Source organism: Engystomops pustulosus, chromosome 7, assembly GCF_040894005.1.
Source record: "Engystomops pustulosus chromosome 7, aEngPut4.maternal, whole genome shotgun sequence".
In the NCBI taxonomy this organism is placed as follows: domain Eukaryota; kingdom Metazoa; phylum Chordata; class Amphibia; order Anura; family Leptodactylidae; genus Engystomops; species Engystomops pustulosus.
Window position 1 is genome coordinate 38,172,033 of NC_092417.1, and position 72,089 is coordinate 38,244,121.

Below are 72,089 nucleotides of genomic sequence, written 5' to 3' on the forward strand. Positions count from 1 at the left end.
AGGATCCAGGCCGTGAGTTTTAGATGTTGTACGTCTTGATGATACAGTGGACCCTGTAGAAGAAGATCCTGACGATAAGGTAGATGAACAGGATTATCTATAGCTAGTTCCTGAATAACCGGGAACCAACTTCTTTTTGGCCAGTATGGAGCAATAAGAATCATTAATACCTGTTCTGTTCTCAATCTCTGTAAGATTTTGGGAATTAGGGGTATGGGAGGGAAGGCATAGACTAACCCCGACCCCCATGTATGACTGAAGGCATCTAACCCCGTAGGAGAGCCCCTAGGGTCTAAGGAGAAGTATTTAGGGGATTTATTATTTAGGTGGGTCGCGAAAAAAAGATCTAAGGTTGGAGTCCCCCAGATATAACAGATTTCCCTGAAGGTTTCCGGGTTTAGCGACCATTTATGTGGATCTAATGTAACCCGGCTTAAGAAGTCTGCTTCTATATTTTCTGTACCTTTGAGATGGATAGCTGAGAGGGATAGAAGATATGTTTCCGCCCACCAAAAAATCTGATGTGATAACCCTGACAAAGTTTTAGACTTTGTGCCCCCGTGTCTACGCAGATAAGCTACTGTAGTAGTGTTATCAGAAAGGATTCTTATATGTTGCTTTCTTATGTGTAAGTGGCTCTTTTTGAATGTTTCTAGGACTGCCTTTAATTACCGGAAGTTTGAGGACCTAGAACGAGTCTGGCTGTCCCACTGACCTTGAAAATAGTGGTCTGCCAACACAGCCCCCCAACCTGTCAGGCTTGCGTCTGTCCGTATTGTCAAGACTGGGTTTGGATTCCACCAAACTCCTTTCTTTAAGTTTATGGGATTCTTCCACCATGATAGAGAATGTTTGACTAAAAGGGGAATTTTTACCTTGTGGTCTAGATGTAGAGGGTTTTTGTCCCATACCCGGATTGTCCAAGCCTGCATAGTCCTTGTGTGGTTCTGAGCCCAAGTCACGCACTGGATACAGGACGTCAGGAGGCCCAGAAGACTCAGAGCTGCTCGAATGCTGCACGACTCCTTTCTCTGGAAGAAACTCACATTTTCCTTTATTTTTTGGATCTTTTCTATCGGTAGGAAAGAACTCTGTTTCACAGAATCCAGATTCACCCCTAGAAACTTTTTCACTTTCTCTGGTTTTAAATCTGACTTTTTCTTGTTTATGACCCAACCTAATTCCTGGAGGAGACCTATGACTATCTGAAGGTGGGTCTCTAGTTCTAATTTGGTTTTGGCCACTAGAAGTAAGTCGTCTAGGTAAGGTACTATAATTATGCCTTTCAACCTTAGGTGGGCCACTACTTCTACCATAATTTTTGTGAAAATACGGGGTGCTGAAGAGATCCCAAATGGTAAGGCCTTGAACTGATAATGAAGTATTTTTCCCCCCGGGGAACGAACTGTGAACCTGAGATATTTCTGGTGATCCTGACAAATAGGGACGTGATAGTACGCGTCTTTTAGATCTATTGTGCATAAAAGATAATTTTGACCTATTAGGGGGGTTGCCGACTTTATCGATTCCATTTTGAAGTGTTTGTATTTTATAAACCTGTTTAATTTTTTCAGGTTTATAATTAGACGAAAAGACCCATTGGGTTTTTTTACCAAAAATAGAGGGGAATAAAATCCTTCCCCTTTTTCTATCTCCCGGACTGGAACAATCACATCCATCTGAAGTAACTGTTGGATGTTGGTCCAGAGATGGAGAGTTTGTTTTTCTGGAAGATTTGGAGGGGTCTGAAAATGTTGTGGGGGAATATGGAGAAACTCTACCCTGTAACCTGACTGGATGGTCTGGAGTACCCAAGGGTTTGGGCAGATTTTTTCCCATTCGAGCCTGAAATGGGAAAGTCTCCCCCCCACCTGTAAGTCATTGTTTTCTCTGTTTGTGGTCGGGGTTAGAGAAAAACCCACGACCTGCCCCTCCCTTTGCGTAGCTCCATCTCCCTGTTTTTCCCTTGCCCCTAAAGGGAGTTTTCTCTTCCCTGGAAGTACAAAAGGGAAAGGGAAAGGAGGGTTTTTTAGGGGGAAGTCTATTTACTGGAAATCCCTTTTTTCTGTCTGCAGCTTTCTCTAGTATAGAGTCTAATTCACTGCCAAACAAAAATTCGCCCTGGAAAGGTATACCACAAAGCATAGACTTTGATTTTATATCACCACCCCACTGTTTTAACCAGAGAGATCTCCGGACAGAGTTGGTTAAGGCCGCCTCTTTGGCCGAAAACCTTAGAGCATCCGCTAGAAATGCTGTGGCAGATTTGAGGAGGGGTAAAGACTCTATAATAGATAGGTCTTATTTACAAGATGGGATTCTAATTCTGATAACCAGAAATATAAGGTCCTGGCGACAGAAGTGGAGGCAATATTGGTCTTAATATTAAGAGAAGACGTCTCCCAAGCCCTCTTTAGCAAAGCATCAGATTTACGATCAAGAGGGTCTTTTAATTGGGCACTATCTTCAAATGGAAGATCCGTTTTTTTAACTACCTTAGCGACCTGGATGTCGACCTTAGGTATTTCGTCCCATAATGCATTATCTTCAAATTGCAGTCTGTTTCGGAATTCTCTAGGAACAGAAATTCTTTTTTCTGGTTCCTTCCATTCTGTTAACACTAAATTTTTTAACGTGTCGACTACTGGAAAAAAACTTTTCTTTCTATATTTAAGTCCCCCAAAGAGGTCATTCTGCACTGAGGTAGGTTCTGACACATCTTCTATTTCTAATGTGTTTCTCAGGGCTTTTAAAAGGTTATCTAGATCTTCGGACGCGAATAAGTATTTCGTGTGCCCCTGCTCCTTAGAATGAACCTCCTCTAAATCTTCTTCCAGTCTTTCATACATAGAACCGGAAGGAATATCTGAATCCTGATCAGAAGAGGAAGACTGAACATATCTAGGTTTTTTCCTAGGTGGTTCGGGTAAGTGAGCAGCAATAGAGGAAGATACTTCCTCCTTTATTGCGGATCTAATTTCGTCCATTAACGACGATCTTTCCTCTTTTAGACTTTTTCTATAATCCTCGGGTAATTTAGAATTACATAAAAAACCCTCTAAAAGATGTGGCTTAAGGGGTTTATCTCTCTCTCTCTGTTCTTTCTCTTTAGGTTCTTTCTGCTCTTTCCCCTAAGAGAAGCATACATGATAACAGTCAATAGACAGGTATGAAATGTATGAGTGAGAGAGAGAAGCGGTCAGCCCAGGGCTTGTACTTACGGGTACCAGGACCTGGAACAGATTGGATGCGTCATCAGCCATGTTGCTGGAAGCACCAGAGCCACCCGAGATAGGTTTCCCCAGGGACGCTAATAAATGATCTGGCGTGCCTGGAGCGGCTCTTCTCTCCTCCCCCTTCCAGTTTAACCGGAAGTGATTATTTCCTGGACTGTAGGCGAGTCCCAGGAGTCGGACATTCGGGGCCGCCCCTAATGACGTGCCCGGCGGCCTGGTGACATGCCTACCGGAAGTCGCGTCACCTGATGACGCGACCTGACTTCCGGCACGCGGCTACTCCGGAAACGCGCGCCTGAGTCGCGCGTGCACGCCACCACAACCTGCCCGTCCGCCGGAACCCTCCATCAGCCGAGGACTGATGCCCGGCTCGAACGCCGGTCCCCAAGCATGAAGAAAGGCTCCCGCTCGCAGGTATTTGCAGTCTGCCTGCTTGCCCCCCCGTATCCGGCGCAGAATTAGTCTCCCGGGACCGCTGGATGGGCCGGAAGGTGCGGGGGGTGGGGAGGAGGTATTTCTTGTTCCCCTCCACTCGGTTGTGGAGGCGGAACTGTTGAAAAAATAAAAAGGAAAAAAGCAAAAAATTTCCTGTGTCTCCATAAGGAGACTCTCTTGCATCCTATATCCCGTAGGGACAGGAAGACACTGGTGTTGGGTGCTAGGGAGGAGCTTTTAATCTCTTGCACTTCCTGTCCCTACAGGATATAGAAGCATCCTCCAGGTGGGGGCCGTCATGGAACGTGGTGGAAACATGGATTACACATGTACCAACTTTGCAGTAATACAGCCAGGGCCGGTCTGGGGGCCTAGGGCACATCTACTGCTATATGGAAATATTACTTATATTTTATAAGACCGCATTTATAGAAAGTGTTTTTATTGCATTTTGAAAGGCCCAACAAATGCATTAGGTAAAATGCAACCCAAAACACATCAGTATTAACCCCTGACCGACTAGGCCCTTTTTCATTTTTCACTCCCCACCTACATGACTTTTATATTTTTCCATGAAAGTAGCTGTGTGACTTCATCGTCATGGTATTTAATATTCCATGCCGTGTACTGGGAAGTAGGAGAAAAATTCCAAATGCAGTGAAATTGGAGAAAAATGCATTTGTGCCTTTTTCTTATGGGCTTGAATATTACAGCTTTCACTGTGCACCCCAAATAACATGTCTAGCTTATATTTTGGGTTGGTGTCACAGGTGTTCCTGTGACCCTCATCTCAAGCGCAACTGTGTGCTCCCATGTAGGGGCACCACAGTGCGACAGCTACTCCCACCCCCTAGGGTGCCTGCACGCCGCCTGTGTGAAATTTAAAGGGCCAGCCTGTGGCTTATTGGCAGTGGCCTATTACTGCCATGATATATTCCCTGCCTCTTCCTGTGACCCCTCTTCCTTTGTACCTGGTTGCCTTTGAGAAAACTTGTTATTGTGACTCTTAAGATTACCTGTTGTGACTTCTGCTTCCTTTCCTGACCTTCTGCTACGTCCCCGACCTGGTCTTATCCCGCTGCAGCAAGTCCAATCCGCTTTGTGGCGGGCTCTGGTGAATACTTGGTGCCACTTTAGACTCCGCTCCCAGGTGTCAGCTTACTCCATCGCACACAGTGGTTCAATGGGTCCACTACCACCTGACAGGTGGTACAATCACAGGAATACTGGTTTTATAATGTTTTTATACATTTACAAAAAAAAAAAATTTTTCCATCTTCTGGCGCTAATAGCTTTTTTTTTTCATACTTAAGTATGTCTGTGGTGCCATTTTTTTGCAACTTTTGCTGATGTTTTCGATGCTACCATTATTACGACAGTACGGCCTTTTGATCACTAATTTTATTGAATTTATATTTTTCAAAATGGCAAAGCAGCATTTTCAACTTTGGGTACTTTTTTACGTTACAGGGTTAAACTACAGGAAGAACAGTTTTATTATATTTTGATAGATTGGACACAGTGATCCCTAACATGTTTACAATTTTTACTATTCATTTATATCACTTCTAGGGAAAGGGGAGATTTATTTTTTATTTTTTTTTAATTTACTTTTTTTTTACTATTTCCTAGGGTTGTCTGATAGATCCTACCATACTACAGTATGGCAGAATATGGGGATTTTACACTCTAAATTGAGTGACCTAAGGCGGTCATAGCAATAGATCGCCACTCCCCGACATCATGGGGAGCAACAATCTGAGCCAAGGTGGCGGCGCTCAAACGCTGGCAGCTCTACCATGTTAACCAGTAAGTGTAATATGCAGAAAACACTTCCCAGCTATGGAGAGGGTTTAGCCCCGTCTGACAGACTACTCAGATTGCTGAACGACAGCTATGGGAGCCTTAAGAAGGCTCTCAGCTCCCTCCGATGACCCAGCACCCATTGGGAGCAGTGTTAGGTGCGCCAGTAAAAGCCGACAGTGGCACCTAACAGGTTAACTGCCGCAATCAGTACAAGCACAGACAGCAGCAGTTACTGTGTAATACAGTTCAGCCCATGAGCCCACTATATACACACACACAGCGGTATGGAAGTAGTTAAAACACATCTGGAATCTGCTCATGGAATGTCTGCATTTAAACATCAGGAAGGAGATTCCCAGATACACCCAAAAAAAAAAAGGGAATTCAATGGCTGAGCCCTCTTCATACAGATTACTGCAATATGCAGCAACATCAAACAACCACAGTCAGCATTTAAAAGACAACAAGCGGCACCATCTTCGTTGAGATCACCGATCTCCTGAATGTCATCAGGGGGCGCGGATCGGTTGCCATGAAAGGTTTCTGAAGATTAGTTTCCAATGAGCCCCTTGCTCATTGTAAAGAATCCGATGTAAGAACGCCACATTCTGCAATACAGTAGGGTTGCAGTATATGGTAGCAATGATCAGACCATCTAGGGTTAAAGGACCCTAGAGGGTCTAAGGGTCAGTGGGTGGAGGGGGAAACAAAAAAAAAAAAAAACACACACCCTTTCCCTAAAACTCAAATAAGCCATCTTAGACATTTTTCTGATATGCAGATTAGCTTATTTGACTCATGTCTGGTGTGTGCGACTTCTCTCTCAGGCAGTGAATCACGCCCAATTATTGTGATTGAGAGTTCATTGTCTCTTCAAATCCCTGCCCTGCCTTCTTATAGTTAGAGGTTTATATGTCCATAGTTGAATATTAGCAGACTGTCCCTATGTACAGATGTGACATATTGTGTCAATATTTTTACATGGTGCCTTGTGTTACATTCATGACATGTGACATTGCTGTTCTTAGAAGGCTAAAAGACATGCAAACTGTACACCATTTATGTAATTACTGTATATACTCGAGTATAAGCCGACCCGAGTATAAGCCAAGACCCCAAATTTTACCACCAAAAACTGGGAAAAACCTATTGACTCGAGTATAAGCCGAGGGTGGGAAAAGCATTGATCAAAGAGTAGTATACAGTAGTGCCCAGCGCAAAAAAAAAGACACGCAATTTCTCTGAGTAGAAGGGTAGGAGCGCCCTACAGCTGCCACATTCGTCCTATACAACTTAGTGAATTTTAGTTTCCTCATTGGGGTACAAAATTTTATTTTCAGTTAGTGGGACCATGAGACTGCCTTTGGGGGGGGGTGGGATTTTTTCCCAGTGATACCATTTTTTTTGCTACAGAGATAAAAATTGGTCTAAGAATTTTTTTTACTTCATTAGTTCCACCATAAGCAAACAACATTTAACAGGTTAAACACCCGCAATCAGAGCTCACTTTAAATTGCAGGCGTTACAGCTGACACCCCATGTATACCGATGCCGGCCTAGCTCCGATCCACTGGAGCCGAGCCAGCATCCGTTAAGTGGTGGAACTATCTGCCAGAGTGCAAAGTGCTAAAGCTGAGTGGTAAGCCTATATGCTGAGCGGCAAAATGGTTAAAGCCTGGTCACGAAGGCGGTAATGGAATAGATCCACAAACAAAGACAGGGCAAACAGTAATATTAAACACTTTGCTTTTATAGTACATGGCTTTAAGAAAGTCATATTTCTCCAAAAAAATAAATAAAGTACAAGGGAGAATAAAACAAACAAATATAAATAAGGAAATGAACGCATATAAAACAGGGAATCCTGTTCATCGCTCAGCAGCATGGCACAGTTAGATTTCCTTTATGACACATGATCGCAATGCGACCTTAAAGAGAAACTAAACCACTGAAAATAAATAAGGCATCACAATTAAAAGCATGAGGTCTTCAGCCAAAACGTGAGAGGAGAGAGTGCCAGGGGTCAAAAAGTCATTACAATGACTGCAGCGGCCATGATACGAGCCAATGCATAAGGCGGCACAAAGTCAGAAAGGCTTCAGGAATAAAAACTAGCGCTGAACCAGCATCAGTACCTCCCAATGGGTCCCAAAGAGAAATGCCAGTGCTCGCAACAGTGCCAGCTTCCAACCACAAAACCAAAAAATATCGATACAACGTAAAAATACGTTGCTGAAGCGTTGGCCGATACATCACACCATTAATAGGAATAGTTCCCTTTAAATAAAGTTATAAGATCAGCTTAGCACACAACATGCCAGCTGGAGGCCACCAGGGCAGGTGGTAGTTGTCCTTTAAATTCACAGTATTATTTCATGCCTGGCTTGGAAGCCAAAACATTTTTTTTTAGTTTGTTTTAAAATACATTTTTACCCAGTAAATAGTGAATTACAGTCCCAGAATTAGAACAGTTACTTGAGGCATTGTAGAAGAAGTCATTGTAGCACAGGCTCATCTTCAGAGATGTCCATTGAACCCTGGATGGTTATGGCAAGTAGTTAGTGTCCATCAGAGGCCTAGAATATAAGCAGTCCACAGTGAGGGCTCCTTATCCCAGCTGAATAGGTAAATCTTCACCGTATTTCTTGATCAGTTTGCTATGATTGTGATCGACAGACCACTGCTGGGGAAGAAACTTGGGTGCCATCTTGTCCAGGAAGTGTTGACGCCAGCGTTTCTCCAATTCCATTAGGGATTTTAGGCCACCCCTTGCAAAACATTGCACAACTTTTAGTCCATGTGGGGTGTAGGTCTCATTGAAGATTCTGAAGACAATACAAAAGGCGATATAGATTAGGACAGAAATATTACGGGTTATGTATGCAAGTCGGATTGTCATAAGAACCAGGATTAACAAAGCTTGAAGGCAGACACCTTTGATAACTGTTAGACCTTTATTATAGCCCAGGGCTACAGTAAATTACCAACATCCAGAGGTAGTCCAAGTCGGGTGTTCTTAAGTAGGGAACAGCCTCTACTGTATCTAGTATGCTCTGAGGTCTATACATTATTGTACAAATGCAGCATTTGGTTACCGGGTGACATTTGTGATGTACTGTGGTTTATGGAGCATCTAGGTTTTGGTCACTAGTGTGGCCACTTAGAAGACCCGTCACCCAAAATTTCAGCACTAGTAAGCAGGTCCTAGTGCTTGAACAAACGCCGCAGGGTTCGAGTGATAAGAGTTACCAGAAACCTCCGGTAACGCCATCTAACACTGCGGCGGGGTACAATGTAATCGGACCGCTTGCAAAGCTGTCTGACATATTCATGAGGGGGCGGGGTTGGGGCGGCAATTGTCGCATGACGCGCAGCAATCACCTCCACCCTATGGCGGTCCAACAATTACATTGTACTCTGCCGCAGTGTTAGAGGAGGTAACGCTATCACTAACACTGCAGTGTTTGATCAAGCACTAGGAGTTGCATATATATTACACACTCAAATAAGTGTACAGTGCCTGACCATGATAATATAAGCCCTTTTCTATAGTTGACCTTTGTAAGTTTTCTTACCTGGTCTCCAGGTTTGCTGCTTCCTTTAGCATCTCCTCACTAATTTCTGCAGTTGAGTAAAACGCTCTGAGCTCAGACAGCAGTTCTTCTCTACGATTCTCTGGTAACTTGGATGCATTTAGAAGAGCTCTTGCTGCTGATCGCACCTGTCGCCTCACTGGATCCTCCAACATGCGGACCCCTTCCTCACAGCCGATGGGGGCAGAGAACTCGACTGCCAATTGCTGTTTGAAGCTGTTATCATAATAATTAGACACCGCGTGGCAAGACGTGCAGAGTAGCAGAACATCATGGGAATTATGGTCCTTCATCTGTATAGGAAAATGTCGTCTGTATTCATGAGGTACAATGTTCTTCCTGTGGAGGGAAAAGAGTAACATTTAAAATATATATACACAATTCATGAGTACACAGCACTTTAACCTCACACATCCAAATTTCTATTGAGATCTGGCTAGTACTTAAAGGGGTATTCCCACAATGACAAGTTTCTTATATGTACTCAGGATAACAAAAATACTAATTCACCGCTAAAATGCAGCATTTCACAGATAGAGGTCACTAAAGTAAACAAACAATTTCAGTTGCCCCTAGACACGACCCTGTAACCTCTTAGGGTTGGGCAGCCGAGTTTCTGTCTCTGTGGCGGTAGCAACGCCCCCTGTATGGAACTCACTGATCACTTCCTGGCAGCACATGGTGAGCAGAGAGAAGCTGCAAACTACAAGGAGATAGGTGATCCGGGGGAAGGGGAATGCAAGCACATGTCAATGAGATGTAGCAAAGTCCAGAGTGTAATGGTCTGTCAGCCTCTCCTATGTGTCAGTACAATGTCAATAGCCAGATGAAAGTGTATGTACACCTTGTAAACTGATAACCTACCACACTGTCAACCCAGACACCTAGATGGAAAATACAGTAATGTGTCTGCTTGGAGAGGCCCCGCCCACACCCTGGGATTTTACTCTGAACAGCCAGAAGAGTGATAAGAGCCAAAACCCCAATAAAACTGAGTAAAATTGAAAAGTTAAAATGATCTTTATTGTGTTATCACTAGGGGATAATGTGAGAATTTTCTTTCGTGTGAAAACCCCTTTAAAATATACATAAATGCTAGTGAAACTCTGCATCATGAGAAGTGTATCAGGCCAAAAATGGCCAATCATGGGTATTGTACTGGTTTTTTTTTTTTTTTTTTTTTTTTTAAAGAGAATTTGGTAAAATTATAACTTCAACTCATACTTGGGTGTTCTTCTTGAATCCCTTCAAGAAGAACCAATACAAATCACCCTTACCGTATATAGGACTCCCTTTTGCCACAAACCACACAGAGGTTCTCCTTCACAGTAAGGTAGTAGTCCACACTTGATTCAGGACGACCAGAAGGCTCAAAGCGTAGTCTCACTACAAATGGATCACTGCTGATCAAGTCTATGAAGATACAAGCAACAAAAATAAAGTTAGACAAAACCATGAGATCAGCAAGACTACTACCCCAAGCATACACACTTGCTTAGCTGTTCTCAGAAGTTGTAGGTCCACAAAAGACAAGATGGAACAAAAAAAAGGTAGTGACCCCTGACAAAAAGAAACACAATGAACCCCACTGACCTCCAATGCCCTTGTCCAGATACCACTGGGCTTTCTTCCTGTCACAAGTGCATAGAGGCTGACCATCAGGGGCATGTAGGAAGCAGTTATCATACAGGGGAGACTTTCTGCAAGGACAAAGCACACAATAAGTTATTAAAAGCATTATTCAACAAGTTTTATATAAAATCTGTAGTACTCATACACAGAATGAGGCAATTAAGTGACCAGTAACATTTTTTTAGCAGTTTCCTCTTATCTGAAATTGGCAGTCTGAGCTGATGCAACTAAGGACAGTTTCAGATTTGATCAGTCTATGAATCACAGACCATGCAGAGCCCTATTTCACAGAATGACCACAGTTCCAGGACTTAGAGCATCATAGGGATAGGATACAAGGAGTACAAGGAGTCCCATCTTCCTTAGTACTCCTTGCAACAAAACACTGCCCTGAATCCTTCCCTTGCAAGGCTAGGGACAAATCTTCACATCAGAAAGCTGGTTCTTTCGTAGACTCTTCAAATTGACATACCTCACAGAATATCCCACTCCCAGAGGTTTCTTCTTGTGTCTGCGAGGATCACCCTGAGAATTTGTGTTGGATTGTTCGACAGGTTCTTCTTTCTTTGGTTTTGGAACAAAATTAACATCTCCGTTTACAACACCTTTTCCTTTAAAAGGAATATCAATCAGTCCTTGGCATTTTCCTAGGAATAATTCCCATGGTTTGGGGAGATCAGAAGAGAAGAACCCAAGTAATTGTAGGAAAAGGGCAATGGAAACCTGGGCATCTCTGGCAGCGTAAAACACCTAAGAACAGAAAGTCAGTTTACATAAAGACTTAGACTGTCAATTGCTCACACATCCTTTGCCTTTACCCATATTTATTATAATATACAGACATAAGACCAAACATACCTGATCCTGTGTAAATTCTTCAGCGTCCCAGTTACTACATCGAAGCTGGAAAGATTTATCCAGGGGATAGCACAAAATAGTTTCAGATAGAGATTTAAGACTTAGGCTGTTCTGAAAAATGTCCCTCCTGAATAATGAAAAAGCATACATAAAAGACTGCATGAGCTTTCAGTTTTTAATCGATTGGTGATCAGGAGAAACAAAGTGTATAATGGACATCAGTATTTTTCTGACTATAAGGCGCACCATCAATAAATGCCTGCGCACCTGATTATAAGGGTGAATGACCAGCAGGTGGCAGACCTGTGCACAGTTCAAGGCAGCTGTTGTCTGTAAGTATGGTTCATATATAAGGCGCACTGGACTATAAGGCACACCTTTGATTTCTGAGATTTTTTGTGCACCTTATAGTCCGAAAAATACGGTACATGCCAAAAAACAGATGTGCACAAACTGATTACTGTAAACTGAATCAGCGAATGTATATAAATAGCATATGGATAGATTGATGCACTTTTTTTTTTTTTACAGAATACATACGGTTTGCACAAGTTTGTTCTAAGAAATGAAGTTATTATCTACCCACTGTTTTCAAGTAGTGGAGAGTCTTTGTAATTGGAGGTGGTCCAGGGCCCTCATGGATCAGTAATGGGCGATTTTAAAAATATGCAGTCATGGTGTTGCCTAGAGGACTACAATCATGGCTGCTTTCTTCCAAAATCAGTGCCCCATCTGACCATGGTTTGTTACAGCTCAGCTGTATAGAAATGAAGGTTGCAAACCATACAATACCCATGGACAGGAGGAGACCAGTCCCAAATAAAAGGGAAGAAAAAAAATTACTTATAAAAATGGAAAAGAATGAAACACCTACCTTTGTCTCATTGCCAGATAGCGAATGTCAACAATGCCCCTAACAGAAAGGCAATAATCATTCATCAGTTTAGAGGCATCATCCCAGCAACCCACACCGACTTTCAGGACACTGTTATTTGCCAACAGAGCTACTAAGGTCTTGGGAATGTTGCAGCCAGTGCTGACCAATCGCGGCAAGCGAACCAGGACACAAAGGCCACTGTGGGAGGCCATCTGTAGCAGGGAGATCGGGTTTGTTCTCCCATCTACAGACACCTGCAAAGAAGAAAAAAAAAATTAATAATGAAGCTAGGGTATGCTGTAAAATTTGTTCCCAGAGCAGGCAGACGAGAAAGATTGTGCGAAATATGCAAGGCCAGATTATTTACAGAAAACATAATCAAGCAGTTAACACCATTTCCAAAGGGTTGTGGAAGTGCAGCAATTTTGGATGCGTTTACACATTCAAGTTTTGAACCGCAGTCCAAAGGCTCCAGCCATAATTACATTATTTTGGGGCATAACCGCTGTACCTTTCTCTCCTTTGCTTATCATAGTATGTGTTTAATCCTATACTCTTGTAGGAGGACTGTCCTTCTGCCCTTTATTAAATATATCAAATGCCAAACAAAGTATTTTTATTTCATCATTCGTTGCAAAAATATTTTCATTAGAGGGTGTGATATAGGTTTTATGTTTGTTGTCAGATAAAGCATATTGCATAGAGCCCAATCGCCCTCAGACACCAGAACTGAAATTCAACTGTACCCTTAAAAAATTTTTTTAAGGGTACAGTTAAAAAGGTTTTTTAACTAGATTGAAAGTGAATAGTTTTCCTTTCAATAATAAAAGTGTGATTTGTTTGTGCACTCATTTCAGAAGTAGGACATCGAGAAGTTTTTTTTTGTAACAAATGCAAAACACATACCCACTCGCAGTCCATGCCAAGCACCGGGTACTCATCAAGATCGCGCTGTAATAAAGGCCACACCGTCTCCCATTCTTCAGCCCTAGTGACTATTTTAACTTCAGCCTGCAGGATTTTCTCCACTGAAAACACAGAACTTCTTTCTAAATGCGGCCGCACATTGTGCTCTGAGGATTGGTCCTCTGTGGTTAATGCAGTACACAAGTCTTTCTGGTCAACGCTCGTACAAAGCTGCCTCCGACGGTTAAAAAGCTTCCATAGAACAAGGCATCCTACTGTTGTACCCACCAAGGAGGCAACACCAAGGGTTAAACCTGCATGTCTGTGCATTCTGCTGAAATACCTGTCAAAACAGTAAAAAGACAAGGATAAAATTCTAGTGCAGTGATGGCTAACCTATGGCACTGGTGCCAGAGGTGGCACTCAGAGTCCTTTCTGTGGGCACTCAGGCCATCACCAGAGAGGACTCCAGGTATCTTCCTGCAGTCCCAGACAGCCCAGGACTTGTTGTGCACAAAGCTATTTTAAAGTGACAGTGCTACCTGGGACTATTTTCTGCTTTATTGGTGTCCCCAGGGTGCAGGTATCAATGAAAACTGTGACAGAGAAGGGAGTATAAATCACAAATGAAATTTCTGTGTTGGCACTCTGCGATAAATAAGCGGGTCTTTGTTGTAGTTTGGGCACTCGGCCTCTAAAAGGTTTGCCATCACTGTTCTAGTGCATTGGGGCCTTCCTTCACACTCCATTTCAGCAAAGTAACAAATTACCAAAATAAATTCTGCATCAAGTTTTTTTTTTTTTATGTACTCAAGGTTCTCTTTTGATACGCCTCTATTTTTTTTTAAACCCCATCTGTTTAACTAGTAGGAAAATACAGGCAAATACAGAAGGGGAACAGAACTTACCAAACACAGGGATGAACTCAACCGAGTATTTATAAATTTGTCAGGAAAGTAAATATTCTGTAATATGGGGCTGGCCAGGGTTACACAAGTACCCAATTGGCAAAGTCTTACCAATGGGACCTTAATAAATTGCACATTACCGAACTAATTACACTGACTCCTACATTATCTGATATTACAGAATCCCCATATTAGCCCAAAAATTGCACAGCGCCCCAAACCACTTTAAGGAAACCTACCATCAAAATCAAGCATGATAAACTAGGGACACTTAGTGATGAGCCCCCCACAGACCACAAGAATGAGGAGTCCCAGGTAACTGGACCCTGGATCACTCACAGCAGATGGCTGCCCATGGCCATTCATCTCCATGGAGTTGTGGGAGGTCGCATAGCACCGTCAGCTCTATAGAGATGAATTGAGCAGAACAGGCATGTGCAGCCGTCTGATCCACTCATCTCTGAGATTACTCCATTGTACCCCCTGTTCTTATGATCTGTAAGATGCTCACCACTGAAAACCCCCTGCCGATAAGTTAAGCCAGTACTTGTTTCCAGGGAAAACCTCTTAATGCATCACAGGTTTATCATGCTCAGTTCTAATGGTAGATTTAACAGGGGATGAAACCAGAAAGTATCATGGCCATGCTGGAGAACTCTTACTATTCACTTCTGTCCCCATTCAGCTTACAGAGTCAAGAGGCACCCTCCCTAATCACCTACCTTGCAGCTAGGTTATCAAAATAAACAGAACCACCCCTCAACTGTTGTGTTTAATATACTGGTACATTGTATTATATGTATGCTAATACATAGTATAACACTTAGCCACAGCTAGAAGTGAAGAGAAAACAAAAGCCAAAAGTCTAACAACTATTCAGCCCTGGTTTGAATGGCCCCATTTATAAAAAGCAGCTTCCAAAACCGAGCTAGCAGCTACTATGCCAGTCCTCATGTGCAGCTCCTAGTAGGGGGGCTGCTCACTATCTTATGTGAAGCCCCCACATAGAGGATTTACATTCATAGACATGAGGATTGGAGCAGCAGTGTGAACAGGAGCGATGGGTACAGTGGGGATTTGTAAAGACCAGGCAGAACAATTCCATAACCGCATGTCAGTAGTGTTAGTCGCGATAACCAAACACTGCACTAACAAATCACCAGAAAATAGGGGGAAAAAACCGCAAACAAGGCAAAAAGCAACCCCATGCACAAACACTACACACACCGGTACTTGCACGCCGCCTGCGTTCCACCGCTTCCTCCACACACTTCCGGGAATGACGTCGGCGTGTGCACGTACACGTCAGCCTCTTATACGTAAGGCGTGCTCCTGTGTAACCCTATACTGTCCAGCAGTTAGTGAAAGCTGGTGACAACTATCTGTCCATCTGTATTGTCACAGGGGTTTGTCAGGGGTTTTCTAAATTTAGCTAAACACCTGTCCAGGAATATGTGGTTGGATGGAAAAATGATACAACACAGTAAAAGACCTGTTATCATGGATGCCAACAGTGCTGTGATGTAGCAATGGCTCCACCAAAAAGTGGAGATTCAAGACTCATAGATCTGTGGTAATCTTGTTATCCATGGCCTCTAAAAATCAACTTGTAATATTATGCTAATGAGGCAGGAAGGCTCCTGGGGATGTTATCAGAGGCCCCCCATGCTGTAGCTTCACAGGCTGTTACATTGTGCAGGCGCATCCCCCTCACTCTATGGGTGATGTCACACATCACGTTTCTGGACCGTTTAAAAGCAGGTGTTTTCAGTCTTTTTAAAAAAAACGGATGTGTTTTTAGAACCCATGGTCTTTTAAAGGACTGAAAACACATGCTTTAAAATGGTCCAAAAACAAGACGTGTCGCAGCACCCCATGTGTGCCCAACTTTATTTGCTGCAGTGAGATTACATCCAGCAGTGAGAGCAAGAGGAGACAGAGTAACAGCCTGAGAAGACATAGCATGGAAGGGCTCTGGTAACACCACCCAGAGCCATTCAGGTTCATTAGCATTATTTTAAAAGTTGATTTTAGAAGGAAGTTGGCCATGGATAACAAATATAAGAAGATTACCACAGTCACAGTGCCTGGAACTATTAAGGGTTTTATCATATTTAATATTATATTTCCTCGTGATGCCGGGCACAGTTTAATATTTTGGGTAATATGGGGACATTGTAATAAATTACATAATGTGGTGGTAGAGTGTAGTATCTGAGATAACTGTGTGTGGGGGCACAGTATAATGTCACATGCAGTGGGGGGAACTATATCACATTTCAGGTATCACATATGTAAGGTAATGTTGTGGAGGGCATATTATAATATGTCAGTAATTTTTTTATGGAGGGCACAGTGTATTATGTGATGTAATGTTGGGGTTCAGTGTATTATGTGATGTAATGTTGGGGTTCAGTGTATTATGTAAGGTATTATTGGACGTCACAGTGTAATATCAAGCAATCGGGGGCACAGTTTAATATGCGATGTAATGTTAGGGGGTACAGTGTAATATGTAAGGTAATATTGGGGGCACAGTGTAATATGTGAAGTAATATTGGGGGGGCACAGTGTAATATGTGAGGTAATATTGGAGTGCAGTGTAATATGCAATGTAATATTGGGGGGCACAGTGTAATACGTGAGGTAATTTTGGGGGCACAGTGTAATATGTGAGGTTTTGTTGGGGGGCACAGTATAATATGTGAGGTAATATTGGAGTGCAGTGTAATATGTGAGGTAATATTGGGGGCACAGTGTAATATGTGAGGTTATGTTGGGGGGCACAGTATAATATGTGAGGTAATATTGGAGTGCAGTGTAATATGTGAGGTAATATTGGGGGCACAGTGTAATATGTGAGGTTATGTTGGGGGGCACAGTATAATATGTGAGGTAATATTGGAGTGCAGTGTAATATGTGAGGTAATATTGGGGGCACAGTGTAATTTGTGAGGTAATATTGGGGTGCAGTGTGATATGTTAGATAATATTGGGACGCAGTGTAATATGTGAGGTAATATTGGGGTAGTGAATAATATGTGAGGTAATATTGGGGTGCAGTGTAATATGAAAGGTAATATTGGGATATAGTGTAATTTGTGAGATCATATTGGGGGCAGTGTTATACGTGAAGTAATGTTGGGGTACAGTGTAATATATGAGGTAATATTGGGGTGCAGTGTAATATGTGAGGTAAATTTGGGGACATAGTGTAATATGTGAGGTAATATTGGGGGGCACAGTGTTATATGTGAAGTAATGTTGATGTGCAGTGTAATTTGTGAGGTAATATTGGGGTGCAGTGTAATGTGAGGTAATATTGGGGGGCACGGTGTAATATTTGAAGTAATGTTCAGTTTTGGGGTCACTGTGGAGACAACAGCCTAAGTGATTGTGGGGTTCACACTGTGATGTCAGATACTGAGGTGTCGCAGTTGCGGGGTTCGCAGTGACGTGATGTCGGGGTGCACACTTTCCCGAGGTTCCGGCTCTGGTGTCCGCCTACGGTGGCCGGTGTAGGGTCAGGCCGCCGTGTAAGCTCCCGGGGACAGGGGGAGGAAGCGGAGGATCAGCTGAGGAGGCAGGAGGAGGAGCTCACATCGGCCCCGCAACTTGTGTCTAAACAGCTCGGTGCTTCCCTGTAGCTGCCATGTCTGCATGACGAGTCCCGGATCACAGCCCGGGCCGGGAGCTGCCGCCATGAGGAAGGACGGGGGATGCGGCATGAGGTCGGTGATCGGCTTCCTATCCCGGAGGAGCCTGCACGGGGACCCCCTGCTGAAGGAGGACTTACAGCGGAGGAGGCTGCAGGCCTGCAGGAACCTCTACAAGAAGGACCTGCTCGGGCACTTCGGCTGTGTCAACGCTATCGAGTTCTCCAACCACGGGGGACACATGCTGGTGTCAGGCAAGTGCCCTCCGCAGCCCGATGTGTGCGGGCCAGACCCTCCGTGTGCACCGGCACGGCCTAGCAGCACCCGTGCTACCTGTGGCTACACAGCTGTTATGAGACTACAACTCCCAGCAGGCCTTGCGCTCCTGACAGCTGAGGAGCTACAGGTAGCAGAGCACTGGCCTATACCATGGCGATGTGTGTGACCTGTGAGGGGTCTAGGCCTTCCTTGTTGCTCCTCAATAATGGGGCACAGACGTAAACAACTACTACCCCCCTCAGGTAGGGTATTACATCTCATTTCCAGAATTCTGTCTTTTATGTGAAATCTCACCTTTTACATATAAAAATGTCCCACTAATTGCTGGGGAAATGAGCAGAGGAGAGTTATATTTTGTCTGAGAGGAGTCAAGTTTTGAGGTCTCAGGGGAAGAGTTAGTTCAGACATCCTTATCTTCAGTTTTACTGAACATAGAAACATGGACCTGGATCTTTATCCATAGATCACCTTTTACAACTATGTCTTTACTTGTAACTCAAGCTCACAGAACCACAGATCCTAATGCTATCAAAAGGATGAGAGTCTTCTCTTTAATATGACACCAAAATTATGATTCTAGGTGCTATAGAACCTACGGTAGGGGCATATGAAATGACACCCCCCCCCCCTGCAGCCTGTGACTCATCACATAAAAGAGAGTATGTACAATCTGCTCAGCTCCTCCTGCTCTATAACATGCTGCCTGCAGATATGATTCTATGTACAATCTGCTCAGCTCCTCCATCACTATAACATGCTGCCTGCAGATAGGACCCTATGTACAATTTGCTCAGCTCCTCTGGCTCTATAACATTCTGCCCGCAAATGGGACACTGTACAATCTGCTCAGCTCCTCCTGCTCTATAACATGCTGCCTGTAGAAGGGACACTATGTACAATCTGCTCAGCTCCCCCTGCTCTATAACCTTCTGCCTGCAGATGGGACACTATGTACAATCGGCTCAGGTCCTCCTGCTCTATAACATGCTGCAGATGGGATACTATTGACAATCTGCTCAGCTCCTCCTGCAGGTAGAAAAAAAGTACTGTGTGCTCAGCTCCTCCTGCTCTATAACTTTCTGATCTATAAATGCATCACTGCTGGATAAGTCAGCAAGGACTGACGTGGACCACTGTGAGTTATAACACATCACTTTTCTTGCTTTTGTTCCAGAATACATCAGTTGATGGATAATGTTAATTTCCCCTTTAACAATAATAATTGGCACATGTACATGAGAAACTTATCATGTGCCCATACAAATATATTATCGTCATATAATATTATAAAGTGCTGAATATCCTTGAGAATCAGCAGTTATGACGATCCAGCCCCACGTGTCATCTCCACAGTCGGGGAATAGTGTGTTATGTGTAAACAGGAGGGTTATGGCCACAACAGGGTAGCATAAGCAGAGTTTGCAAGAAAGTTCTTCAAAAACCGCCTGTAAGTTTTGGGATCACCCCTAAAGTCCAGGTAACAACTTATCCCTGGATAAAAGACCAGTGACATTTCAAATATAGTAGTATCTAGTACTAGCCAGACACAAGTCATGCAATGTGTGCCGTATGTATGTGAACAACACGGCCCTAGAGCATGTGTTGTAGCATTTTCACTGATCTATCTGCATTCCCTGCTGGTTCAGTGTCTGATATATAATGTCCTCATTGACTAGCTGTTAATCTATTTTTCTGCCATGTATACAGTATATATAGTGTATATTCTGCAGTAAGGTTATAGCCCCTTTCGGTCACCAGACAGGGGCCAAAGAAGTGTTTTTTGGGGGTTTTTTTTAATTTTTTTTTTAGCTAGCAGATTGTGAGTAATATAATATCTGCAGAAGGTTGTACATAAGGTCCTATCTGCAGGCAGCAGGTTATACAGCAGGAGGAGCTGAGCAGATTGTACATAGTGTCCTATCTGCAGGCAGCATGTTATACAGCAGGAGGAGCTGAGCAGATAGGACACTTTGTACAATCTGCAGGCAGCATGTTATAGAGCAGGACAAGCTGAGCAGATTGAACATACTCTTCTTTATGCGATGAGGCACAGGCTGCAGGGGGAGTGTCACTTTAGATGCCCCTACCGTAGGTTCTTTAGGACCTAGAATCATAATTTTGGTGTCATATTAAAGAAAAGACTCTCATCCTTTTGATTGCATTAGTGTCCTATCTGCAGGCAGCATGTTATAGAGCAGGAGGAGCTGAGCAGATTGTACGTAGTGTCCTATCTGCAGGCAGCATTAGTGAATGGTCAATTGCAAACGAGCCAGTATGAAGAGGTAATGAGTGAAGCCTAATGATCCAGCTCTCTAAGAAGAATTGGACTTCCCATCATTAGGCAGCATGTTTAAGAGCAGGAAGAGCTAAGCCGATTGTGCATAGTGTCCTATCTGCAGGCAGCATGTTAAAAAGCAGAAAGAGATGAGCAGATTACTAATACTATATCTGTTGGTAGCATGTCATACAGCAGTATGAGCTGAGCAGATTGTACAGTATCTTATCTGCAGGTAGCATGTTATAGAGCAGGAGAAACTGAACAGATTGTATATAGTGTCCTATCTGCAGGTAGAATGTTGCAGAGCAGATTGTACATAATATGATATTTTCAGGCAGAATGTTATAGAGCAGGAGCAGCTGAGCAGATTGTACATAGTGTCCTATCTGCAGGCAGCATGTTGTAGAACAAGAGGGGAAGCGTAGATAGGGTTTAGTGTCTTATCTGTCATCCTTAGTGTCATCAGACTGAGGAGATGGATAGCTTTATAGGCGTCTAGGAAGTGGAACCAGTACTTTAATAACCCTAATTCTCTCTTCTCTGGTATGACAACCCCTCAGGCTGTAGGCTGTAGTCTCGTGGCTGATATATAAACAATTGGGCTTGCTATGAGCACGCCCCGGGTCTCCTGTTGTCTTCCTCCGTGCATATCCATTTGCTTTCTTACGAGTCTGTTAACAAGTAACGCAAACCACTGACCCCAGGAGAAAGCATTTGAGGTGCCAATAGTGACACTTCCATGTAGCAATCAGAAACAAATCTATACATCTAGAGTGCAATGTGTGAGATTGTGCAGCCATGGAATATTTTGTGCATATTTATGCTGTGTATTCTGCCCTTCACTTCCGCAGCAGGATGACCTCAATCACACTGAGAATATACAATCTGCATGGAAGGATGTATGGAAGAAGTTTTCAGTATCCAGAGCATGCTCACTGCAGAGCTTGTCTCCTTTTCCCTGCTGAGTTTTAGGAAGTTAATTTTTTAATGTTTGGGGTGTGTAAACCTCTTGTGTGTAATCTATGCAGGATGTTTATAATGGAGTGCGTAGGACTGTGGGGTCAAAGTCATGATTAAATGGATCAACTTCGACTGCACAGTCCATTATTACATTTCTTTTTAGATGTCTGTTCTGTTCCTGATTTAAGGATTTGAACAAGATTTATTGGTATAAGGGTCACGTTCTGCTCATCTTTAATGGTCTGCATCAGTAACCAGCACACTAGATGCACCGACAACCACAGTACAGCAAAAAATGCCAACCCAGAAACCAAATACAGCATCTAGAGCAGACTATACTACAGGAAACCCCAGAGCAGATAATAATAATACTGGAGACCCTAGAGCACATAATAATAATACTGGAGACCCCAGGGCAGATAAGAATAATACTGGAGACCCCAGAGCACATAATAATAATACTGGAGACCCCAGGGCAGATAAGAATAATACTGGAGACCCTAGAGCACATAATAATAATACTGGAGACCCTAGAGCACATAATAATAATACTGGAGACCCTAGAGCACATAATAATAATACCGGAGACCCCAGGGCAGATAAGAATAATACTGGAGACCCCAGGGCAGATAAGAATAATACTGGAGACCCCAGGGCAGATAAGAATAATACTGGAGACCCCAGGGCAGATAAGAATAATACCGGAGACCCCAGGGCAGATAAGAATAATACCGGAGACCCCAGGGCAGATGAGAATAATACCGGAGACCCCAGGGCAGATGAGAATAATACCGGAGACCCCAGGGCAGATGAGAATAATACCGGAGACCCCAGGGCAGATGAGAATAATACCGGAGACCCCAGGGCAGATGAGAATAATACCGGAGACCCCAGGGCAGATGAGAATAATACCGGAGACCCCAGGGCAGATGAGAATAATACCGGAGACCCCAGGGCAGATGAGAATAATACCGGAGACCCCAGGGCAGATGAGAATAATACCGGAGACCCCAGGGCAGATGAGAATAATACCGGAGACCCCAGGGCAGATGAGAATAATACCGGAGACCCCAGGGCAGATGAGAATAATACCGGAGACCCCAGGGCAGATGAGAATAATACCGGAGACCCCAGGGCAGATGAGAATAATACCGGAGACCCCAGGGCAGATGAGAATAATACCGGAGACCCCAGGGCAGATGAGAATAATACCGGAGACCCCAGGGCAGATGAGAATAATACCGGAGACCCCAGGGCAGCCGAGAATAATACCGGAGACCCCAGGGCAGCCGAGAATAATACCGGAGACCCCAGGGCAGCCGAGAATAATACCGGAGACCCCAGGGCAGCCGAGAATAATACCGGAGACCCCAGGGCAGCCGAGAATAATACCGGAGACCCCAGGGCAGCCGAGAATAATACCGGAGACCCCAGGGCAGCCGAGAATAATACCGGAGACCCCAGGGCAGCCGAGAATAATACCGGAGACCCCAGGGCAGCCGAGAATAATACCGGAGACCCCAGGGCAGCCGAGAATAATACCGGAGACCCCAGGGCAGCCGAGAATAATACCGGAGACCCCAGGGCAGCCGAGAATAATACCGGAGACCCCAGGGCAGCCGAGAATAATACCGGAGACCCCAGGGCAGCCGAGAATAATACCGGAGACCCCAGGGCAGCCGAGAATAATACCGGAGACCCCAGGGCAGCCGAGAATAATACCGGAGACCCCAGGGCAGCCGAGAATAATACCGGAGACCCCAGGGCAGCCGAGAATAATACCGGAGACCCCAGGGCAGCCGAGAATAATACCGGAGACCCCAGGGCAGCCGAGAATAATACCGGAGACCCCAGGGCAGCCGAGAATAATACCGGAGACCCCAGGGCAGCCGAGAATAATACCGGAGACCCCAGGGCAGCCGAGAATAATACCGGAGACCCCAGGGCAGCCGAGAATAATACCGGAGACCCCAGGGCAGCCGAGAATAATACCGGAGACCCCAGGGCAGCCGAGAATAATACCGGAGACCCCAGGGCAGCCGAGAATAATACCGGAGACCCCAGGGCAGCCGAGAATAATACCGGAGACCCCAGGGCAGCCGAGAATAATACCGGAGACCCCAGGGCAGCCGAGAATAATACCGGAGACCCCAGGGCAGCCGAGAATAATACCGGAGACCCCAGGGCAGCCGAGAATAATACCGGAGACCCCAGGGCAGCCGAGAATAATACCGGAGACCCCAGGGCAGCCGAGAATAATACCGGAGACCCCAGGGCAGCCGAGAATAATACCGGAGACCCCAGGGCAGCCGAGAATAATACCGGAGACCCCAGGGCAGCCGAGAATAATACCGGAGACCCCAGGGCAGCCGAGAATAATACCGGAGACCCCAGGGCAGCCGAGAATAATACCGGAGACCCCAGGGCAGCCGAGAATAATACCGGAGACCCCAGGGCAGCCGAGAATAATACCGGAGACCCCAGGGCAGCCGAGAATAATACCGGAGACCCCAGGGCAGCCGAGAATAATACCGGAGACCCCAGGGCAGCCGAGAATAATACCGGAGACCCCAGGGCAGCCGAGAATAATACCGGAGACCCCAGGGCAGCCGAGAATAATACCGGAGACCCCAGGGCAGCCGAGAATAATACCGGAGACCCCAGGGCAGCCGAGAATAATACCGGAGACCCCAGGGCAGCCGAGAATAATACCGGAGACCCCAGGGCAGCCGAGAATAATACCGGAGACCCCAGGGCAGCCAAAAAAAAATCCTCTACTTTCCTGGATCTGCTTTTCCTCCCTGCATAACACTGCAGCTTCTTCTCTCCTCCATGTGCCGCTCTGTGTCCTGTGCTGGTTGTGTGCGTCAGCATCAGGACCCGGAGCAGAACTGCGGCAGGAGCAGGAGAGGATCCATGAGTAGTACAGTACAGCTGTCAAATACTTACCACTCCTGGGTCCTCTCCTTCAGGCACTCTGATCTGGTCCTGAACTTGTCGCATACAACCAGCGTCAGGAGTCCGGGAAATGAGTGGAGCGAAGGAGAGTTGTGGAAGGGCACATTGGACCGCTGACTCACCAGACCGGGCTATGGCTGCTGTAGCTGTCAGCAGTAACAAATGTTTAATTTTGTCGTAGTTCACTAATTACATAAAAAGTATAGGATATTTCTATACTATAATGCTTTACTGCATTTTTACTCTCACGTCTATTATTGTTTAGTGAAATCTAAGCAGCAATCATTACTTGGTATTTGAAGCATTATAGCCTGGCAGTATTACACAGACAGATTACATAAGTGATACAGTTATAAAATGATATTTGTGCCATAAAAATATCTTCTGATTGGATGTTTCATTACAGGAGGGGATGACCGCCGTGTTCTGCTGTGGCACGTGGAACAAGCCATTCAGGCAAGGGCTAAACCCATTCAACTTAAAGGGGAACATCACTCAAATATATTTTGCTTGGCGTTCAATAGCTGCAATACCAAGGTGTTCTCTGGAGGTACGTGCTTTATATATATATATACCATCTATCAACCCGTAGCCCCTTATATTCGCATATACTCACATTTTTTTTAAATGTATCTTAGTGTGGGACCAAGAGGGATATATTTTGGGACACTAAACGACTGGTATATAGGGACTTGTGGGTAGTTTAGTGTCCCAGATCGCTATGAACATTAGCAAATCTCTGTGTGTCATAGAAGTTAAACATGTTCCCTTCTCTCCTGGGATAATCATATCCAGTCCTCAGTTGCCTCCAGCAGTCCCATATAGAATAAATGGAGTAGCAGTCTGAATGATTCCCTTGCCGCTCTGTTCAAAGTCGTTAATTTTGTCCTCCTTGATTAAATATCGTCCAGTTGAACCATATTCAAATTAAGTCATTAGTATCTGATCTGCAAAGGTCCAACTCTCCTCTTCAGTGGCTTTTCTGTTTCTGTTTTGTTTGTTTTTTCTTCGGCATTGTCCTATTCAAGTGAACAAACAGAGGCTACTGATTGTTTGGCAGAAGAGTCAGTGAGAGAAAGGGTCTCAAGTTTTAGTTTGAGTCTCTGGTTAACCTGGTGACCTAATCTAAAAGGTTGTCCCCTTTGATCAGGCCTGAGTGTTATGAGTTAAATGGTGCAGGAAATTGTGCAAGCACAAGGAGCACGTTTCTCTCGGATTGAACTCCACTTGTGGGAAACCTGCCTTACTGCAGGATAGGGAACGAAAGTCTGACTTGTGGGATTGTGCTCCAAACCCAAAAGTTCCCGTTTGTATAGGCTATCTCAGAGTCCCTTCAATCGGACCCCCAATAACTAAAAGACTTAAAGAGAATATTCATAATATTCATAATCACATGAGTAAATGAATATTAGGCTATATTCACACTGCCGTTGCCCGCCCGTACCGTACATAGGAAGTAATGGAGCACGGCGCCGTATTATGGCAAAAGACAGGACAGGTCCTATCTTTTTCCGGGTACGGAGCGGTACGGTGCCGCACGTGTGCTGCACCGTACCGCTCCCGTAGGGCGCCGTGCGCCCATTGACGTCTATGGAGGACGTATATCGGCCGTATATACGTCCTCCATACGTTAGTGTGAATGTAGCCTTACCTAAATACAGGTGGTCCCCGACTTCGAGGACATCTACCACCAGGATGAAGGATTGTAAACTAAGCACACTGACATACTGGTGTGTGCTCTCTCTAGCAGGATCTGCTCATCTTTTAGCTTCTTATGTCCTGTTTAAAAAAAAAAAAAAGCTTTTAAAATTATGCAAATGAGCATGAGGGCTCCAAGTTCCTTATAAGTTAATTGAGCCTGGAGCCCCTCTGGCTCATTTGCTCATTTTTTAAAGTCTTTTTTTACTTAAAAACAAGGGCATAGGAAGTTTAAAGAGCAGATCCTGCCAGAGGGGGCACACACCAGTATATCAGTGTGCTTGGTTTACAATCCCTTATCCTGATGGGTGTCCTTAAAGGATATCTACCAACTTACAGACAAGCCTCTCTTTACTTTAGTTTAGTCCCGTCCCAGGCTGCACTGATCAGCTGTAAGATGTCTGTAATGAAGTTTTATTGATAATCCTTATTCTCACGATTAAAAAAAAAATTTTAAAAATCCAATTGCCACAAAGACAAAATTTTTTGGGGGGGATTTACAATTACAAAATACCAGTTCCAACTTGCATACAAATTCAACTTAAGACAAACCTTAAGAATCTTGTACGACATCCAGGGACTTGTACAAGCCTGTACTTGGAGGGATTGGATGTCCTCCTTATCACAAGGAGGATCTCTACAAGTAATAAGGATAAATGAAAATACTTTGTCATAATGGCATTAACATATTATTTGCATTTGCTTCGCAGGGAATGATGAGCAGGTGATCCTCCATGATGTTGAGAGGTCGGTGTCCTTCACATTATAGTCATTCTGTTACTTTGATGATGACTATTGATAATCCATGATGTGTTTTTTCTTCTAGTGGCGAAACATTGGATGTTTTCACTCATGAGGAGGCGGTGTACGGACTCTCGGTCAGTCCTGTGAATGACAATGTGTTTGCCAGTTCATCAGATGATGGGAGAGTCTTAATTTGGGACATCAGGGAGTCTCAGCAGGGAGGTAGGATTTTCTTTATGAACCCGCTGATCATGCTGGTGTTTGCCTTATCATGAAATGGGTTTTCTCTACAACAACACTTATTAATGTTCTGTGCCTAGTTAGATAAAAGTTGAGAGTCCTCAGTTGTTTTTATTGGATGACTAAAATGATATACTATGCCTGATGAAGAGACCTCCGTAGTCTCGAAAGCTTGCAACTATCATCATCCTTTTTAGTTGGCCAATAAAAGGTATCAACAACTGAGGACTCTCAACTTTTTATCTATTTAAAGGGGTTTTCCCGCGAACCGAGTGCTGAGAATCCGTTCTAAGTACCCCACAGATCACGAAAACCAGCTCGCCGATCTCCGTCAGCTCCGTAGAGATTGATGGAGCAGAACTTTCATGTGCAGCCGTCGGCTCTATTAGAATGAGGAGCAGGGAGGGGTCCGTCGGACCCCTAGTTTTTCGCGATCTGTGACGGCCTCAGCACTGAGACCCCCCCTGATCAGAAAGTTAGGCCCTATTCAGTGGATAGAATCTCAGTTCATGGGAATACCCCTTTATCACAGTACAAAGAATCTTTTATCAGTGCCTAGTCTAACCTAATCAATCTACCAGTATGTTTTGGAGTGTGGGAGGAAACCATAGGAACCAGAGGAAACCCACACAAACACGGAGAGGACATACAAACTCTTTGCAGATGTTGTCCCTGGGACTTGAACCCAGGTCCCCAGCGCTGCAAGGCTGTAATTCTTACCACTAAAAGTTATTGGCGTCAGAATTTGGAAAAACAAAGAATTTTGTTTTCGTGCAAAAGATTTACATTTTCTCAAATGCAATTTGGAGCGCACAGTGAAAAACGTCAAAAAAGAGCCCGCAATTAAATGGTGCAAATGCGGTTTCTTGTCAATTTTACAGCATTTTGGATTTTATTTCCACTTCTCAGTAATCGGCATGGAATATAAAATACTGTCTCTAGGAAGTGCAATCTGTTACTCAGAAAACAAGCCCTCCTGAAAATAAAATTAAAAATGTTATGAAAATTTGGGGAGCGACAAACAGAAAATAAAATGGTAAAAGCTCATTAATGGCAAGGGGTTAAATGCCCCCTTTACAAAATGGAGTAATTCTCTGGGATGGTGGCAACTGAAGCCACGCTCACACATGGTGTTTTCGTTGCGTTTTGACCCTCCGTCCAAAGACTCCACCCAGGATCACATGTTGAGGTAACATTATGTTTCCAGCACATTCACTGAACGCAAATTAAGTACAATCTTACCGCAATATGTAATCACAGGTGGAACCTTTTGGATGTGTTTCAAAACGCAACCAAAACTTCACTTGTGAACGCTGCCTCAGAGGCTCTGCAAACACCTCATGGCACCTGATAATCTGCCCTACAAAACCTCAGTGGCTCCTTCCCTTCTGCGCCCGCCATGTGCTCAGACAGCAGGTTATTTTAGGGCTAAATCAACGTAGTAATGATAAAAATTTGTAAATTCCAAATCGAACCTTCATTTTGTTTTCTGTAAAATACTAAAAGGGTTAACAAGCGTCCTACCTGCTGTTTTGAATAGTTTGAGGGGTCAAGTCAATAGAAAGGGGTTTCTATTAATAAGACTTCCAAAACCCCTATAGAAATGAAATTTGTTCCAAAAATAATTGATTCTAAAAGTTTTTTTGAAAATAAGGACACTTACCGAGATATGGTAAATATTAGTCTTACTACCCAAATTAGTTACTATCCGTTTGAAAAACGAAACATTGTGAATTTTGAAAATACCAAAATTTCCCACAAATTTGGAAGTTTTAAAACCACCTGGGTAAGTTAAAATTAGATAAAGTGACACTTTCCAGTTTTGAAAAATAGGCCTTAGTCATCAAGGCACAAATTATCTTTGTCACTTAGAGGTTTAAGGAGGCCATGTCAGGTCGATCTGGGACCCTAAACCAACCACAGGAGGTCCTTGTGCACCTTCGATTTAAGTTCCCAAATCAACCAGCTTGACCACTGTACATGAAATAAAAATAATAAACTTTTATACTTGCCTAGATGTGAGTACAATGAGGCACATAGATCTCACATCAGAAGACCCCGCAGCGATCAGACAAGTGAAGCCGGGATAAAGACCCAACTTTATTGCGCATGCGCAGTACCTACACCCCTTGCGCAGTGACGCCAGAGGGTACTACGCCATTAAATTGACTGGGTTAGGAGTTTGAAATGGTCTAGTGTCACATAATAATATTTATAATTGCTATATTAATAAGAGTTTGTCATATCAGTCCCTGTCCCCATGGGGCTCACAATCTAATCAACCTACCAGTATTTTTGGAGTGTGTTTTGCATGTCTATAAAGGTGCCATCTGCACGAGTTATGTGTAATAATATGTGATAATCCTGAGTATGCAGCACCATGACATTATGTTTAGATGCTCGAGTTTGCTTGAGGTGTTCCCCCCCCCCCCCTTCTATACAGGCGGTCCCCTACTTAAGAACACCTGACTTACATACGACCCCTAGTTACAAACGGACCTCTGGATGTTGCTAATTTAAGGTACTTTAGCCCTAGACTACAATAAACAGCTGTAACAGTTATCACTGGTGCCCACAATGAAGCTTTAGTGTTAATCCTGGTTCTAATGGCAATCCAACGTTTTTAAAAACCAATTGTCACAGAGACCAAAAAAAATTTGTCTGGGGTTACAATGATAAAGTATACAGTTCCGACTTACATACAAATTCAACTTAAGAACAAACCTACAGACCCTATCTTGTATGTAACCCGGGGACTGCCTGTACATCTATATGACCCTGATGAAGATATGCACAATACAGTACAGTGGTCGTGTTCACACACTACAAAACACATTTATGATGTCCACCACCTATGGGAATTAGTCTCTTGTTAGGGAAAAAGATAAGGGAAAGTTGTATGTGATGGGCTCTCATGATCATTTCTATAGGGATGAATATATCCGCAAAGTGATCCATTGCTCCGTTTATTCAGGGGATCCCTGTTATTGGGGTCAGTGGGGGTCCCAGTGTGTATACCACCGCTGACCATTTACCACCAATCCTGTCGATAGGAGATGACTTTGAAGCTTGCTACAACCTCTTAAATTGACCAATCCTGATTTATATTTTGTCTTCTATCTTCAGATCCTTTCTGTCTGGCTCATTATCCATCAGCCTTTCATAGTGTTATGTTTAACCCAGTTGAGCCCAGGCTGCTGGCCACCGCCAATTCCAAGGAAGGTGTCGGACTCTGGGACATCAGAAAACCTCACACGTAAGACCTAGCTTTTATTTTGTTACCACACATCCCATCCTTCATGTTTTTCAGGATTTTGATGATCTATTTGTAGAACATGTCATTAATATTGGATTGTGGGAGGTCTGACACTAAGTACCTCTATCAATCAAGCAAACTGCGCCATACCCTGCAAAGTGGGTGATTCAGAACTGCTCCTAGTCCAGTCAATGAGAGCTTTGCCTTCATAACCTGACTTTGTTAAAGATTCTCAGCTCCTCCTGCTCTATAACAAGCAGCCTGCAAATAGGACCCTATGTACAATCTGATAATCTCCAGCTGCTTTATAATATATTGCATGCAGATAGGACACTATGTATAATGTGCTTATCTCCTCCTGCTCTATAACATGCTACCTGCAGATAGGACACTATGTATAATCTTCTCAGCTCCTCCTGCTCTATAATATGCTGTCTGCAGATAGGACCCTATGTACAATCTGATAATCTCCCGCTGCTTTATAATATATTGCATGCAGATAGGACACTATGTATAATGTGCTTATCTCCTCCTGCTCTATAACATGCTACCTGCAGATAGGACACTATGTATAATCTTCTCAGCTCCTCCTGCTCTATAATATGCTGTCTGCAGATAGGACCCTATGTACAATCTGATAATCTCCCGCTGCTTTATAATATATTGCATGCAGATAGGACACTACGTACAATCTGCTCAGCTCCTCCTGCTTTATAACATGCTGTCTGCAGATAGGACACTATGTATAATCTTCTCAGCTCCTCCTGCTCTATAATATGCTGTCTGCAGATAGGACACTATGTATAATCTGCTCAGCCCCTACTGCTTTATAACATGCTGTCTGCAGATAGGACACTAAGTACAATATCCTCCTGCTCTATGACATGCTGCCTGCAAATACACTTTAAATAATCTCTGTATGAACCTCCTCACCTCACCAGTTATTCACCTTTTGAAATAAGATATGTGCTTCGTCTGGCTGGCATATATATATAATATAATATATATGGAGTGTTTTTTTTTTTTCTTAGAGGGATGTCTTATTTTTTTTCAATGAACACAAATTCGTGTTTATTCTTGAACAAAAGGAAATCTACCACCAGAATGAAGGATTGTACCCCAAGCACACTGACATACTGGTGTGTGCCCCCTCTGGCAGGATCTGCTCTTCATTTAGCTTCTTATGCCTTTTGTTTTGACCAAAAAGGCTTTAAAAAAATATGCAAATGAGCCTGAGGGGCTCCAGACGCCATTTACACCTATGGAACCCAGAGCTACTCAGGCTCATTTGCATATTTTTTAAAGCCTTTTTTAAAATTAAAAAAAAGGCATAAGAAGCTAAAAGAAGAGCAGATCCTGCCAGAGGGGGCACACACCAGTATGTCAGTGTGCTTGGTGTACAATTCTTCATCCTGGTGGTAGATTTCCTTTAAATATAATCCTGTTATTATCTTCTGGATCATCATCATTGGAACTTTCCAAACTCTAAATTCCATTGTGAAACTGTTGACTTTAGAATGTTTGTCCCCAAATTCTCATGTCTACTAATGGCACTTTCCTTATATGAGCCCCTTTGTCCATGTAGCTGCTCGTAGCACATTGCATCTGTCAGCTCCCTTCTCCTCTACGCTGCTTTCAACTAACAGGCTTAAGGGGGCAGACTTCAAACAGCAATATCTTCTTTACCATAGCTTCTGGTCTTGTTTTGAAGAGTAGAATCTCCCCATAAGGACTGTAGGGGAGATTTATCATGACTTGTACATCCATTTTTTGGCGTGCAAGTCCTGAAATAATTGCAATTACAGGTGGTCCCCCCCACCCGACTTACATACGACCCCTACAAACTGACCTCTGGATTTTGGTAATTTCTTGTACTTTAGCCCTAGGCTACTATAAACAGCTTTAACAGTTATCAAAAGTGTCTGCAATTAAACTTTATTATTAATTCTGGTTTTAATGACAATCCAACACTTTTCAAATCTAATTGTCACAGAGACCAAAATAATTTTGGCTGGGGTTACAATTATAAAATATACAGTTCCGAATTGCATACAAATTCAATTTGAGAACAAACCTACAGAACCTATCTTGTATGTAACTAGGGGACTGTCTGTACATGCAAAACACCAGTAATTGTAATTATTTTCAACTTCATCCTATCTACACACCAAGTGGGCATGGATGGGGCATGAATTGGGTGCAGCTGGCGGCAGAGTGGACCTGTGCGTGGTGTTTCTAAATCCCCCCCCCCCCCCCCCCCCCCCCCCCGCCTGCACACTCTCTAAGGCCTGCGAGCATTCATTGCCAATTGGATACATTAGTTGCCACATTACCATAGATATCCACTGTTAAAGGTAGTCAGTAGTGGGAGCTAAATGTGAAAATCACACTCCCGACTGTAGACTGTCCTCTTTAAAATGACACCAGAACTGTTTTCTGGGTTCCATAGTTCAGAAGATACAACTGTTTGTGACTATGTCTCATTTGGATGTGGGGGTTTATATTTTGGGCCTACTCTGAAAAAAAAAAAGACTTGCAAAATTATGCAAGGGCTTATTTTTAGGGGGAAATAATGTATAATAAATAACCTTGGGTTTAAAGACTCAAAATCAGCAAAATCATTCAAATGAGCAAAATAGATACTTTTTAGAAATACTGTACTAATAACTTTGAAAGCAGAAAGCAGGCTTTCTACTGCATTCTGCATTCTCACCTGCAGGTGGCAGCACTTGCCTATTCTGTTTCAGCCTTTGCCCTGTACCAAAGCCCTACATAAAAACATTACTGGCAGGTCCTGACAAGAAGGTTTCCAGACTTCACAGGGAGCCACATTCTTAAGATTTCTAGCCTTGCTTGGAAAGCAGGATTCATCAAACGTGACACCCTATTTATGTTATGCCTCGGGCTGGGAATACAACAAGGACTAGAGAAAGTTAAGGCATAGATAAAGCAGTTGATCTTATAAGGAAGAGTAGCGTGTGGCTTATACAGCTATGGATGCTCATGTCTTCACATCTTGGCACCGCAAAATAAGTAAAGCTGATACTAACATATCCCTGTGATCTACTGGATTAACCAATAGTAATCCATGCGGATGCTTTACGGGAATCATATTGGTATCTGGTTTTCCTTGAATTTATGCTTGTATTTTGGGTTTTTTTGCATTCGTTATTGCGAACCAAAACGAGAAGCGACAGAAGACTTAGAACGGGGGCAAATCTTTCCGTTATTAATTCAGGAACGGGGGGGGGGGCTTGGCCCAATCGCATATTTGTTCCCACTGAACCGCATACGATCGGTAATCGGCACCGCATGTTACCTGGAAAGCAATGCAGAACACGTGGAGCTCCTTACCGATCTCATGCACTTCAGTTGAAACGGATATGCGATCAGGTCTTGGCCCTCCACACTTTGATGAGAATAGATTTGCCCAATTACTTTAATGCAAAACACCGGCGGCTCGTTTCCCATAGAAACGCCTATACGATAGGGCCGTGGCCCGCACCGGTGGGTTCGGTTTGGTCTGCATTTGCAAACGCAGCCAAAACGTCCCGTGTGACAGCGCCCTTAGGGTGTTGGTGTTTTGCGTTAATTTAATGCAATGCTCGTTCCCCATCGCAGGCGTTTCCATAGAAACGGCGATGCGATCAGGCCGCCCCAGTGGGTGCGGCTTTGTTTGCATTTGCAAACGCAGACAAAATGGCACATGTGCCACCACCCTTAGTGTGATGCCACACATGGCATTTTGAACCCGTTTTTGGTCCATTTGTAGCAGTCTGTTAAACACATGTTTTTGGACGGACTGCTTAAAACCGCCATGTGTGGCATCACCCTAAGTGTATAAAGTTCTGCAACATAGAATGGAAGTATCATAGTGTATTATACAAGTCCCATAGATTGCAAGCAGGGCCCTCTCTCCTATTGTATGATCTGACCATGTTATGATTCGGCAATGTCTTATTTTATTTGTATACATTCCCCATGATCAATAACGCGCTGCGGAATATGATGGCGATACGAAACACATAATCAGATAATTTTTATTAAACACCAACCCATTTTTTATTTTCCAACAGACAACAAAACTCTTACAAAATGATGCAATACAAAAAAAAAAACACTCCAATTTCCCTCTACAAATTGATTGTGTTTAATGCAAAAATTAAATACCGTATATAGATATTGCATTAAAAAACCTGTAGTGGGTATCACTGCATCCAAATCAACATTTGCCTTATTTGCATTATTATTTGCAGTCTTTGTTCTGTCCCTACTGGATTTTTCTACAGGCGTGAGATGTGTTTCGTCCTAATACATCTGCCGAGATGTCATGGAATTTACAAACTTATGTAAACCTGTAGGATTTGTCATGACTTGAACTGTGCGAGAAGAGTATCGTATAGTCTAGCCCACAAAATACTTGTTCCTCTTCTGAGGGTGCATACACGCGTGGTGTTGAGCACTTGCGTTTCGAAACACAATGGATCAGCTTAGATTTGCCTAGTTAAATGGCTGCACACATTTGCATTTACAAAACGTTAACACATATGGTTCTTAACACATGCGTTAAGTGTTGGGTTTTGTAAACACAGATGTTAACAGCCATTTAATTAAGCAGGTCCATCTTCAGCTGATCCATGCACATGCGTCTAACATCACATGTGAATTCATCCTAAAGGTCCCCATCCAGATAGATGATAACCCTCTGAATCTCACACGGGATTGGCCGACTATCTTAGTGGACCCTCTTCTGATATTGGGGAAGATGAGGATCAGTCAGGTTGGAATTCAGCTGTCTTTGGGAGAGACATTGCATGTAGCAGCAGGACGCACTCTCAACCTGCCTCTCCATCGGCTATTGGGAACAGGACCCCAATTCTCTTTATCGGTTGGCGTCCCTTATCAATCAGACTTTTTTTTTTTACCATCTGTAAGATAAAAATCAAACGTGAGACAGCCACTTTAAAGGAAACCTACCATGATGAATCTACCATCAGTAGTAGATCTGTTGGTAGATTCCTCCTGCTGCCTCAGCCCTAATCTGTAATTTAATAATCCTGGAACCTAACTTGCTAAAAACTTTATTTTAGGCTATATGCACACCAACGTATAGGGAATTTATAAACGGCATAAATACGCCCCCCATACACGACAATGTCTCACGGCGCCGTATGGGAGCGGTACGGTGCGGGACCATACCGTTCCGTAGCCATGTCATTTCTGTGCCCATCCCCTCCTCCTCTCCCCGGCGGCAATGTATGCCCGCCGTTCTGCGGTACATCGAGCCTACATCGTGTGAATGTAGCCTTAGTAATATGTAAATTACCTGCAGAGGCTACTTATCTCCCAGTGCCCTGCCAGGCTAGTACACGCCCCAGTAGCCTCTGCAGGTAATTTACATATTACTAAAATAAAGTTTTTAACAAGTTATGTTCCAGGATTATTACATTACAGATTAGGGCAGAGGCAGGCAGGAGGAATCTACCATCACATCTACTTCTGATGGTAGATTCCTCATGGTAGGTTTCCTATAAGTTAGCACTTGCGCAGGTCTTGCTCCATGCCCGATGAAGAAACGTGACCAATCTTCTCCTTGTCCTGAATCTAGATAAGAGACAAGATTTATTATCCTCCACAGTCGCATGAAATGATGACGCCTCTCATCCATGAAGGGAATTTTTTTTCTCTATTATTAGAAGTTGAAATCATTATTTGCAGAATCTTTTCTGAAGGAGGTTACAGCCGGCAGAAGCACATACCTGGAAAATCTCCCTAATCCTATTTAATCAGGGGATGATAGACGAGGCGGTTGTGTAAGATTATATTGTATGTAATGAATGGAGATGAAATAATCCTTAGCCGGCCGCACACTTCACATAGCCGCTAGCCAAAGAATTGTTCTGGTGACAGCTATTCTGCATGACTTCCCCCCGCACACATGCATGCTCGGCTGGGCCAGTCAGTACATGCATACTGAAAATGGAAAGGGGAAATCATTAAGGTAATCTCTGATTATTCAATCTGTGGCCAGCAGCTGCCCATAGTAGAGCGAGTAGTAAGCTACAAGTGACTGCTTGTATACAGTAGACATTCACTGGTGATGAATCAAACACGGCCTTAAGGCAGCATTTCTAGTTGAGGAACATCATGTCGGGTGTAGAAGAGTTTCCGGTGAGAGCATTGCCGCCTTTAGGCTGAGGTGGAGGCTGATAATACAGAGTGAGGTGTCACTGAGCAGGATCACTGATATTAGGCATGTAGTGTGAGCCTACCAGACTAGGATATGAGCTGTGGAGAAAATTCAGGGCATTAAAAATACATGCATCATACACCTGGGTGTAAATCATGGGTAACAGGACGCACATTCACACCTATCTCATCATCTATGTAATGCACTACGTTTCCTTTGCCTTCCAAGCTCAGCATATTGCATCCAGTAAAATTTGGCAACAAGGTCTGATCAAAGGATTGGTGATCAATATGAGGTCCAACATCCGGCTTCTCTGCCAATGGGCCACTTGACACAGCTTTGTTCCTACATTGAGTCATATGGAGGCCATACTTTAATTAATGGGGATCAAGTGCCCTACTATCTTAATATTCTAATCCTTATATGACAATGTGATACAATGCAACCTTTTTCGCACCAGGGATAGATTTCTTATTTCCAGGGCTATAAAGGAATGGGGTGGGGGTGGCCACTAAGCAGTCCGTATTTCACAGACTTTATAAATCTATTAAGTATGTTACAAAATACGTCCATCGCAAATCCCCCACCCCCACCCCACCCCCCACGCCTCTTTACACAACGTCTGCCAACGCCACAGTCCTATGGTTGTGGACCACTGCTTTAAAGTGTGCTTATCAGACCCCTGCACCCCAATAATTTTTTGGGGCATCTAAGAATTGTAATTGGTAAAGTGGTGGTAGCAGCCACCATATGGGTTGTCCATTTTACAATACAGATGATGAATTAAGCATAACTTGGATACTTATGGATAAAGGGGTTGGCCACTTTACAATGAATCTCTTCCATTAGATAGGTCTCTGCATGTATATGTATCTGTGCCTTTGCCTCCTTTGTGAGCTTCAGCCTATCCCTGTTCTCACCAAGCTGCCCTCTGCATATATACACAGATTCCTCTCTCTCACTGCTCTAGGCCGTCCTTGTGGCATCTCCTATTATGTCTCATAACGGTCCATCCTCAATGACAGACAAGAATGTGGTGGGAGCAGAAGGAGTCATATTCTTCTGCTGCATCTCCTCCTATTCAGCAGAGCTCAGAGATGTAAACAAAGTAGCATGGAGGGTCTGCACACAGAACAAAAATAAGTAGCAGGACTGCTGAATCACTTGCAGGGATTATCCAGGCAGTAAAGGCACATGGGCAACTGATGCAAACGCCCTTTAATGGATTTTGTTATAGTGTTACTGACTAGTGTTTCATCAGTTCCCTGTTTATTTCAGGTCTCTTCTACGTTATGGTGGAAACCTCTCCCTACAGAGTGCGATGAGCGTGAGGTTTAACAGCAATGGGACTCAGCTGCTCGCCCTGCGGCGTCGGCTGCCCCCTGTCCTGTACGACATCCACTCACGGCTGCCCATATTCCAGTTTGACAATCAGGGATACTTCAACTCGTGCACCATGAAGAGTTGTTGTTTCGCTGGGGACCGTGATCAGGTAAGGAAAATTATGAATTGTAAAGGTGATATTCATGAGTTTTAGTTTTATACAGCAAAAAATATTTTTGTAGATATTGTATTTTCCAAAACTGAGTGGCACTTTATTTACTGTGTTGATAGACACTATTTTATTCATCAAGTTCAACTATGGGTGATGTCACACATGGTGCTTTTGGGCAGTTTTTAGTGCGTTTTCAGATCGTAAAAACCGCATGCGTTTTTAAAAAAAGGATGCGTTTTTTTCCCGCATGTTTTTTTTTTTACGATCTGAAACCGCACTTACTAAAAACGGGCCAAAAACGGCCTAAAAACGCCATGTGTGACATCACTCTATGGGTGTAAAGCATTATTGAAGAGACCTCATCCGTCATACTTGGGATTTCAGCTCAGCCCCACTCACTTCAATAGTATTGAGATGCACAGAGGCCATGTGTGATGCTTGTACTTAAAGGGTTGTAACTACTTTTCAAGGTATCAACTATAACAAGATGATTAGTGAGGTTCCAACTGCTAGAATCCCCACAATTACAAGAACGGCACCCCAGGTGCATCTACATAGGTCTATCATGTATTAGTACGGTAGTGTCACAAATGACACAGGACCATAAACTCGATGAAGAAAAGAAGATGCACTAGATGACCCAAAATAGAAAATACTTTATTAAATATATACAACATACAATCGATAAAAACCACTAAAAAATGTAACTGATATGTTACATTGAACACTGTGCACCTGCACGTACAAAGCAGGGCTACAGAGAAACTCCCCTACAATCTGCCCCTCAAGTGTAAACAATTGTAAGATCACTGGGTGCAAAGTGACCAGCCAAACAAATACAATAGCAGCAATATGTATCAATATTTAGAAAGGGTACTCCACATAGAAGGGGGGATCAAAAACACAGACCCCCCGCCCCAAACAAATACAAGTGTAGCATTAATAAATACCAATACGTGGAAAAGGTTCTCCACATGGAGGGGGGAGATCAAAAAACACAAAATGATACAGGTAGCTGGATCACACGGGTAGTGGAAGGCAGAGAGGGGGGAGGCAAGACCCCACGCGTTTTGTCACCGATGTGACTTCCTCAGGGGTAAGTGAAATAATGAACGCATGTTGAAAATATATAGTGTGGAACTTAATCACGAAAATGCTCAGCTGTGAGAGTGGCGGTGACACATTAGTCAAGTATCGCGAGACCTGCACCATGCAGTTATATTTCGTGTAGGGCAATGTTTGCTTTTTATTCCAAAACCTTTTGTCCTCCGAGTTGGTGGCAGCGGCTTACTCCCGTCTCATGAATGCTTATCCATGTATGTGGTGGGGTCCGGAGGAATAGCTGCAGGCCAATTGAGCATATGGCTAACAGCTGTTGAAGATGCATGGACACCTTTAGGCTAGACCTATGGATCCGTTTCCACAGGTGGTGTAGGTGATCTGTGCAGCAGACATAAGGCCGTGTTTACATGTTCAGGTTTTCACATGCAGTTCTATATATAAGCCATAGCTGGGAGTGAACCATAATGGGAGAGAACGTATAACAGGAGGCCGTTTAGGACAAATCAAAAAGCCACATAAACAAATTTTAAGTACATCTTTGTGCAAAAGTAAATGGATGCCTGAAATCTCCAATAGGATTTTTTTTTCCCTCTTGAACATCCTCAACATACAACATCCTCTCTTAGGCCAGGTTCACATGGCATAATAGTCATTACCAATAATGGGTGATGTTGCATGTGAAAATAAATCCTGTTAATGACCTCCTAAGATGCTGATTTTAGGCACTTTTTGACAAATGGTGAACATGCCCTTCATGTAAGGGTCCAGCACCTCAAAGCGTCCTGTACACGGTTGTATTGCAGTATATCACTCCGGTAACTGGTCCTCCATTACACGCTCTCTTTTGCAGGACAACTCTATCTTTTTAAGGCTTGGAGTTCAATAATAATATGCAAAATAATAATTCCTTTATTTATAAAGGGCATACAGATTCTGCAGCACTGCCTCGAGCTTTCCAAATCGGTCCCTGTCCCCATGAGGCTCACTTTCTAATCAGCCTAATCAGTGTGGGAGGAAACCGGAGGACCCAGGGTGGAAACCCACGCAAACACGGAGAGAACATACAAACTCTTTACAGATGTTGACCCTGGGACTGGTTAGCATTACAGCCTTGCAGCGCTGGGGAACTGGGTTCATGTCCCAGGTTCAACATCTGCAAAGAGTTTGTATGTTCTCCCCCTGTTTGTGTGGGTTTCCTCCAGGTCCTCCGGTTTCCTCCCACACTCCAAAACATACTGGTCGGTTGATTAGATTGTGAGCCCCATAGGGGACAGGGACTGATCTGATAAACTCTGTGCAGCGCTGCATAATCTGTGTGCGCTATATAAATAAAGGGAATTATTATTATTGAACTCCAAGTCTATAACAGCAAGTGTGTTCGGTGGTGAAAGTAGGAGGTTTTATAGCCGGTGTCAGACATGCTCCTAAACATTGCGGTGTGTGTTTTTGTAGTTGTACACAAAGGATTTTTCATTAATCTGAGGCCCAGACGGGGAAACCACAAGTCTCATTCATGCACTGACATCACTCCCCAGCCCTAGTGTTGTTGCTGGATCTCAGTAGGAGGAATGCACCGTCTCACCTTTAGGCCACATTCTGCATAAACAAAGCGGAGCTGAAGGGAGAAGAAGAATTCCCGGTGGCTGCGCCCACAATGGATGTCTCCGGCAGCGCAATCCCCATACTTAGCATACTTATGGATTACAGCGCTGAGAACTTTGGCCTAAATCATTTAGGGTTATTATCTCTGTCAATCTGGATAAGACACGACTAGTTAATGAAGCTCCGGTGGCGCAGTCCGAGGACCCGTGTTCTTTACATACTGGGCCCCAATGATTTAGACATTAGTGCTCACAATCTTGCTTTGACATAGCCCTGATACATTTCTAGAATCTGCTTCCATGTAAGGCAGCTGCTGCTCACCGGTGCCTGGAGGCTTCCCCCCCCCCCACCCCCCACCCCCTATAATTGGTTCCAGTAAAAAAAAAAAAATGTAGCCCTCATGAAATGAAAGCAGGACTCTGGATTTCATGGCTTCTGTTCACATTCCTTCCAGACATCAGCACATGCCTTGAGCTTGTATCAGATAATCTGTCAGCACCCGGCTGCCCTCTGGGGCTCGAATGGTAGGAGGTAGGAGACCTTTCAGTTCAAGAATTTTATGGGCACAGGGTGCTCATCTGAGGGAAAAGGAGTGAAATCTGACTTATCGAAGTAACTTTCAGAAATATGGGAAACTTTTCTGCAGGGATGGGGTTAAAAAAAAAACCAAATGCAAGCTCTGTTATTATATTTCTGGTTTATAAAAATCTACATATCCTAGTGATGTCAGAATTTTGGATGACTGTGATTGGAGGGCAGAGAAACCCCCGAAGGTCACAGAAATTAAGGAGCAGAGTTCAGTTGAACACAATGGATGTGTGTGGCAAGGATCTTCTCAAACAATCAGAATATGTATGAAATAAGAAGGGTTAATTTATCAAAACTATCACAACTTTTTTTTTTTTTATCGACGGGGAGGTACTTCGCAAATGAATTAAGCGCATCTTTACTTCAGTACCGAAATCAAGAATGGTGCAATGAACACGAGTCTGGATAAAGATCACCCATAGGCTTTATATGAGCCTGCGTTTTGCATACCTCGCCTTTCAGAAGAGACCTCTGCTGAAAACAGCTACAAATATTGCATTGCACACCTCAATGGGAACCTGTCATCGGGGAGGTCATTTTTACCTGATGACCGGTTCCAATAGCCTAAGGCTTGTTCATTTCAGAGATGCCTTTGTCAGTAAATAAATACCCGGCTTTTTACTTGATTATTTTGAATTAGCTGGCTCACTATCTTGCATCCTGGTAGGGGAGCAGTTCAAAAGTCCTGTGTCATCTTCTCGTCAATCCCCCATCTTCACTCAGGAAGCAGGGGAGAGGCTGAGGAAAGGGGATGGAGGGTCATGAGTGAGAGTTACCTAGTAATTGCATGATAAGGGATGGGAGGAGTACACAGGGGAGGTTAGTGGGGGGAAAAAGTTGAGGTTTCATGCAGTTTGGTAAAGGGATAGGCCTGCATAAAGAGATGGATTTTTAGAGCACATTTGAAGCTTTGGTGTTTGGGTATTAGTCTGATAATTCTGGGTAGAGCATTCCAGAGAATTGGTGCACCTCGGGAGAAGTCCTGGAAATGTGACACTGAAGACCATCACTGATTACCTGATTTGGGCGTCTTCCAGCGGAAATAAGCACTTAGGCTACATTCATATGAACGTATGGGAGACGTATATATATCCACCATACACGGGAGCGGTATGGTGCAGCACTGTACCGTTCCATAGTCGGGAGAAAGATAGTACATGTCCTATCTATCCCCATAATACAGCGCCGCGGGCATATATCGCTATGGAGAGGGGCAGGGGTGAGCAGCGCTGGCGCCGCGTACTACGGTACGGCGGGCATACATTGTGTGAATGTAGCCATATTATTTTAGAAACACATTTCCATACCCTGTGTAGTGGCAAGTCAACGGACGCAACTTTCCTCCAATGGCACTAGATGAAAGCTTTTTGTAATAGTCTATATGGGAGATTATCCGCACATACACTAACATACAGGTTCAGGAACCAAAGGATTTGGGAATTCCAGAACATAGTCAGGCCCTAGGTATTTATTTTGACAGGGTGTAGTCAGAAGACAGTGAGAGAGGAACATGGGAAAGAGTTTTAGTGCTACAGCAGGGGTCCGTGATATAGGGAAGGATGATGAGCTTATACTAAAGGGGTAACATCTGGACCGGTATAGAGGTAATAATGAGCACAACACTTTATGAGCTGTCTCTGGTCAAAGGACCACATTCCTTAATGGAAAGACCTCTCAGTCACAGGTCACGTGTCTGTGTTTCGGCAGCCATGGTTTGGCACTCGGTTATATATATAGCATAATGTCTTGCAGCCACCAAATTCGCTTAGCCGATGATCCTGTTTATGGAAGCTTTCATGTGATGGTATTAAGTTGTACACTTTGTATGTACAGTAATGTATCAAGTATTTACCATGGGATTTTATTGGGATCTTCTGTGCTGGTTGCTCAGAGGATGTAACTGGAATTATTTATCTCTGGTTTTCCTGCCTAAAAAACTGTGACTATGAATGGAAATTGCAGTGTATCTAGTGTTTTATGTAGACCAGATGTCTTCTTGTATGTGAGTCTGGGGATTGCTCCTGTCTCTTGCTCTGCTGGTATTATGATCTAGCACAACTCTATCCTGCGTATTATGGACATCTAGGGGAAGGAAGTGAGTTACTGGAAGATATTCATACTTTGCCTATTCCTCAATTGTTCTTTCAGTACATCCTCTCCGGCTCAGATGACTTCAACCTGTACATGTGGAAGATCCCGTCCAGTCCAGAAGCAGGTGTGTTAATGTAAATGTGATTCTGCGGGGGTAGAGCTTTAAATTTTTCCTACACATTGAGTAAGGACTCATGGCCGTTATGGGGGCGGTGATCACGACCCCCCCCGCCACCCCCAAGTGCCTCACCGCACCATGGTGCAAAATATGGGACACGTCCTGTGTGCCACTCGTCTTTGTATGTACGTGGGTATGTATGCGATCATGTGGAAGGGGCCTAAATTTGTATATTTTTTTTACCCAAAATTTCCAAGGGGGTGGAGCCAGCCTCATCCAATGAGCGGCCTCCTTGGACCAGGGGACAACATAGTAGGTAAAAGTCAGCTGGAAAACAAGTCATGTCCAGTGTTCAACTAAATGGATGAAGTCAGGCCCCATGACCCACTGGAACTTTTTGTCAGTGCAAGGCCTTATACTGTATGTTCCAGATACAAGCAGTATGTGTTCTATATTTTTTTTTTCGTACCCCGACCCCTTTAGAGGGCGTCCACCTGCTTCCAACAAACCCCAAAAGTAAAACCTGAATTGTGCGAAGCATGTTGTTAGTTTCTTTTCATGCAAATTAGTTTTTTAGTATACTACAGGTTGCACTGGCGCTCAGTTTTCTAGTTTTACATATACTTGCAACAAGGGATGTCAATCCCTGCATAAGGGACGCGTAGGGCGACGCCGGGAAGTGTAGAAAGAATAAAGCAGGAATGGCCCCGCCCCATGTGCATTAAAGGAGCTCATTTGATAAAACAAAAAAACATAATTTTCTTTGAAATAATTTTCTCTGAAATAGCAGATTTCTGGGGTACAGGGTAGGTATGTCAGGAAAGCTAGGTACGTGCCCTACACAATACTGGTTTAAGTTGTGGGCCAGTTGTGTTCGTTCCAGTAATGTTTTTTAGCTCTACATGTGAACTGATCACGTCCCTACAAAATACACAAGAACCATCAGGCCTGCAGTCACAAATCGGCTAATTTCTTCCTGAGTAAAGGAGATTATTGCATCACTGTTGTGTAGTAAATGGCTTGGCACAAATCCAGCATCTGCTGATGACTGTGTAACACGCTCAGGACATGACTAGTATCCTCCATGTAATGTAGATGACAGGCTGCATGCATAACGCAACGAGACATTGCAGAATATTCTGTCTTAATACAATTTGTGCTTTGTTACTGTTCATTAAGATGTTTGTTTATGTCATTGTTGTTTGTTTGTTTTATGCCCATTACTCTTGTAGGCGGACCTGGAAGGGTTGTAAATGGGGCGTTTATGGTACTAAAGGGACATCGGTCTATTGTAAATCAAGTGCGATTCAACCCGGACACGTACATGATCTGTTCTTCAGGCGTTGAGAAGATTATAAAGGTGAGATGCCAAATACAGTCAATAAACTATAAGTAGATATAAAGAACTGATTGTAAGTCAGTGTATGAAAATGCAATTGTGCTTTATTTTAACATAAAACACATTGTATTACAGCTTACCTCACCTTTCATGTTTGTGCATAAGGAATAACATTGTTTCTGGTCATTACGTGACCTGTAAACTTAAAGGGGTGTTCCCATTACAGCAAATTAATGTTATTGTTTGTTTTATCAGAAGTTTCCAATATACTTTCTGTATCCATTCCTCATCGTTTTCTAGATCTCTGCTTGCTGTCCTTCTATAGAAAGCTTCTATATTTACTTCCAGGGGATATAAATCTGACCATGGTCACACAGGTGCACGGCTCGTTATATCACACAGCTCTGATTACTCTCTATAATACTAACGAGCCGTGCACCTGTGTGACCATGGACAGATTTCTATCCACGGGAAGTAAACATAGAAGCTTTCTATAGAAGGACAGCAAGCAGAGATCTAGAAAACCATAAGGAATTGATGCAGAAAGTATGTTGGAAAATTCTATAAGTTTTGATAATACAAACAATAACATTAGTTTGTCTAAACGGGAATAGCTCTTTAATTTTCCATCAGCTTTCATATCTGCTGTCTCTGTCGGTGAGTTTGCTGCACACGTTCACCTGGTGGTTGGTTTTCTAGCTGCTGTGACTCACTTCTGGTCGCTCCCTTCTCCATTGACCTCATTGTAATCTGACAATTCATTCTATTTCTGTCCATCTTCCTTGCAAGATGCTGAGATTTGGGACCCATTTAGCTCCTCCCCTCTTACTGTCACATAATATCACTGATTAATTCCTATTGTGTTACTGTAATGGGAGCGCCAACGTGCTGCAACAGAAACGCATAAGAACTCTGTCAATGAACTTCTCTTAAAGGGGTTGTATCAAGTTTGATTGTTGAGAAAAAGGCAGGAAGGTACTTGCAATAAAACTTTTAGTTTATTCCATAATTCTTGAAATAACATCGAAAGACTGGTGTACACGATAAGGTTCCAAGATCTACGCATTTCAACGATGTTGTCTTAAACATGGCCTAGTGAAAAACTACTCAGTTTGATTGTTATGCGTTCCCCCTGTGTATAGGAGAAAACAATCTGTTTGTGAGAGTCCAAATGCTGGGACCCCCACCACAGTTAACAATAATAGGGCCTCCTCACTACAAAGGGTTAAGCTATCGAACACTCAAGTCGAACGGGACCTCTGTTATTGTGAACTATTGGGGGGTCTGTTCTGGTGATCAGATTGTTAGGAGATCACAACAAAAGTTGATACAACCCCCTTTAATGGCGATCATAGATACAGGATATCAAATCAAATTGATGACATGATTTTAGGACACCCATTATGTATGACCCTTCCTTCCACCTTCATCTGTCAGTATTGGCGAGTCAGGACACCCCCATACACATTAGATGGTTAGCTGATTTTCCGCAAGCAGTGTGTTGTGCCAATATTGAACGTAAATAGAGTATAAGCCCAAAAAATGGGCTTAAAAATCTGTAAAAAAAAAAAAAAAAAAAAAAAAGGAACGCTGTACTCACCTCTCCGACGCCCCCGCCGGTCCTTTTTTACTTTGGCAATGCTCTGGGTCTGTGTCCTTGTGTGGTACCGTCGCACGCACTATGAAGTCAGCAAGCGGCCGACATCATGGTACGTGCGACGGAACCGCGCAGGGACATGGAGCCGGAGCATAGCCGAAGCAAGAAAAGGGGCTGCAGAAAAGTGAGTAGAGTGTTTGTTTTTTTTATAGGCTGGGCATACTAAGGGCAAGGGCTGGCCGGCTGTATACTGGGGCCAGGGGGCTGGCCGGCTGTATACCGGGGCCAGGGGGCTGGCCGGCTCTATACCGGGGCCAGGGGGCTGCTGGCTGTATACCGGGGCCAGGGGGCTGGCCGGCTGTATACCGGGGCCAGGGGGCTGGCCGGCTGTATACCGGGGCCAGGGGGCTGGCCGGCTGTATACCGGGGCCAAGGGGGCTGGCCGGCTGTATACCGGGGCCAAGGGGGCTGCTGGCTGTATACCGGGGACAAGGGGGCTGCTGGCTGTATACCGGGGACAAGGGGGCTGCTGGCTGTATACCGGGGCCAAGGGGGCTGCTGGCTGTATACCGGGGACAAGGGGGCTGCTGGCTGTATACCGGGGACAAGGGGGCTGCTGGCTGTATACCGGGGACAAGGGGGCTGCTGGCTGTATACCGGGGACAAGGGGGCTGCTGGCTGTATACCGGGGACAAGGGGGCTGCTGGCTGTATACCGGGGACAAGGGGGCTGCTGGCTGTATACCGGGGACAAGGGGGCTGCTGGCTGTATACCGGGGACAAGGGGGCTGCTGGCTGTATACCGGGGACAAGGGGGCTGCAGGCTGTATACCGGGGACAAGGGGGCTGCTGGCTGTATACCGGGGACAAGGGGGCTGCAGGCTGTATACCGGGGACAAGGGGGCTGCTGGCTGTATACCGGGGACAAGGGGGCTGCTGGCTGTATACCGGGGACAAGGGGGCTGCTGGCTGTATACCGGGGACAAGGGGGCTGCAGGCTGTATACCGGGGACAAGGGGGCTGCAGGCTGTATACCGGGGACAAGGGGACTGCTGGCTGTATACCGGGGACAAGGGGGCTGCAGGCTGTATACCGGGGACAAGGGGGCTGCTGGCTGTATACCGGGGACAAGGGGGCTGCTGGCTGTATACCGGGGACAAGGGGGCTGCAGGCTGTATACCGGGGACAAGGGGGCTGCTGGCTGTATACCGGGGACAAGGGGGCTGCAGGCTGTATACCGGGGACAAGGGGGCTGCAGGCTGTATACCGGGGACAAGGGGGCTGCTGGCTGTATACCGTGGACAAGGGGGCTGCTGGCTGTATACCGGGGACAAGGGGGCTGCAGGCTGTATACCGGGGACAAGGGGGCTGCAGGCTGTATACCGGGGACAAGGGGGCTGCTGACTGTCAGCTTGGTATGGTATGTAACTAACTTTATAAGTAATTGACTTCCAACGCTACTGCCATAAATTAAAAAAAAAAAAGTCTGTCAGTTTGAATGTTATTATTAAAGTTTTTTATGTAAATAAAGTTTTTGTTTATATTGTTTCTGTTACAGATATGGAGCCCATACAAGCAACCAGACTGTTGTGGAGATCTGGATGGAGAGATAGAGGATGATTCCCGCAGTTTGTACACACATGAAGAATACATTGGACTTGTATTGAATAGTGGAAGTGGATTGTCCCATGATTATGCTAACCAGTCAGTCCAGGAGGACCCTAGAATGATGGCGTTTTTTGACTCTCTTGTCAGGCGGGAAATTGAGGGTTGGAGTTCTGACTCTGATAGTGACAGCACAATGCTGCAGCTTCACCCCGGAGTCAGTGAGCGTTCTGCCTATAGTGACTCTGAGTCCTCGGCTTCTTTACCTCCCTCTCCAGTGCAAAACCCCGGGGAGTCTGATGAGGCTGCCACCGCCGGGGACTCGCAGAGATCAAATGATTCCCCTTCTAGAAGATCCAGGACTACGTCACAAAAATTACGACTATTAGCACTTACTAAATACCAGGACAAATATCTAGCAGCCATTGCCAACAACTCAGACTCTGATGACAATGCAGGTGAAACAGAAGCGGAGGGGAGTAGCGCAGTCCCTCGACCTCGTTCTCCGAGTCCTGAGGAAGTTCGTTCCAGCAGCAGTAGCAGCAGCAGTAGTAGCAGCAGCGACGAGGAAGACATCCTTAGTGACCTCAGGAGCTCAATGCGACAGCGCAATGCATTACGGCAGAAACAAAAAATACAGAAGGAGGAAAAGGTAAAACCGAACTCTGAGAGCACATCGGCAATAATCGGCGAGGATGTGCACGATTACCCCCAGATCGCAGTGGATGAGCTCTCTACATCTGCTGAGTCTTCACCAGACAGAAGAAGTCCTACTCGGGTAGATCGAAAATCATCATCACTCTGTCCCAATATAGACTCTGTGGAGAGAAAGATCTACAAAGCTTACAAATGGCTCCAGTATTCTTACATATCTTACTCCAAAGGTAAAGATGGCGAACCTTCCACCGTGGACGCGGACGGTGACGACTCAAGGCCAGGAACAAGCCACAGGGGTAGTAGTACGCTGCCCCCCACTTTAGAGAGCGATAATACTTCCGATAGTAAAGACTCCTTAATAGATAGCCTTAACCTCCACAAAAAGGTGGAGGAGATAGAAAACACTTCACAGGACACCGGGTCTATAGAGTACTCATCAGAGGCGAAAAAGCTGAACGGGACCTCCGTCCATAAGGAACTAACGTCTTGCTCTGATGACTCTTGCGACCTGCGTGACGGTAGCACAGCGCAAACTAGCGCCGACTCCACAGTAAACCAGCAATCCCCTTGTACTGATAGTAAAAGCACAGACAGCAACATAAAGACCCCAGAAGGAGAACTAAAAGAGGAGGACGCGGAGGTGAGCTGCACTCCTCCCAGCAACGGCCACCTGCACCTTCACTCCACGGACTGTAATAACGGTGGACAGAGTTACGTGGAGCAGGTGGCGGCGTCTTGCCATACGCACTCCACTATAGACAGTACCAACTCCATGCAGGTGGTGGCGTCACTGCACAAGTGCATGTGTATAACAGAAGTGGGCTCTACTAGGAGTACCAAAGAGAGCGCCACATGTCACACAGACAACGGGGGCTTACAGCCTCCAGCCGCACTGAAAAGACACTGGCAGGAGGAACGTGAAAATCCTTCCTCCGAAAAGAAAATGAAACTTTAGGCGCGTCTCCTCGAGGAGATTTCCTAAGTGTGTACAATTCATTAAAAAAAAAAAATCCTGCGGCTGTGCCGGGCAGTTTGGCGTGGCATGGCCGCAGCTGAGTTTGCACTAAAGGCGGCAGTGTTTTCTTTCAGCTATTTTTATAGTTTCTTCTCTCCCTTTTTACGTTTAAGGTTAGGTGATAAGGTATCCGAGAGCAGCCGCACTGCTGGACGTAAAAATAATAATAATATCTTATTTAGTGGCGTGGACGTGGCACAGTACAGCGGCGGCAAGAATCTGAACTGCAACAGGTTTCTTTTTTTTTCTGTATATTGCCAAAGGATCCAAAATTTATCTGTGACGAGAAAACCTTAGGACTGACCCAACAAATTAAAGAAAACCCTTTCTTTTCAGTCGTTTCTTGTTTGACTGGTTTTGTGTTGTAGGATGTCAATCCAGCGACCTTCAGTACTATATACAGTGATGTATAGCTTTGTGATGCTGGGTCCAGGGGACAATCCGAAACATAACATGACAACTCCTGATACTTATTTAGCATTGGGAGTTGACCACTGAGCACCCAGTGTCAATGCAGGCGATAAAGAATGCCTGGACATGTTCTTGAACACAACATTTTGTTGTGTTTGTGGAAAAAAATTTGCCCACATATATCTTAAACCTTTCCCGCATACATCCTGGCAAGGTAGCACTTAAGTCGCGAAAGGCATTTCCCGTCTGTACTGGTTACTAAGAGTCATTATCCATAGCACCTAGAACTACATCCAGATCATAGGTTATAGGTCCTAGAAAACCAGGGGCATGAGTAGTTCCCAACTTTACATTTTAGCTTTAAAATGGAACCAGAACTAGGATTTTACCAGGACACATGTCCTTAGCAGAGAGAGGTTAAACATTATTTCCAGTTCAGACTACTGTTTATAGTTAAATCCTGTTTGGAATTATAAACTTTTTTTTTAAATGTTAATTAAAGTAATGTTCCATTAACATCAGGCACAATAAACCATTGACACTTACCCATAGATCCAGACACAGTGACCATGGTAATCCATTTCCTCCTTTCTTCTAAAATCAACTTTTAACATTATGCTATTTAGCCAGAAGGCTATGGCTTCAGAGGCTGTTACACTGTCTTACCTCCCCAATCTCCGCTGGAATCTCAAGGCAGCAGGAAATTTTAGAACACAGTGGGAGTGCTTCGGTACAGCATAACAGCCTGTGAATCTGAAGCATGGTGGGGCTCTGGTAACACCCCCAGAGCCCATCTGGCTCATTAGCACAATTTAAAAAGCTGATATTAGAAGAAAGGAGGCCATGGATAATAAATATAAGAAGGTTACCACAGTCACAGTGCCTGGATCTGTGAGTAGGTGTCCCTGGTCCTTCATGATGGTCTTTGGTGTTAGAAAATTATTATATCCTCAAATATTGCACAATTTCGGGAAGGATTGTGCTTTTTTGAGGTTTTATTATACAGCCATTTCCGTGTCCATCTTGATACATGTGCTAGGGTGAGTTATCATCTCGCTCAGTATCTTGTCTGTGAATGAAATACAACTCTGCAGATTCAGAAGGAGCAAATAGAAAGTAAAGACTGAGCATGTGCGTCCACCACAGGACATTAACCCCATAGCGCAATAAGACGTACCCTTACGTCTTACTGCGCATGGGGGAGTATGAAGAGGGCTCACAGGCTGAGCCCTCTTCATACTCACCGGGCATTTGCTTCATAATGAAGCAAACGCCCGTCGCTAACACCCGCGATCGGTGCTTGCACCGATCGCGGGTGTTAACCCTTTGATTGCCGCCGGCAAAGCTGCCAGCGGCATTAAAGAGCCGGCGGCGCGTGGGCGCCGCCATCTTGGCTCCGATCGTCACTCCCCGTGACGTCACCGGGGAGCGGCGATCCGTTGCCATGACAGCCTGGGATCACACAAAGATCCCAGGCTGTCATGATCGAGGCTATCTATTATAATGTGCGATCTGCACATTATAATAGATGGTATGCAAAATCCCCATATACTGCCATACTGTAGTATGGCAGTATATGGTAGGATCAATCAGACAACCTAGGGTTAAAGTACCCTAGGGAGTCTGTAAAATAGTAAAAAAAATAAATTAAAAAAAGTAAAAAAAAAAAAATTATATTAAAAAAACATAAAAATTCAAATCACCCCCCTTTCCCTAGAACTGATATAAATATAAATAAACAGTAAAAATCATAAACACAATAGGTATCGCCGCGTCCGAAAATGCCTGATCTATCAAAATATAATAACCGTTTTTCACTGCGTTTAACCCCGTAACGGAAAATAGCGCCCGAAGTCGCAAATGGCATTTTTTTGCCATTTTGAAAAATAGAAAAAATTCTATAAAAAGTGATCAAAATGTCGAACAGTCCTAAAAATAGAAGCATTGAAAACGTCATCAGAAGTCGCAAAAAATGACACCACCCACAGCTCCATACACCAAAGTATGAAAAAGTTATTAGCGCAAGAACACGGCAAAATGAAGAATTTTTTTTCTGTACAGGAGGTTTTAATTTTTGTAAATGTATGAAAACATTATAAAACCTATACAAATTTGGTATCCCCGTGATCGTATTGACCCAATGAATGAAATAGACATGTCATTTAGGGTGCACAGTGAAAGCTGTAAAAACCAAGCCCACAAGAAATGGCGCAAATGTGTTTTTTCATCATTTTCACTGCATTTAGAATTTTTTTCCCGCTTCCCAGTACACGGCATGGAATATTTAATACCATCACTACGAAGTGCAATTTGTTACGCAGAAAATAAGCCATCACACAGCTCTGTACATGGAAAAATAAAAAAGTTATAGATTTTTGAAGGTGGGGAGTGAAAAATAAAAACGCAAAAACGAAAAAGGGCCTGGTCCTTAAGGGGTTAAAAGGCTGCTCAATAAGGGGCAGGATTTTATTCTTTGTAGGAAAATCCTTGTAACTTGCATTATGATCTGTAAATTTGGTTAATTATGCAATGTGGGAATCCTCCACATTCACCAACTCTTATCCCATAGGTGGCGCTCTACTAAATCCCACACGGCTGCATTTTTATTCTAGCATTGACCATTTCTGAAGAATTTGTGATGTAATGATTGCCACCCTATATGCTAATTAGACCTTCTACAGCCAAATGGGACGGGCTGGGGCTAAGCACCACCCAGCTATGGTGAAGCGGGTGACAAATCTAAAAGCAATGATGACTCAGGAAAGATGGGAGGCTCCAAAAAATATTGTAACTTTGCTGGAATCGGTGCAGCAATATCTTTATAAAGATGGGCGGTAAAGATCCTCTGGAAAAGTGTTACCACAGGGTCTTATACGCAACTTTTTAAATCAACACATGGTGTAGGTAATGTTTAAGGATAATGTCCACTTTCATCAAATAATTTATATTGTTTTTGTAATGAAAAGTTATAAAAATTTCAAGTATACTTTCTGTGTCAATTCCTCGCAGTTTTCTAGATCTCTGGTTTCTGTCATTTTGTAGGGAGCTTGATTGTTTATTTCCGGTGGATAATGCCGGTCCCTGGTCATGTGATGTCACTCAGGGTCATGGCTCATTGTACATCCCTGGTCATGTGATGTCACACAGGTGCACGGCTTGTTACATAGCTTTTCATGTGATATTACACAGGTGCACGGATCGTTATATCCCTGGTCATGTGATGTCACACAGGTGCACGGCTTGTTACATAGCTTTTCATGTGATATTACACAGGTGCACGGATCGTTATATCCTTGGTCATGTGATGTCACACAGGTGCACGGCTTGTTACATAGCTTTTCATGTGATATTACACAGGTGCACGGATCGTTATATCCTTGGTCATGTGATGTCCACAGGTGCACGGCTCAGTGAATCCCTGGTCATGTGATGTCCACAGGTGCACAGCTCGTTACATCCCTTGTCATGTGATATTACACAGGTGCATGGCTCGTTATATACCTGGTCGTGTGATGTCACATAGGTGCAAGTCTTATTGTATCCCTGATAGTACACAGCTGCATGGCTCGTTATATATCCTTGGTCATGTGATGTCACACAGGTGCGCGGCTCATTATATATCCTTGGTCATGTGATGTCACACAGGCGCATGGCTCGTTATATACCTGGTCATGTGATGTCACACAGGTGCACAACTTGTTATATCACACAGCTCTGATTACTCTCTGTGATATAATGAGACGTTCGCCTGTGTGACATCACATGAACATGGTCAGATTTCTATCCAGTGGAAGTAAACATAGAAGCTTCCTATAGAATGACAACAAGCAAAGATCCAGAAAATGGATACAGAAAGTATATTGGAAAATTCTCTAACCTTTAATTCCACAAACATCAATTATTTACTGAAAGTGGACAGTCCTTTTAGGGTTTTACTGCTTCTCTTTTTGCAAAAACATTAGCCTGGAGCCCGTTCTTATTATGTAACATGTTATAGCAGCTTTTTATACCTTTGTGGCCAAGGGTAGAGCGTTCCAGAAAGTGTTCACCTATTGCTGTTGTATCGCCGCAGGAAATATGAAGGGTAAAAACCATTAAAATGTGCGTTGTGTGAACACAGGCATATGGTGTTGGCTCTTTTAAATAGCTGACAGTCCGTGTGGTCCATGATTCTTAGAATACACATTTCTTTTTTCTGTTCTGTAAACGCGCACATTGGGGCTTATTTACTAAGGGTTTTCGGGGATCACACCGCTGGGACAGGTATTCGTGATGATCGTGTCACGCGATCAGATTTTTCCACATCGACGCCGGCCCCCAATCGCGGGGCGTTCCGTCGACGATCCGAATGATTCGGACTGAGCAGGGGCTTTAACTTTAAAATTGCGTCGCAAGGCCAAACACGTACATACAACCGGAAGAAGAAGGTGAACTCGGGCGGACCGGAGCGGGGACCGGCACATGCAGGATATCGGGCGCACGATGTAAGTGAATCGCGGCAGAGTGCATTCTCGTCGAACACTCCGGATCGGGGAACGCGCAGGGACCGGATAAGTAAATCTGCCACATTGAGTTTTCTGTGCTTGATGCTTGTGTGTTCATTGCCAATGAATGAACTTTGTGTTCATTGATCAAATATTGATTCCCCTAACGTGGGAATACATCAGCTTCTGGCAGCTGTTTCTGAAAATTAGTCACTGGCTGAGTTAGTGATTTTCCACAAAGGGCAAAAAATTTAAACTATTATTACAACCCTATTTTCGTAGGGGTGCAACTCTGGTGAGGATAGGCATTGACTGGGCGCATCATCACTTTATCATGGTAGACCGAAGGAGCACACAGGAGAAAGAGTGCTCGACCGGTGGGTAACTTATCTGTAAATGCATTTTGAATGTGGAAAATTCACATTTCGGGTCACATTTACTTAGAAATTCAGAAAATGCACTAAAAGTGCTATTTCTGTGTATAATGCTGGGTGCGGCAATTCACTAAAATGGTGCGCCAGAAATCATGAATCTGTTGCTTCCCTGCACTGGCCTGACAGAGTTCACCATCTTTTTAGTGGTGCAGCTTTAACATAGGGCGTGTGACAGACTTTGCAAGTTAAATACGGCGTGCGGTCCGAATCAGTCCGACTGATTTGTGCCGCATGGAAGCCAGTGCAAAAGCGCGACAAAAATGGTCGCGTGCAACACAATCCCAGCGCAGACACTTCTTAAATGCCTGTGCAAGCAGTTTGAGCCTAGAAGAATGTGCACGGTCCGAGAAAAGTGCGCGGCAAAGCCCTTAGTAAATGAGCCCCTTCACGTCTATTTCTGCTCTGAAAAACTTGTATGAGTGACGTCACTGCACTAAACTGAATTCTCCACAAATATAATACAAGGTCTATGAGATCAGGTCATTGTATAGCTCCACCAAATAAGACAGCATTCACACTCCCGTATGGGGGACGTATATACGGCCGACCTATATACAGCCTATATACATCCCACATAGACGCCAGTCCCGCATAGGGCGCTGTGCGCCATGTTCCTCTATAGAGAGGGACGGGGATGTGCAGCGCTCGCCCCCTCCTCCTCGCCCCGGCGCCGCTGTGTGCCCTCCATGCTACGGTACGGCGGGCAACGGCAGTGTGAATGCAGCCTTAGAAACATATTACTAGCTAGTACAGAAATTTTCACACTTCCTGTTCTTTAAAGATCACTTTGCAGCATTTTTGATCATTTCACTTTTCTGATCATTATAGACAGAATTGCAATGATAGTTAACTCCTTCATATACAAAAGACCACAATCATATCTCATTTGGGTCTATGTTGTAAGAATACATTGGATTCCCACGCACCCTTGCAATGGAGGGCTTAGATGTATCCCACTGTATGCTTTTACTGTGGGATATGTCCTCCTGTTCCTCCCCACTTAAGGAGGGGTAGCAGAAAGGGATTGGCTGCTACTTATGTTCAAGGTCTTGCCCCCCAGTAATGTCACTTTCCTTTTATGGACAATACATTACATCATTGGTGACTGAGTGTACGCACAGAGGAGGCTGGGGGTTGGATGCAATACATTGCATCCGTCCCTTATAGATTTCAATGGCAGTAGGAAGCAGAATGGAAAGATACAGCTTACTACATCTTACCATCCTGTGTGTCCCACAGTACACAACGTATACTGGTCAGACAGTACATGCCTATGTATACACTAAGCATATACGCCAGGAGTCTTCCTGGTACATACGCTGAGCATGTACAAATGATATGATGTGAATATCCTGTAGTCTGATCCCATTGGGAGGAGGGGTACATGGCACAGAGCATGGAGCATATCCACAATACTCCCCATTAAAGACTAATGGTTCATCTCCAGACTACAATTTTCTATGTGGCTGCTGTGCACAGCATCTCAGGAAAGATGGCCGCCCCAATGAATCACGTACAGGAAATAAGATTTTTTTTTTTTTTTTGTTACACAAATCTACAATTTAAAAAAAACGATTAGAACAAATTATTTTTTAGTTTGATATTAATAGTAGGTGACAAATTTGCTTTAAGTGGTTCAGCTTGCAGGCTGTGATCATGTACATGAATGGTGAACCTGCTAAAACCTTGTCAGCCTTGAAGATCTCTCAGCTGGTTTTGTGTGTATTTGATGTTTATGAGCAGCTTTGGTGTTGCACAATGCAGCCGGCTTCGAAGTCATCTTTCCTGCGAGTAAATGACTTGCAGGACTTTTCCTGTGATTGTTTATCATGTCTGTTTATAGCTCTTTTTTTTTTCCTCTCCACTAATTAGAAAAGATACAAAACAATATAAAACCCATAGTAAATTATCGCTAATCAGAACGTAAAGAGTCTTCTCTGATTCTTCTGGCTCTTCCCTCAGGGCTTTGTTCAGATGATTTTTCTTCCAAGACAATGGTCTTGTGTCTTTGGTCACAATGAAAGCTCTGAATTTTTTTTTTTTGGACTTAAAAGGAACATAGAGGAACAGAAATACAGTCTTCTCTTATATTTCCAAATATACTTCTGAAACTTCAGTTTTGAGATCTAAGTACATTAAAACGGATGGGGGTCCTGTAGCCAAATATATATATTAAGAAAATCTACTTTAAGGAACATTATGTAAAAAATTCTATAGTGTGTTATGCCATTTGCAGGAGCTTAGGTGGGTAAAGACACCAGGGTTGTCTTTGTGCTGTGGCCATATGCTATTGAATTGCCTGCATTAGGATCAGGTTGCCCACATAGCCCAAGGCCAGTCATTACTGTGGTCTGTTATCACATTTTATGACCCATTCATGAGTTTGTGAAATGCGGGATGTAACTAAAGGCAAGTTGTTATTGTCCATGGGGGAGATATTCTTTACAGGATAGGGAAGCATGGTGGCTCGGTGGTTAGCACTACATCCTTGTAGCACCTTGAACCTGGGTTCAAGTCCCAGGGTTAACATCTGCAAAAGTTTGTATGTTCTCTCCGTGTTCGCGTGAGTTTCCTTTGGGTCCTCCGGTTTCCTCCCACACTCCAAAAATATACCGGTAAGTTGATTAGATTGTGAGCCCCATTTGGGCAGGGACTGATTTGGCAAACTCTGTGCAGTGCTGTGTAATCTGTGTGCGCTATATACATAAAGGAATTATTATTATTATTATGGTGACTTCTTGGAGTAGGGAAAATATGTATGAGCAGGATTCATTAGGGAGATTTTTTTCGATTCCACCCCTTGGACATTTCTCGCTATGTATATTGTAAAGATAGTTATCATTTATAGTATATCGTTATTATTTTCTTTAGTTTTACATCTATCTTAAAATATATTTTTGGGTTTATGATTGACTTGGATGCAGGGGAAGCTTCCGACACACAGTACGTACTAAACATATCCATAGCAAGACCAAGGCTAAAAAATATGGTAGACTGTTATCTATTACCATAAAGACGTCAACCAAGGCCTCCAGCTCTACCATTTGACTGCACCGCAGCCATAGAAAAACCCTCTTAATCAGCTCATTATCGAGCAGCAAGTCCAAGCAGCACATACAACTAGCCAGCAAAGTAAAGGCCGTTTCTTTGCTATCCTCCTCAGTTTATCCTGCACCTGCAGTAGCTGTATCCCCTAACTGTGTTGCTTATTTCTGTGAAACCATCCTTTTGTTTACTCAAAATGGTTCTACAGATTTTTATCTGCTGAAGGGCAGGGGCTTCTACTCCCTGCTCACTCTGTAGGGAAGGTGATGTGATGCTTACTGTGTATAACTAGCTGAGCTGTGTCTCTGCAGATCTGTGGATTCAGAAGAACTGTTCCCTGTGAATCCCTTTATCCCAGTCCGCACCTCAAGCTGTGTCTTACACTCCTCTACAGCCCCAAACTTCTGCTCTCTGGACACTATCTACACAGCAGAGCAGCTGTTAACCTTTAGTGCTTACTACAGGGATGTAAAGGTTTGAAAAACCCGGGTTGGTTTCGGCGCCGAAACCAGCTACACAGCCTTCACCACCGGGCATACCGTCCTGTGCCTACCCTGGGTACACAGCGAACCTCGGCGCTCAAGCATTTGTCACGGACCTGAGGAAGGGGGTAGACCACCCCCGAAACGCGTAGTCCTTTTACCCTTCAAATAAATATTATCTTGAACCTCACTACCTTGTCGGATATAACATAATTGGGGCAGCGCGTCTTATACCAACCCAGGTTTTTCAAACCTTTACATCCCTGTGATTCCCTATCCGGCACTACTATTGTACCGGACTCCGGGAAGACGCAGCATACCCTACCCACAACTACTGGAGAACAACAAGTATCTGCTCTAGACGCATAAGACACAAGGTGTCTTCAGGTGAGCAGATACTCTCTAATACTTCACCTTACTTTCAAGTGACCTATTGCACTAAGGGCGCCGCCTGTGTCTCTTTCTATTTTTCATAGTACAGACTATACCTTATATAACTGTTTCACTGATGGTTTCTACTATTTATTCCATGCTCCATTCTTCTCCATGTGATGAAAGCTCCCAGGCTAGTCACTAGTCCTGTATATATACACTATGGAGAGTTTAGTAGACTTAGTTGTAGAAATCTCATGTGCTTTTCACAGGTGGTGAGCTCTGATCATGTGCCGATAACAATACCGCAAACTGCAAAAACAGGTAGGAACTCAACCTGCTCTAAAATGTGATTTAAATAAACTATATTAGAAGATCATTTTTAATGTGACTGGTCTTTACACCAAGAAGTAAAGGCTGTACATGTCAGTATTGTAGGCTATTACTGTAGCGATAATTACTAAGTATTGTCAGCATCTCCAGGTCTGCCCCCGTCACACACGTGAGTGATGCCGATGTTCGTTTATATAATCTGGGTGGATTATGTGAGTGACAGCTCATTGTCTCTTGTCAGCTGCTATTTTTATTTCTAGAAAACCCCCGCGGAGAAAATTGTAAGACATTTTGTGTGCAATTTCTTCCTGAAATCCTTCATTGCTGCACAGATGTGGGGCTTATAGGCAGCTATATGTCTCTTTTGTAGTCCTTACATCTGCTCATCAGATGTTATGCTCCCCTGAGGCGAGATGTATGTCAGGAGACCACGGCTGACCAGGAGCTACGCCTAGGCTGTGCATAGTATCTTTGGAGAAATCTGCAATGTAGAGCACAGCCGTCTCTGAAACACTGGCTGTACGGAGGACTATATATATAGGGGTCCCTGCAGTGCTGATCTATCTGAATGTTATGCATCAATATATCAAGTGATGCATCTGGGTTGTCAAATAATTTCGCAATTGAGTGTATACTTTATTCTTTTTAATAGGAATAAAATGCTAGAAAAAAATTACTTTTCAGTAAACTATGTTGTCTTTTTATTACCGTATTTTACCGGACTATAAGACGCGCCAAAAATCCTATGATTTTCTTAGAAATCAAAAGTGCGTCTAATAGTCCGGTGCTCCTTATATATGAAGCGGTCATGTTTAACAAGAGCCAGCTCTATCCTGCCAACATCCTGCACACACTGTAGATGGGCACAATACACCACACCAATGCCCTGGCACCGTGATAACAACATTGTGCCCCTCCATGCGTCGGAGCAGAGCAGTAGCATGGAGAGACTGGAGCCATGGCCACGACCCTGCATGGCCGGCAGTACCAGAGGGAGACTCGGCAGTGACTGGGGAGGCAAGTTGGAGGAGGGCAGCGGACTCTACTTGCATGGGTCCCCGCTACCGGAGACGACCCCATCCAATCCAAACAAAACAAGAAAAAGGTGGGATGCGTACACAAGGCTAGACCGAAATATAACAAAAAATGTTTATTGGATAAGTAACAATTTTAAACACAATCAAGATGGGACAACAATAAATATAAAAACACTTAAAAAGTACACCAGAGGGGTGTACAAAGCTGCCAAGGGCCAAGTTGCCCTAAAACCCCTACTACAGTCTGCCAAGAGTAGAACTACAGTAACCATAAGGACCAGAATATGAATAACCATATAGAGCTAAAGTGCAAAAAATGATGCATGGAAAGTGCAATTGACCAATGTAACAAAGCTCTTAAGTATTGATCCCTACATGCCCAACATATACAATACCATGTTGTCCTAGAATGAGACAATAAAGCAAGGCAGACAGGTGTAGGCAGAGAGAGAGTGGGGGGGGGGGGGGGCAGGCATGGGTCGAGCACGCTCATGAACAGCTGGCCTGAGGGCGCGTTCACACATTGCGTTTTCATTGCGTTTGAAACGCATATACAACAGCTGAGGAGGGGTGATTTGCCTAATTACTGTTAATCACTGTTAACATTTCAGTTTACAAAACGCATCATAAACGCAACGTTAACGAATGTGTTAACAATGCGTTAACGTATGCGTTTTGTTGCGTTTACAAACGTAAATGGTAATGTAATTAGGCAAATCACCTCTCATCAGCTGTTGTATATGCGTTTCAAACGCCATGAAAACGCGACCAAAACGCAACATGTGAACGCGCCCTAAGTGTAAGAAAAGGGGAAGGCCTGACTGATCGGATCCCCACATGATAGATATAAATTTATGATTGGTTGTTGTCTGACCACTGATATCCCCAGAGGATACATATAAGTGTATGAGAGGTGGAGGTCTGACCACTGATATCCCCCAGAGGATACATATAAGTGTATGAGAGGTGGAGGTCTGACCACTGATATCCCCCAGAGGATACATATAAGTGTATGAGAGGTGGAGGTCTGACCACTGATATCCCCCAGAGGATACATATAAGTGTATGAGAGGTGGAGGTCTGACCACTGATATCCCCAGAGGATACATATAAGTGTATGAGAGGTGGAGGTCTGACCACTGATATCCCCAGAGGATACATATAAGTGTATGAGAGGTGGAGGTCTGACCACTGATATCCCCCAGAGGATACATATAAGTGTATGAGAGGTGGAGGTCTGACCACTGATATCCCCAGAGGATACATATAAGTGTATGAGAGGTTGAAGTCTGACTGCTGCGATCTGTCCAGGATAGGCAAAAATAAAGTAATGATCGGTGAAGGTCTGAATAGGGATTCACTATAGAAAATGTATAAATTTATGATGGAAGGACCACTGAAATTTCTTCGGGATAGATATGAATGTATGATGGACGCTCTATACATTGAGACTCCTACTGTATAGGTGGGTGTATGATTGAAACTACAAAGCTTGAGCAATGATAAACATCTCAGAATGCAGTAAAATAAAAAAGGCAGTGATAACGTCCCGGATAAAAAACATGTGATGGTGCACCTCCATGGTCACATGACCTAGAAAGTTGGGAATCGGTCAACACCAGCATGGGAGCAGTAAATGATCAGTGAAATATACATAACATTTTTTATAACTTTCTGAACTTATTCTACAATAATAATACTTAATAATATAAATATTGTCCTAAGGATGGAAAATCCCTTTAAATGACACTAAGATAATGTAACAATCAATCTGTGCTGATGACAACTGTAGATCGACAGCTCGGGAATCCTCTATTACTGACTGGCACAGCAGCGCCAAGGTTTAGACGAGCTCGGTGCTCTGGCAGTCATCCTGTATTGTGTTGACACTGCGGTTGCGCAATGTTATAATAGATCTCTATGGAGGCGGCTCCGATCCCTTTACATTGATCCCAATCTATACGCGCAGCACTGACACGATCATCGCCTTCCAGCGGCGTGACGTCACCCCGCCTCAGCCAATCCGCCAGCGGACTGACAGAGCGTGTCCATATAAGGAGATGCTGCGCCCGGCTGCTGCTCGTTACCTTACATGGCTGAGGCTCCCGCGGTCCCGCCCTCAGCGCGGCATAGTTTGTGTAGCGAGGCCGGAAAGCTGCGGGATGCTGTGCACATTACCTCACACACACAGAGCTTGTCTGAGCGGCAACGCACGGCATTCTGGGAGTTGTAGTTCCCAGCCACTGCAGCTCTCTATAGTATATCTGCACTCTCACTGCATATTTTCTTCAAAACTTTTGTTTATTGTGACTCCAACTTGGTGATATTGCCTCAAAAATAAATGGGATAGAAAATAGTAAAGGGCGCAGTGTTCACACGTGGCGTTTATATTGCATTTTTAAATGCAATACACCAGCTGAGGGGATATGATTTGCCTAATTAAAATGCTCTTAATATTTGCGTTAATGCGATATTAATACATGTGCTACCACCACATTAACATTTACGTTTTATAAATGTATAAGCGTATTGTAAACGCATTGGGTCTTGTAAACGCAATATAATAAGGCAACTCTCCTGAGCTGTTTCAAAATGGCTGACACGTCATAATATGGCTGACACGTGCAGGGTCGTGGCATATGAGATCCTGATAACACTGTCCATTGAAATGTATGTTATAGATTTTAGGTACACAGCCGATGTACATGCAGCATATATACGTCCCCCATACACTTCTATGGGCTCACGGCCCTGTAAGGGAACGGTATGCTGCAGCAAACATGCAGAAATGTTCATACTCCTCCTCGGGTAAAAATACTCCTCAAAAATGGGGAGAGGAGTATTTTTACAATACAATATAAATGATTACAATATAAGGTCATATTTACACATTACACATTTACCATTGTTTTTGGCTGGCCCAGTAACAGAGAAATAGGGGTTCTGGTGCCATCCATAAAGTAGTTAACCTATTAACAAGTGAATATTTTTACAACTAGTGCTAATTAGTGGTAAAGGCCTCCTGCACATAAACATTTACAAGCTAGCGCTCCCCCCATGTATTTCTATGGGCCCTGTCCAAGCCACAAATTTTGGAGATGGTCCTATTCATGCCGGACTACGGGTCTTTTGTTTGCGTCACTACGTTTTACCCCAATAAACTACTAGCACCTCAGGAAGGGGATGAAATGTCCGTTCTAGAATTCCCTCTTTTATGTGAAATCTCACCCGTTTACCTAAAAAAAAAATCTCCACAAAAGTAATGTGAAAATGAGCAGAGAAGAGTCGTGTATTACCTCAAGTTTAGAGACTGCAGAGGGAATGTCACTTCAGACACTCCTATCTGCGGTTTTATAGCACCTAGAAACATGCTTTGGTGTCATTTTAAACATTGGAACTTAAAGAGGTTTGCCCACAAACAAAAGTTAGGCCCTATCCCTGAGATAAGGCTTAACTTGATCGCAAAGACTAGGTGTCCGATGGGGTCCCATGTACCTCTGTTGGACCCCTCGTTGCTCCGTCAGACTAATGGAGCAGACGGCCGCGCATGACTGTTCTGCTCCATTAATCTCCATGGAGCTGACGGAAATTGCCGAGCACCCCGACTGCAGCTAAAAATTCATCCACTGGACACAGATAGCGCTGCATACAATGATGATGCAGAGATTTGACATCTCCCTCCATCATCATTGTGCCTCTTCCACTCCTAGCATTGGCCGGCAGGCACGATGTGATGATATCATTGCGTCTGATGACTTCAGTGCTGCACACAGCAGCGACAGAATATGAAACAGGACTAGGAGATATGGGTATCATTGTGTTTTTTATTTTCTTTCAACTGTACAACAACATGGGGGGGTAATAGGAGGACGATGGGGGCCACAATATATGCCAAGGCAGGGACCCACAATACTGTATATGGAAGAGCAGGGGGCATGATAATGGGGCTTTCTCATAAACTGTTCTATATGTGTACTTTAGCATCAATGTAATGTAAGAATACAGTACTCCCCATGAGATTTAGGAAATGTGCCCAAGTACAGAGAGATACAATCTAGCAGCTAATTTTAGAAGCTGAAAACCAAATATTAACTGAGCAAAAAAAAAAAAAAGACACATTAGATCAGATGCAGATTTCATAGACTTGGAATGTAGCATTTCTGTGTTAGCCCAGAAACCACTGGAATTGGCAGAATATTGACAGTCTGCGACACACAGGGCATGATTGTAGACTGGCATATAGTATACTAGCATACGTATTACTGCTTACTGCTGATCAAATCTTATTACAAACAATAACAATGGAACATATTTGTTGAATACATATCATTGATCTGTAAATATTATCCCTTGATAATAAACAACCCCTTAGGGTACATTCACACGGCCGTAATGAAGACGGATATTTGGCCGCACCAGCCCTGCGCTGCTCTATGGGTAGCTTCGCTCCTCCTCTCCAGCGCGCTGACGTGTGCCTACGGCTTGACGGCACATGTTCATGTGAATGTACCCAAAGGCCGCACGCACACGTTTTGAAACGCAGTTCTAACACCACAGGGTGGAGTTATTACTCGGTCAGAGTGGGGCTCATTTACTAAGGGCCCGAATCGCTCATTTTCGTCGGGTTTCCCGAAAATTACCGTTTTGCCCTGGGTTTTTGGTGCATGCAATTGGATTGTGTCACCTAGGCACCGGGTTTCATGCGACGGAAATTGTCGCTTGACATGCACTTACAAGCACCAGGAAGAGGATGGTGAACGCCGGCGGACCTCGGCGCAGCGACACCTGCTGGATATCGGGCGCACGACCTTAGTGAATCCCGTTTAAGCTCCGAATCAACATCGGACAATGCGCCGTGGGATCGCGAATGGAACGGGTAAGTAAATGAGCCCCATAGTGTTTACACCTATGTGCATGCGACCTGGAATGAGCACCATGTAAACAATGTAAAACACATGTTGCTCTATCCGCATACATTTATGGCCAATCGCATATGTTATCAGTAGTAACTCCTCCCTGTTGTGTTTGAATTGCGTTTCTAGATGTAATACAAATGCCACATACAAATACCAAAAAATACTAGGTAATATACATAGTCTAATTTATACCTAGGGTGCCTGGCACTCTCACAAACACAGTGGGGCACATTTACTACGGGTTTTGCACCAGTTTTCTGGAGGATTTTGCACATTCTTTTAGCTGTGAACCGCTTGCACAGGTATTTAAGAAGTGTACGCGCCACTATTGTGACGCACGCAACATTTTGTGGTGCAGCTATACTGGCAACCATGCGACACAAATTAGGGGACATTCGGGCGCTCAGTCAGACGTGCGCCGGATTTAACATGCAATGTTTGTCGAACGCCCTATGTTAAAGGTGCACCACAAAAAAGTTGGTGAACTCTGTAGGACCAGTGCAGGGAAGCGGCAGATTCATGATTTCTGCCGCACGTTATTAATTAATCTGTCGCACCGAGCATTATACATGGGCAGAGCACTTTTAGGGCAGTTTCTGACAATTTGTAAATGTGCCCCAGTAGATCCACCCAAAACCATAAGATCTGCAGTCAGGATTGGAATCCAAAGGGCTATTGAAACGAAAAAAAATGCTGCTTCCCAATCCCTCTCTGGGTAATTCCAATGTCGGTCCACACTGCAACTTCAGAAATATTCGTGTATAATGTTGAGCGGGTCCAAACCCCAGACACAAACTTCAGTTCTTGTCCGGCTCAACACTGCTGCCAATAACACTCATGATCAGTGCTGGCATTGGTTGCTGATGTTATCTATTTAAATACTGCTAGCATAGCCTCCAACGGCATTCAAGTTAATGTGGGGACCACGTGCTGGCACATGCAAACCCCTATGTGGGGAAGTAATGGCGCTCCCCTATGACATCACTGTTTGGGCTCCAGGTTCGGTACCCAGAACTGGACAGGTTTTTTAACTTCGGGGCTGCTGATCCCATCTCGTGTGTAATGATCACACCAGGATAGTGGATCGCCGAAGCCTGTTAGATTGCAGGACAAATATCCACAGAAGAAATACAAAGATGATTACGGCACTTCCATTGATGTTGAAACTGAAGTTTAAACTTTATTTAATCTTCTTTAAAAGCATTATAGGTAGGTGGGCGCATCATCCTATATGTTTCAAGCTGAAAACAGCTCTTAGTCATGGCATGAACATACTACAAATGTTTAAATACTTAAAGGGCATCTACCACCAAGATGAAGGACTGTATGCAAATGAGCCTGAGGGGCTCCAGGCTCCATACATGTTAATGGATTCTGGAGCCCCTCAGGCTCATTTGCATAGAGTCTTTCATCCTGGTGGTAGAACCACCAATTCTAACTCCGGGGTGTTAACCCATGGGACGTGTGACATCACAAGTCAATAACACAACTTGTAGGAACCTCCCATACATGTTATGGTAAGTATAAACTATACCATGAGAATCAACATCAAGACATTATTATTATGATGGCCGATAAAGGCGGGAAGGTTGTTCTGGATAAGGGAATATATCATAACTTGGCAATGAATATCCTAGGAGACATCCACACCTACAGAACTTTACAAGGAGATCCAACTTCCATATATTAAAACCCAGACAAAATATCTGATACAGGAGGTTGTTCAAGGCCTTCGCAAGATCCATAACAATAGGTTCCCTACCCCTTTATGGGCAATTATTTGGGGATAAGATCTTTTTTTTTTAACTATTTTTAATCAATCCTTTAGACAATACAGTAAAAAAACATGTAAAAAAAAGTTTCCTTTTGTGCACTTTTGCATAACACACTATTTTAACATAAGATCTTTAAATAAGAGACTTTGTCAGTGGGTTGACAACTTTTACAGCTTTTAGTTGTCAAAGTCTTAGGTTATCTCAGGTTGTCAAAGTCTCAGGGACAGATCTTTTGAAGATCTTACATAATTTGAATTGGTATAGTGGATTTTTTCATTGGTCATGTGCAATGTGTGTGCCTTATATATTTGCATACCACATCATCTAGCTATCATGGCTCTTGCACACCACCTTTATAAATCTAGTATGAATGTATGGGAGGTGGTGAACTTTTTTCTTTGATGATATTTTTCATCTGCCGACAAAGGGAGGGCCAGCAGGGGCTTGTTTTTTACAGTCATTGGCAAACTTTTTTTATCATGTGGTGGTAGGAGGAATTAATTTATTCCACAACAACCCATTTTTAAGGGATATAGTCGAGTATTAGTGGTACATTGACAACATATTAATTGTTTGGTTGTGAGATGGACCTCGATGATGGGTCCCTCTGGAACACGAAATGACTGCCATCTTTTCCATCCATGTGGTCAATAACTAGTACCTGAAACATAGTTGATAAGAAGAATCACAGTCTTCTGCTAAATGATTAAAAGAGGAATAGCGATACATAATTTGAGAAGAATAGAACAACCTTCTCTACTGAGTATAGGTTTGAATTTGATCAAATGACACAAATACTCAAAAGACACGTACCCATTTTATACCAGGACGAGCGGTTACATCATATTTTAAAGATGGCAGTCAGTTAGTGTTCAAGAGGGGCCCATCACTGAGATCCATCTCGTCACCCAGTTTTTTCAATGGTGATACCCCTAAAAGTAGAACATGCCTTCCTTTAAAAGTCTTTTTTTCTGATGTGGCACATCCCGTTTCGATGCCATTATACATGACAAATCAGTTCTTTTCCTATGTCAGATGAGTCCCGAACCAAATTAATAGATGTCTGAATTCTGAACACCAGTCACGTGGTTTACCTCATAGAATGTGTTGTGAAGTACATGGTATACAACCATAAAGCTGAAAACACGAATTATGGAACCTGCGAACCAGTCACCAAGAATGTAATTTTTAGTTGGTAAAAGGTTCCAATAGCCTACACTATGCTGATTTTAAAAATACCTTTGTCAGCATTATGAATACTGTCACTACTTTATAAAACTTTGTTTTACATTACCTGACTCTCTGCCGTGGATAGCACTAAATCATTGGATCACAATATGTTAAACTTAAATTTGATTCATGCTGGTGACACCACGTCCTTTACGGATTAATGGAATAGAACAGGTCCGAAAGGCAAAAAGAGGGAGTGATTGACGCAGGACTTTGCTACACCCTGAAGCCTTCTGAATTTTCCAGTTGGGGACGCGTTTTCCACAAACCTTTGTTGATTTTGTTGTGGCATTTTCATACAAGATAATTATAATAATGTAGTTACCAATTAGCACATAGAACCATAGAACATTTATAATGTTCTGCAATACGGGCAGACAGGTGATAGTTACTTCGGTTTTCCAGTGCAGATGCATTGTGCTTTGGTATGTACCACAGTTATTTTCAGTGCATGTTAGGTACCTATATTTTTTTAAAATTATGTAGTTTAATTATGTTTTACTATTTACCCGTTACTGACATTTGATGTAATAGTACGCCTCGAGTGTCAGTGACTTGCTAACCCATATACTATTACGTCCGGATTCTGGAACCCCCAGCCTGAGCGCCTCCACCTCATTTACATATTTTGATGTAATTTTCATTACACATGTCCTTTCTTTTTGCACTAAAAACAGAAACAAGCAGGTCCTTTAACCCCTAGGGGACTCAGCCTATTTTGGCCTAAAGGACGCGGCCCCATTTTTCAAATCTGTCCTGTGTCACTATAAGTGGTTATAGCTTTGGAACGCTATGAGATATCCAGGGGATTTTGAGATTGTTTTCTCGTGACACATTGTACTTCAAATTAGTTTAAAAATTTGGATGAAATCTTTTGCGTTTAGTTATGAAAAAAAACAAAATTTGGCAAAAATTTTGAAAAATTCTTTATTTTCAACGTTCTAAATTCTCTACTTTTGATGCATATAGTCATAGCACCCAAATAAATTCATAACTTACATTTCCCAAATGTCTGCTTTATGTTGGCATGGTTTTTTAAGATTCCACATATTTTACTAGAATGTTATGAGGCTCAGAATTTGGGTGCCATTTTTCACATTTTTTGTAAAATCGCCAAAACCCGTACTTAGATGGACCTGCTCAACTTCTAATTGACACTGAGAGGCCTAAATAATAGCTAGACTCATAAATTACCCCATTTTGGAAACTACACCCCTCAACGTATGAAAAACTACTTTTAAGAAGTTTGTTAACCCTTTACGTGTTTTATAGGGGTTAAAACAAAATGAAGGTGCAGTTTGCAAATTGTAATATTTTTTCACAATACACTCATTTTGGGTGGAAAATTAAACATTTAAAATGAATTAAATGAAAAAAGGCTCCACAAAGTTTGATACCCAATTTCTCCCGAGTACACGGATACCCCATATGTGCTGGTAACCTGCTGTATGGGCGCACGGCCGGGCATAGAAGGGAAGGAGGCGCCATCCAGATCAGATTTGCTATGTCACATTGTACAGGCTATAATTTTTTTTTTTTTTTTATTGAGGATCTATAGGGGTTTATTTCTTTTGCCACATGAGATGCACTTTTCTAATACATAATTTTGGAGCCTCTATAGCTAATTGGTGAGATTTAATTAACTCTTTGTTGGTGGAGGAAATGAAAATCATCAATTTTTAGGAAAATTTTTGTGTTTTTTTTTTGGCCGTTAACCATACCAGAAAAATAGTATATTATTTTTATTCTATGGGTCGCCACGATTATGAAAATACTTCATTTATATATATTTTTAATTTTTTACCATTTTTACTGAATAAAAAGTAATTTGGCAAAATTGTTGTCAATTTTAGCATCACCGTCTTTCATATGTATAACTTTTTTATTTTTCACCTCACAAATCTGTTTAAGGGCTTATTTTATGCGAGAATGATTGCTCTTTTTAGTGGTCTTATTTTAGATTGCGTAACTTTTTAAAATCACTTTTTTTAGAGCATTTTTAAAGGGCATTAATAAAAAATCATCTTTTTCAGAGACAGTTTTTTTAGGTTGTTTTTTACGGGGTTCACTTTGCGGATCTAATATCGATTCTGTTTTATTATACAGATTGTTACGGACGCAGGGATACCAAATATGTGGGGGTTTTGTGTATTTTATTCAATTGTACTGAATAAAAACTAATTTGGAGAAAATCTTATTCATTTTAGCATCACCATCTTTTTATATGCATAACTTTTTTATTTTTTGGCTGACAAATCTTGTTAGGGGCTTATTTTTTGCGAGAACAGTTGTTCTTTTTAGTGGGCTTATTTTAGAGTGCATAAAATTTTTTAAATCACTTTTTAGAGCATTTTTATAGGGTATTAATTAAAAATTATCTTTTTTTGGAACGTTTTTTGCGTTTTTTTCCTCCGGCGTTTACCGTGCGGGTCCAGTAACAATTCTGTTTTATTATGCAGATTGTTACGGACGCGGCAATACCAAATATGCGGGGGTTTTTTGTGTTTTTATGTTTTTTATACTTTATTAAGTTTTTTTATGGGAAAGTGACATTTTAGGGGCTTATATTTTATGTATTTATTTTTTATTTATTATAATGTGTAGTGTTAAGTGTTTTTGCATTTTTTTACTTATACATACTTGAACTTAAATCAGTGATGCTCTGATCACTGGTTTAAGTCCAATACACTGCTCTACAATACTATTTTATTGTAGAGCAGTGTAAACTGTCTGAGCAAGCTTGCGCATGCTCAGACAGTTTGCAGTCAGACTCGGAAGGGATCTGGCTGCCATGGAGACCGGGCAGCTCCGGGGCACATGCCAGTCCTCGGAGCTGCCCGGAAGAGGATCGGATCCCCCGGTAAGCAGCACGGGGGATCCGATCCACAGCAGGAACACCCTTACACGCCGCGGTCATGTTTGACCGCGGCGTGTAAGGGGTTAACACCCGCGATCGGAGCCGGCTCCGATCGCGGGTGTTAGCGCAGGCTGTCAGCTGTACTAGACAGCTGACAGCCGCTGCTTCTGGTACCGTCTCCGTTTGTGAGCCGGTGCCAGAAGCAGGACGTTATAGAACGTCCCCGTGCGCTAAGCATCTAGCCCCGGGGACGTACTATAACGTCCTGGTGCGCCTAGGGGTTAAAACACACAATTCCAGAAAGACATCTTTGCACTGCAGCTGTAATGGTCTTCTGCAACCTGTCTTTAGTGAAAATGAGGTCCCTGGTGACAGGTTCCCTTTAAGGGGTTAAACTTCAGAGTCTCTTTTTAATAGAGGTGAACACCTCGTAACTGTGCTAACATTTCCAACCACATTTTAAAAACACCTCCCATTCATCAGATTGCAAGCTACAGGCATTAAAAACGACAGGATCGCTGGCACCCTCTTCATCAGTTTTATTGTACCACCTATTAAGCTCGAAGAAACCTCTCATTATTTTCTTCTCAGGGGGCCACTTCATTCCACAACCTCGGGCAACTCTTAGAAAAATAGTTCATTATATATACTTCATTGTATTGTTAGCTCATAAGTATCTGCAGCAAAAGCTGTGAAATAGGAACATACACTTTTCCTTTTGCAAACTCTCCCTCTGTTCTTTTTGCAGCCAAATGTCTTCCGAACTTCCCTTTCCGTAAGACTTTTACTGGAGAGCTGGTAGTTATATGTGATCTAAGGCTTCCTTCCTGCTCACTCATATTCCCAACTATTCTGTATTCCAAATACACTCAAACTGTGAGAGATTTCACACTACACCATTCCTCTGCCCTACGTATTTATCATCCTTTTTATACTGAGAATATTATGACACAATGGGGGTCATTTACTAAGGGCCCGATACGAGTTTTCCCAACGTGTTACCCGAATATTTCTGATTTGCGCCGATTTCCTCTG

At 43.5% G+C, this 72,089-nt stretch overlaps 2 protein-coding genes across 5 annotated transcripts; one reads left to right on the top strand and one right to left on the bottom strand.

The window, feature by feature from the left end:
• Window positions 1-7,206: 7,206 nt before the first annotated feature.
• Window positions 7,207-15,595, bottom strand: EXD2 (exonuclease 3'-5' domain containing 2). Its single transcript, XM_072115494.1, has 9 exons — window positions 15,485-15,595; window positions 13,344-13,686; window positions 12,435-12,691; window positions 11,561-11,687; window positions 11,175-11,452; window positions 10,664-10,770; window positions 10,348-10,483; window positions 9,053-9,409; window positions 7,207-8,302 (listed from the first exon to the last, which is right to left on the bottom strand). The coding sequence occupies exons 2-9, from the start codon at window positions 13,671-13,673 to the stop codon at window positions 8,086-8,088; spliced, it is 1,809 nt and encodes a 602-aa protein (XP_071971595.1). The 5' UTR covers window positions 13,674-13,686; window positions 15,485-15,595; the 3' UTR covers window positions 7,207-8,085.
• A 10-nt stretch (window positions 15,596-15,605) lies between these two features.
• DCAF5 (DDB1 and CUL4 associated factor 5) lies at window positions 15,606-50,013 on the top strand. Of its 4 annotated transcripts, none has more exons than XM_072115489.1 (10): window positions 15,606-15,657; window positions 17,881-18,161; window positions 24,789-24,932; window positions 26,791-26,827; window positions 26,907-27,046; window positions 30,191-30,320; window positions 37,789-38,002; window positions 43,406-43,472; window positions 44,699-44,826; window positions 47,960-50,013. In XM_072115489.1, the coding sequence occupies exons 2-10, from the start codon at window positions 17,912-17,914 to the stop codon at window positions 49,616-49,618; spliced, it is 2,769 nt and encodes a 922-aa protein (XP_071971590.1). In that variant the 5' UTR covers window positions 15,606-15,657; window positions 17,881-17,911; the 3' UTR covers window positions 49,619-50,013. The 4 variants fall into 4 exon arrangements, with proteins under 4 accessions (XP_071971590.1, XP_071971591.1, XP_071971592.1 ...); XM_072115490.1 differs by having other exon boundaries at window positions 17,899-18,161; XM_072115491.1 differs by lacking the exon at window positions 15,606-15,657 and adding an exon at window positions 15,716-15,734 and having other exon boundaries at window positions 17,899-18,161.
• Window positions 50,014-72,089: the final 22,076 nt, after the last annotated feature.

What these genes read in the sequence shown, in the direction of transcription:
- EXD2 (XM_072115494.1), bottom strand. Translation starts at nt 13,673, where the DNA reads ATGCACAGACATGCAGGTTTAACCCTTGGTGTTGCCTCCTTGGTGGGT. An exon ending in AAAAGGGAGTCCTATATACG is followed by an intron (nt 9,410 to 10,347) that starts GTAAGGGTGATT and finishes TTCCCTCCACAG; the next exon opens with GAAGAACATTGTACCTCATG. An exon ending in GCAGCAAACCTGGAGACCAG is followed by an intron (nt 8,303 to 9,052) that starts GTAAGAAAACTT and finishes TATTGTCTTCAG; the next exon opens with AATCTTCAATGAGACCTACA.
- DCAF5 (XM_072115489.1), top strand. Translation starts at nt 17,912, where the DNA reads ATGACGAGTCCCGGATCACAGCCCGGGCCGGGAGCTGCCGCCATGAGG. An exon ending in CCCGTCCAGTCCAGAAGCAG is followed by an intron (nt 43,473 to 44,698) that starts GTGTGTTAATGT and finishes TTACTCTTGTAG; the next exon opens with GCGGACCTGGAAGGGTTGTA. An exon ending in GCGTTGAGAAGATTATAAAG is followed by an intron (nt 44,827 to 47,959) that starts GTGAGATGCCAA and finishes TTTCTGTTACAG; the next exon opens with ATATGGAGCCCATACAAGCA.